Source organism: Delphinapterus leucas, chromosome 19 (assembly GCF_059928025.1).
Source record: "Delphinapterus leucas isolate spDelLeu-1000000601 "Yukka" chromosome 19, BTC_Dleu_Yukka2, whole genome shotgun sequence".
NCBI lineage: Eukaryota > Metazoa > Chordata > Mammalia > Artiodactyla > Monodontidae > Delphinapterus > Delphinapterus leucas.
In genome coordinates, this window is record NC_143147.1 from 2,234,930 (window position 1) to 2,307,018 (window position 72,089).

A 72,089-nucleotide genomic window follows, 5' to 3' on the forward strand; every position below is an offset into this window, starting at 1 on the left:
GTATCATCACACCCATGGGGCCACATCATCAAAAGTTGAGGTACACAAAAAATGTGGCCTCAAACCAGAGGACCCACATCACCATGAGTTTCGGAGCGAGGCAGGCAGGATTAACCTCACAACACATGGCCCATTGTATAAAAAAGTTGAGGAACCCAGCAGTTGGAACATCCCAGCAGGCGGCCCAGAGCACCGAGGCTATGGGATCCAGGCAGTGATGAACTCACAACAGAGGGCCCTCATCATGAAACTGTGAGCAAACCAGCCATTGTGACCTCAGAGCACAAGGCCCACATCCCCATGGGGAAGGGAACCAAGCAGGAGTGTCATCGCACCAGTGGGCACACATCAGAAAATGTGGGGAGCCCAGCAGTTAGGGCCTGACGCCAGAGGGCTCTCATCACCGAGGAGAGGAGGCTCCCAGCAGGCTCCAACTGCTACCAGAGGGCCGCCATCGCCAATGCGGGATGTGCCAGCCAGGCAGGAGTGACCTCAGAGCAGAGGGCCCACCTCACAAAAGTGTGAGGAACCAAAAGAGGATCAGACTTTCACCACAGGGCCCACATCACCAAGGGAATGGGAACCAGGCTGGAGTGTCCTCACACCAGTGAGGCGTCATCACCGAAATGTGAGTGACCCAGCCCACGTGGCCTGAAACCAGAGGACACACATCACCAAGGGGCTGGGAGTGAGGCAGGCAGGAGGAGCCTCAAAACATAGGGCCCATGGAATAAAAATGGTGAGGAATCCAGCAGTTGGAACCTCCCAGCAGGCGGCCAGGAGCAGCGAGGCTATGGGATCCAGACCTGACTGAACTCAAAACAGAGGGCCCTCATCATGAAACTCTGAGCAACCCAGCCGTTGGGACCTCAGAGCAGAAGGTCCACATTCCCATGTGGTTGGGAACATGGCATAAGTGTACTCGCACCACAGGGCACACATCAGAGAATTTTGGGAACTCAGAAGTTAGGGCCTGATGCCAGAGGGCCCTCATTACCAAGGGGAGGAGACTCCAAGCAGGCACCAACTCCCAACTGAGGGCCCATGTCGCCAAGGTGACGTGTGACAGCCAGGCAGGAGTGACCTCACAGCAGAAGGCCTACCTCACAGAAGGGTGAGGAACCCAGCCAGGATAAGACTCTCACAAGAGGGCCCACATCACCAAGGGGATCAGAAACAGGCAGGACTGTCTTCACACCAGTGTGGCCACATCATAGAAAGGTAAGGAACCCAGCACATGTGGCCTAAACCAGAAGACCCACATCTCCAAGGGGCTTGGACTGAGGCAGGCAGGAGGAGCCTCAAAACACAGGGCCCATAGAATAAAAAAGCTGAGGAATCCTGCAGTGGGAACCTCCCAGCAGGCGGCCCAGAGCACCGAGTCTATGCGATCCAGGCTGCAGTGAACTCACAGCAGAGGGCCCACATCATGAAACTGTGAGCAACCCAGCCATTGGGACCTCAGAGCAGAAGGCCCACATCCCCATGGGGATGGGAACCTCGCAGGAGTGTCCTCGCACCACTTAGCACGTATCAGAAAATGTGGGTACCCAGCAGTTAGGGCCTGATGCAAGAGGGCCGTCATCACCGAGGGGAGGAGGCTCCCAGCAGGCTCCAACTGCCACAAGAGGGCCGATGTTGCCCTGGCGGGGTGTGCCAGCCAGGCAGGAGTGACCTCACAGCAGAGGGCCCACCTCACAGAAGGGTGAGGAACCCAGCCAGGATCAGACTCTCACCAGAGGGCCCACATCCTCAAAGGGATAGGAACCAGGCAGGAGTGTCCTCACACCAGTGGGGCCACATCATCGAAAGGTGAGGGACCCAGCACACGTGGCCTCAAACAAGAGGACACACATCACCAAGGGGCTGGGAGTGAGGCAGGCAGGAGGAGTCTCAAAACAGAGGGCCCATAGAAGAAAAAAGGTGAGGAATCCCGCAGTTGGAATCTCCCAGCAGGTGGCCAGGAGCAGCGAGGCTATGGGATCCAGGCCGGAGTGAACTCACACCTGAGGGCCCTCATCATGAAACTGAGCAACCCAACGTTGGGACCTCAGAGCAGAAGGCCCACATTCCCATGGGGTTGGGAAACTGGCAGGAGTGTACTCGCGCCACAGGGCGCACATCAGAAAATTTTTGGAGCCCAGGAGTTATGGCCTGATGCCAGAGGGCCCTCATTACCGAGGGGAGGAGACTCCCAGCAGGCATCAACTCCCACCAGAGGGCCGACGTCGCCAAGGCGGGGTGTGCCAGCCAGGCAGGAGTGACCTCAGAGAAGAGGTCCCACCTCACAGAAGTGTGAGTAACCCAACCAGTATCAGACTCTCACCGGAGGGCCCACATCACCAAGAGGATGGGAACCAGGCAGGAGTGTCCTCACACCAGTGGGGCCACATCAGCGAAAGGTGAGGGACCCAGCACATGGGGCCTCAAACCAGAGGACACACATCCCCAAGGGGCTGGGAGTGAGGCAGGTGTCTGGAGGGGCACATTTAACTCTAATTTCCCACCAGGAAGAGGAATTAACCAAAGGCTCAGAGTGACGTGTTAGACCCTGATTACGGCCTGAAGCAAACCTGCGGTTCTGTGGCCAGCTTTCAAGGAAACGAGTTTTAAAGGAAATCACGGGCACTGTAATTCACAAACCTGCAGAGTTATAAATGACAGCTATTGGCAAAAATATATTGAAGTAAGTCTGCAAAGAGGACTTGAAAACGAGGCAGAATTGCAGGAATCATATTTCAGGAGGTAGATTGGAATTGCATTTAAAGCATGTGAAAAGCGGCAGATCTTTGACAGTGATGCACTTGGACAAAAGTGCGTATACAGTTTTTCCTGAATATATTCAGGAAAAAACGCATATGCCCTTTTTGGCCAACCAAGCACTCGAGCAATGGAAATCCGCACTACAATGAAGTCTCATTTCCCATTCGTCAAAAGGGCCATCTGAAAAAAGTGTAAAGACCAGATACACAGGACAGGCCATGGAGAACAGGGAGCCTTGTTATGCTGATGGGCGGGAGGTAAGTTGCCAACAGACACTCTGGAGATGTTTATGGTGTATCCTGAAACATCTGAAAAACAAAGCTACAGACCCTAGGGCACTTCCACTTTTGGCCCTATAGCTTAGGAAAATTAAAATCAACAAGACACAGCCAACACAAAATTTAGGGCTGCTGTGTTTACAAGAACCTCGAATCCAGTACAAATTAAATATCCCAGAAAGAAAAAAATGGATAAAGGAGTTGTGCTACTTACGTACAACGGAATATCACTCAGCAATGAAATCAATGTCATCAGGCCTGTAGCAGCAAATTGAGTGGATTTGAGTATGATGATTCTAAGAGAAATAGAGAAATATGTCACACAGAGTAAGATAATTATCATTAGATATCACTAATAGAGAGAGTGTAAACTTGGCTACACATAAACTGAATTACAAAACCGAACAGAGTCTCACATTTAGATAAAAACTTATGCTTGCTTAAGGGGAAAGTTGAGTTGGGGTGCTGTATAAAACCAGAGATTGTAATTAGCACACATACCGTTCCATAAGCCAAATATGTAATAGGCAAGACCTACTCTTTGCTCAACGAAATAGACTCATCCATGGTGTATCACCTCACACCTGTTAGAATGGGCATCATCAGAAAATCTACAAACAACAGATGCTGGAAAGGGTGTGGAGATAAGGAACCCTCTTCCACTATTGTTGGGAATGTAAATTGATACAGTCACTGTGGAGAACATTATGGAGTTTCTTATAAAACTAAGAATAGAATTACCATATGATACAGCAATGCCACTACTGGGCATATACCCAGACAAAACCATAAATCAAAAAGAGACATTCACCGCAATGTTCATTGCATCACTATTTACAATATCCAGGTAATGGAAGCAACCTAAATGCCCACAGACAGACGAATGCATAAAGATGTGGTACATATATAAAATGGAATATCACTAAGCCATAAAAAGGAATGAAATTGGGTCATTTGTAGAGACGTTGATGGATCTAGAGACTGTCATAAAGAGTGAAGTAAGTCAGAAATAGAAAAACAAATATTGTATATTAATGCATATATGTGGAACCTAGAAAAATTGTACAGATGAACCGTTTTGCAAGGCAGAAATAGAGCAACAGATGTAGACAACAAACGTATGGACACCAAGGGGCGAAAGCTGTTGTGGGGTGGTGGTGGGAGGAGTTGAGAGATTGGGATTGGCATGTATACATTTATATGTATAAAATAGATAACCAAAAAGAACCTGCTTTATAAAAAAATAAAATAAAATTCAAAATTACAAAAAGTAAAACAGACAAAATATTCTTCCCTTCACATACATGTATTTATATGAATAAATTATTTCCATGCTTATATCTGTAAATACAAAAAAGAGGAATAAAATCTACCTTGAACCAAAAACGAAAGAAAGAAAAAAAAACAGAACCCACCAGTTACACAGAGGAAAACCGTATCAGGGCACTTGCTCCAGTTGTAAACAATTCTGAAGTTGGTCAGTGTTGGGGAATCATCTCCCATTCAGCCAGCAGGCCCCACACAACAAGCGTCCTCATTGCAAAGCTGGGGGACCGTGCCGAGGCATCTGTGAGTAAACGTGGGCCGAGCCCCAGGCCAGCTGCTGCTGAAATGTTCCCACCCTTCCCAGGTAAAACACCTGAATATGTACAAGGACATGAAATCCTAGAGGAAGGGCCATGGAGCCACATGAGCAAGAGCATGCCAGCCGACTTGGTGCCTGCAGGCCAGCCAGGATGGTCCTGGCCCTGGGTGCTCTTCTGGATGTTTTCCATTTCCCTGCCTGAGATACCCCTGCTGTTCCGGCCCCCACTGCTTTCTTCCTCACTCACCTCTGCCCAGGGAGAAATTCCAGCGGCAGGTATGGGTGACACATCCTCTTCTTTAGCAGGTGGCATCTTGGCAACTGCTGCAGAAAGTCCAGCAGAGCCCCACTCACACTGGGCCACCCACAAAGCCATGGCCTCTCACTCCCTCCCACCAGTCCACCCCCGAGACTGCTGACAGGGCAGAGAAAATGGCATCAGGCACAGCTGCAGGGGCTCTTGCTGCCTGGAGCGGTGTTTATATTGATCTCAAACCAGGCACACCTGGGGAGGGCTGGCCTGCACGGTCAGGCTTCCCAGGCCAGCCAATAATCACCCCTCAGGGGCTCACAGTTGCAGAAACTGGAACTTGCTGAATCGGCCAGGTCCAAGTAACAGGTGTGGGCTCCTGAGAGTCAGGATAGACAAGGGGCTGCAGCTCTGGCTTGTTTTGTAATTATATTATCTGGCCCATGAGTGGGAGACAACTTCAAGAAAACCCTCTCCTAATGAGAGGAACCCAGGAGTCAGGGAGAGGAGGGGTGGGTGGTGGGTGGAGACAGAGGCCTGGTGCCCCGGGTGCAGTGGAAGTCTCTGGAAGACCAGGTGGAGGGAGGCCACACAGAGTGATGCCCAGGGTCACAGACCTGTCGGAGCTGCTGTTTGTTAGTTTAAGTCCTGCTCTGAGGTGCTCTGTGTCAGATCTGAGTGACAGGTGAGTTGGGAGTGCTCTGAATTGAGGGCGATGTGCATGGTTCCTGTGTGCCCAGCCCTGCCAGGGTATCTGCAAGGGTAGCTCTGTATCCGGGGAGGGGTCTGACCACGAGAGCCCCATGGGCTGCAGGGGAACCTGCCCAGGGAACCCCATATCCTGGGAGGGGCATGAACACGAGAGCCCCGTGGGCTGGGGTGGGGGTGAGGTACCTGCCCAGGTGAGCTCCATATCCTGGGATTGGCCTGACCTCGAGAGCCCCATGGGCTGCTGGAGTCCTGGTAAAGGATGTCAGGACAGTCAGTGAAGCCACCGAGGATAGACCTCCAGTAGTTCCTAAATCCTACACCCTGCTGGTAATTCTACCAACCACCAGGACATGGTATTCTGTATTAGTCTTCAATGATGCCTTCTTTTGTATTCTATTAGTCCCAGAGTCACAAGAAATTTTGGCTTGTGAGTGGCAGGACTCAACATACAACTAAAACAATACTTCCGGGCCGTGTTGCACCAAGGGTTCAAAAATTCCCACACCATCTTTGGGGAAAGCTCAGCTAAAGACCTAAAAGTTCTACCTCTGGAAAAGGAAACACTCCTTCAATATGCAGACGACATTCTGATCGCCAGCCCTACTAAGGAGACCTCTGAACTACCAAGCCAATAAAGGATACAAGTTGTCCAAGAAAAAGCTCAAATATCACAGACTACAGTGACCTGCCTGGGCTTCATTCTCACAGAAGGTCGGAGAAGCCCATCCCAGGAAAGGGAAGAAACAATTTACAGCCTTACCCATTTCTAAAACTAGAAGACAGCTTACGGGTTCCTGGGGAGGCCAGGGTTTGCTGCTTCTGGATCCCTAACTACAGTCTACTAGCTGGGCCTCTATATGAAACACTGAAAGGAAAAGATGATGATCCTTTTGAATAGAATCCAGAAGTGGCCTTTCAAGAATGGAAAGAGCAGTCAATTCAGACCCTTGCCCTGGAACTCCCTAATTTAGCTAAACCCTTTGACCTTTACATTCCTGGTGAACGGTGAATCGCCATTGGAGTATTAGTGCAAAACCTGGGACCACTTGAAATGGAACAATGCAAGAATGCCATCCAGGTAGGATAAACTACGGTCACCAAGGGGCTTGGCCCACCGCCACATCTGGCCAAGATACTGGCAGTATCTGAAAACCTGGAAATCAGCAGCCCAAAAGGCCACCTCACTCCTAAGGGAAAAGGACACCACGTGGTGATCCTAACCCCCAACCATGCCCTGAAGTTGCAGCGTTTGCTCCGTGGGCACACTGACCTTGAGTGAGGAGGCCCTCCAACTCCAACCTCCAGAGAGATAACCGGGGCAAAGGGGCACCATGACGACTCGTGTGACCATCACTTGACCTGGGGTTTCTCTCATAAAACAACAAGAGTGTGTCCCAAAAGAGTAGACTACTGCTTGCAGGACGTACTGCAGCCAGAGGGGAGGTAATAATCTTGGCGGGGGAATGTATATCACGCTGTCACCATAGAAGAGCCTACAGACACTGTGATGATGGTGGCCAATAAGACCGGCTGGATTCCTGTTTACTTCAAAACGCTGTTGACTCAGTGGCCATCATGGTCCTTCATCACCACTGACCCTGGACTGTCTGGGAGTTGAGCAGGCAGGGTCCTGACACCTGGTGCTGTTTTTACGTTAATTCAGTGGCCTAATTGAAGAAAGCACAGACTACTGGTCAGAGCATCTACGCTGGCAGAAACGGTCAGCCTAAGGTGGCCGAACAAATGTGGGGCGGGTTGAAACTGGACCTCACAGCATCACTGCACATCTCCTTCCTGGACCCTTAAAGGTCATTAGAATCTATAACACTACCAATACTTGTGCTCAGGCGGACAAGCAGGGAGGCAGGAGGCCTGGGGACAATCAACGTCACCTGGAGGCTGCTGGGGAGAAGTTCTGACCCTCGCCCACGGGTATGAGGGCTCCTAACTCAGCACTCAGCAGTTACAGATGAAGGGTCTGCACCCTCAGTCCTCTAAGAATGAGGAAGGGGACAAAATGCAGAAGAGGGGTTTGTCCCAGGCAAAGCCCCTTAAAAATCCCTGTGAGATAAAAATAGAATCTGGGCAATAAAATAAAGTCTAACCTTTTTTATCCTTTGTGCTTTGTCTAATTTCACGTGCTCCTAGGGTCCCACATACAGAGGTTCAACAGCCGGCACTTCAGACCAGATTTCCTAGTGCAGAATGGCTGGGTCGACACCTCAGCTCCTGGAGCACAGTGCAGACTCCGCGATATAGAGCCTGAGCTGCAGCCAACTGGGCCCTCGAGAGCTCCGCCCCCTCCCACCCACTGACTCTGACAGGATCTCTACACAGCAGCCCAGCCCACAGCCCACGGGGTAGCACATGCTCTCACCTCTCCATTCTCTGATCAAAATATAAAGTTTCCTTTGCTTCTGAACCAAACTCAGTCTCAATCTGTTGGCTCCAATGACACTGGGCAGGGGGACACTTGTTGGGGTCCACTCTGGAGGATCAGTAACAGAAATTGAGAACATTGTAACTTCAATGAACAGATGTGTGAGCCAAACTGTAATTGACATAGAACAGTGTATAAGGCTCGGGTAAAATAAGATGTTTCTAACACTTCCATTTGATATTTCCATCACTTTATTATAAGCAAGTTCAGTGAAAAGGTCTTATTTGTCAGGTCAATACTAGAGAAACGAAGTGATTTCTTTCCAAGGATGTACATCTAATAATCTTGGTTAAAGCTTGAATCTTGTTTTAAATGCTTTTCCATTGAAAATGATACCTCTCTTTCAGCTCCCCCATTTCTGAGAAGTATAAAATCTTATAATTTATTATGACCAAATGGGAAAGGTGGGAGGAGGGATAAATTAACAGTTTGGGATTAACACATACACACTGCTATGTATAAAATCGATCATCAACAAGGAACTACTGTATAGCACAGGGAACTACACTCAAAATTTTGCAATAACCTATAAGGGGAAATAATCTGAAACCGAATAGATGTTTTTATTGACATCATCTATTAATGACAGTTAAAATGGAACCTAAGGGAAGCCAGTGGTGAGTGCTTCTGATCCTGAAGACTTCAATCATCTAAAGTTTGGACTCTGCCTACTTCCCAAAGCCCTTAATGAACATATGTGTAGCCGTAGCTTAAAAAATTCCCCAGTTTGGGCTGTGGAGAGACACTGATTTTGAAAAAGCCCTGGTGTTCTCCTCACATGAATGGGACACTTCCTACAGCTAAAACATGCCTGTCACACCCAGAGGATGGTATACCGTCTGATCGGGAAGAGTTTGGAAAAGGCATCTCATCTCCTCATCTCCTGGTGCTCAGGTTCACCCCTCCAGCGTCTTTACGAACAGTCTCCCCACTTGGAGATGTCAGCACTGTCAACATCCTGTTTGGAATTTGTCCAGAGGATGAAGCAGAAGGAGGAGGAACAATGAGAGACAAGTCCTAGGTGTTCGGACAGGCACATGTCACTCTAATTTCCAATCAGGAAGACGAATTGACCAAAGGCTAGGGTTGCCCATGGAAACAGAATAGGTCTTGAGGAAATCCCGCTGCTTTGTGGCCAGTTCCCATAAACACAAGTTGAAAAATGGAACTCAGGGACACTAAAATTCACGAAACTGCAGAGTTGAAAATATCTATCACTGAAAAATGTCTTGAGGAAAGTCAGAGAAAAGGACTTGTAAGCAATGGAGAATGGCAGAAAAGGGATTGGAAGAGGTAGAAAGGACTCGCCATTAAGCACAAGAAAAGGGGCTGAACATTGCCAACATTGCAGTTGGCCAAAAAGGGTGAATGTGTCTTTTTCTGTATATATTCAAGAAAAGGGCATACACTTTTTTAGCCAACCAAACAGGTGGGCACTGGAAATCAATACTACAAAACATATCACTTCGCATCAGTCAGAAGAGCCTTCCTCGTAAAGTGTAAACACCAGAAATGCAGGACAGGGCAAGGAGAAAAGGGAGCCCTGTGAGGCATATAGTGGAAATGTATATTGCCAACGGTCACTCTGGATAAGTGTATTGTGTTTACTAAAGCATCTAAAAAATGAGCTACAGAGCACAGGGCACTTGCACTCATGGACGTATATCTTGGGAAAAACAAAAATGGAGAGGACACAGGCACCCCAATGTTTACCGCCTCTCTGTTTAAAAGATCCTCGACTAGGATATAATTTATATGTCTCTGGAGGGAAAAAATGGATAGAGATGTGGCACTTATGTAGAGTGGAATATTACTCAGCCTGAAAATCAATGAAATATGGCCAGTTGTAACAACCCCAGAGGAGTTACGTATGATCATTCGAAGTCACATAATTCAAAAAGAAAAAGACATACGATACTACTAATACATGGAATATAAACGAGGCTACAAATGAACAGAATTACAAAACAGAACGGGGTATCAGATTTAGAAAACCAACTTATGCTTGCTTAAGGATAAAGGAGAGTTGGGGTGCTGCATAAAACCAGAGATTGAAGTTAGCACAGATACCGTTCCATAAGCCAAATACGTAATAGAGAAAACCTACTCCCTGGTCAACGAAATGGACTCAAAACCCCATATTCAGCACCTAGGAATATACGGTATGAGTAAGAGTCTTAATACCTATGGATTTATATGTCTCGGTAAGAGAATCAAGCGTTTGTACAGTGACATAAACGCAGCAGTGAAAATCAGCTAAATCCCATTATCAAAATAAATTTCAAAAACACAACACAATGACAGTGAAATAGAGAGCAATTCTTAAATAATTCATTCAGGGCTTGTGATGCAACCTGGATTTACCACATCTACACCCAGAGATGGGTGAGACATAAGGCTGGACACTTCGGGCTGATAGCATTGGTGAGGTTCGGTAAGCAAATGCAGACCCTTTGAAGTCATACTGCATGGTACCCAATCCTTGGGTCCCAACTCTCCAGGTTTAAGGGATACTTCCTTCAACTTAAACATGCTTGGGAACCCCAGAGTATGGTGCACCGTGTGACCGGGAAGTCTTTTCAAATGCATCTCAGTTTTCGTCCCCTTTTACTCGTGTTCACAATTCCAGACCATTTACTAACACTCTCACCACTTGGAGAGTCAGTGCCTTTAACCTCCTGTTTGGCACAGTTTGCAATTTCCGCACAAGGTGAACAGGAATAGGGAGAACAAATGAGTGACTAGCTGGAGGTGTCTGCACGGGCAAATTTAACGCTCATTTCCCATCAGGAAGAGGAATTAACCAAAGGCTCAGCATGCCGTGCCGGAACCAGATTAGGGCCTGAAGCAATCCTGCGTGTTTGCGGATAGCTCACAAGGAAGCGAGTTGAAGAAAGGAGCTCAGGGACACTGTAATTCACAAACGGGCAGAGTTATAATTGACAGCTATCGTCCAAAAATATATTGAAGGTAGGCTGCAAAGAGGACTTGAAAGCGGGGCAGAATGGCAGGAAAACGATTTCAGGGGGTAGACTGGAATTGCATTTAAAGCATAGGAAAAGAGGCAGAACGTCGACAATGATGCACTTGGCCAAAAAGGGCGTATGCGTTTTTTCCTGAATATATTCAGGAAAAAACGCATACGCCCTTTTTGGCCACCCAAGCAAGCATGTTAAAGTAATCTGCACTACAATGAAGTCTCACTGCCCCCCGGTCAAAAGGGCCATCTGAAAAAAGTGTAAAATCCAGAAAGGCAGCACAGGCCATGGAGAACAGGAAGCCTTGTTATTCTGATGGGCGGGATGTAAATTGCCAACAGCCACTCTGGAGAAGTGTATGGTGTTTCCTCAAACACCTAAAAAACAAAGCAACGGGACCTACGGCACTTCCACTTATGGTCCTATAGTTTAGGGAAATTAAAATCAATAAGACGCAGCCACCCCAAATTTTCGAATTGCTCTGTTTACAATATACTGATCTATGGTACAAGTTAAATATCCCAGAAAGGAGAAAATGGATAAAGAAGTTGTGCTCTGAAAGTACAATGGAATATCACTCAGCAATGAAATCTATGTCTTCAGGCCCGTCGCGGCATAATGAGTGGATTCAGGTATGAAGACTCTAAGTGAAATTAGTCACACAGAGAAAGAAACATCATAAGATATCACTAATACACGTAATGTAAAGTTGGCTACACATGAACTGAATTACAAAACAGAACAGGGTCTCAAATTTAGCAAACCAACCAATGCTTGCTTAAGGCGAAAGGTGAGTTGGGGTGCTACATAAAACCAGAGATTGAAATTAGCACAGATACCGTTCCATAAGCCAAATATGCAATAGTCAAGACCTACTCCTTGCTCAATAAAATGGACTCAACACCCCAAATTCAACGCCTATGAATATACCTGACTAGTAAGAATCTTCAAACCCATGGATTTATATGTCTCCATAAGAGAATCAAGCGTGTGTAGAGCGGTATAAACGCAGCAGTGAAAATCCGATAAATCCCATTATCAAAATGAATTATAAAAACAAAACACAATGACAGTGAAATAGAAAGCAATTCTTAAATAATTCATTCAGGACTTGTGATGCAACCTGGATTTACCATATCTACACCCAGAGCTGGGTGAGACATAAGGCGGAACACTTTGAGCTGATAGCATTGGTGAGGTTCGGTGAGCAAATGCAGACCCTTTGAAGTCATACTGCATGATACCCATTCCATGGGTCCCAACTCTCCAGGTTTAAGGGATTCTTCCTTTAGCTAAAACATGCATGGGAAACCCAGAGTATGGTCCCTGTGACTGCGCAACGTTTTTAAATGCATCTAAGTTTTCGTCACCTGATACTCGGGTTGACCATTCCGGACGGTATAATAACACTCTCCCCGCTTGGAGTGTCAGTGCGTTTAACCTCCTGTTTGACACAGTGTGCAATTTCTGCGCAAGATGAACAGGAATAGGGAGAACCAATCAGAGACTAGCTGTAGGTGTCTGCACGTGGAAATTTAATGCTCATTGCCACCAGGAAGAGGAATTAACCAAAGGCTCAGCATGCCGTACTGGAACCAGATTAGGGCCTGAAGCAATCATGTGGGTTTGCGGCCAGCTCACAAGAAAGCGAGTTGAAGAAAGGAGCTCAGGGGCACTGTAATTCACATAACTGCAGAGTTATGAATGACAGCTATCGTCCAAAAATGTATTGAAGTAAGTCTTCGAAGAGGACTTGAAAGCGGGGCAGAATTGCAGGAAAACGATTTCAGGGGGTAGACTGGAATTGCACTTAAAGCATAGGAAAAGAGGCAGAATGTCGACAATGATGCACTTGGCCAAAAAGGGCGTATGCGTTTTTTCCTGAATATATTCAGGAAAAAACGCATACGCCCTTTTTGGCCAACCAAGCAAGCGTGTAAAGGAAATCTGCACTACAATGAAGTCTCACTGCCCCCCGGTCAAAAGGGCCATCTGAAAAAAGTGTAAAATCCAGAAAGGCAGCACAGGTCATGGAGAAAAGGGAACCTTATTATGCTGATGGGAGGGATGTAAATTGCCAACAGCCACTCTGGAGAAGTGTATGGTGTTTCCTGAAACACGTAGGAAACAAAGCAACACAGCCTATGGCACTTCCAATTATGGTCCTATAGCTTAAGGAAATTAAAATCAAAAACACACAGCCACCCCAAAGTTTGGGACGGCTCTGTTTACAAGAACCTCGTCTACGGTACAAGTTAAATATCCAAGAAAGCACAAAATGGATAAAGAAGTTGTGGTACGCACATACAATGTTATATCACTCAGCAATGCGATCTACGTCATCAGGCCCGTAGCGGCATAATGAGTGGATTCAGGTACGACGATTCTACGAGAAATAAGTCACACAGAAAAAGAAACATCATAAGATATCAGTAATACACGGAATGTAAACTTGTCTACACATGAACTGAATTACAAAACAGAACAGGGTCTCAAATTTAGAAAACCAACTTATGCTTGCTTATGGGGAAAGGTGAGTTGGGGTCCTGCATCAAACCAGAGATTGAAATTAGTACAGATACCGTTCCATAAGCCAAATATATAATAGACAAGACCTACTCCTTGCTCAACGAAATGGACTCAACACCCCATATTCAACGTCTGGGAATATACCTGACAAGTAAGAATCTTAAGACCCATGGATTTATATGTCTCCATAAGGAAATCAAGCGTGTGTACAGTACCCTAAATGCAGCAGTGAAAATCCGATAAATCCCATTATCAAAATAAATTTCAAAAACACAAAACAATGACAGTGAAATAGAGAGCAATTCTTCAATAATTCATTCAGAGCTTGTGATGCAACATGGATTGACCACATCTACACCCAGAGCTGGGTGAGACATAAGGCTGGACACTTCGGGCTGATAGCATTGGTGAGGTTCGGTGAGCAAACGCAGACCCTTTGAAGTCATACTGCATGGTTCCCTTTACATGGGTCCCAACTCTCCAGGTTTAAGGGATTCTTCTTTCAGCTAAAACATGCATGGGAAACCCAGAGTATGGTCCACCGTGTGATTGGGAAACATTTTCAAATGCATCTCAGATTTCGTCCCCAGGTACTCGGGTTCACCATTCCAGACGCTTTTCTAACACTCTCCCCACTTGGACAGTCAGTGTCTTTAACCTCCTGTTTGGCACAGTTTGCAATTTCTACACTAGATGTACAGGAATAGGGAGAACCAATGAGAGACTAGCTGTAGGTGTCTGCACGGGCAAATGGAACGCTCATTTCCCACCAGGAAGAGGAATTAACCAAAGGCTCAGCGTGCACTGCCGGAGCCAGATTAAGGCCTGAAGCAATCCTGCCGTTTTGCGGCCAGCTCACAAGAAAGCGAGTTGAAGAAAGGAGCTCTGGTCCACTGTAATTCACAAACCTGCAGAGTTATGAATGACAGCTATCGTCCAAAAATGTATTGAAGTAAGTCTTCGAAGAGGACTTGAAAGCGAGGCAGAATTTCAGGAAAACGATTTCAGGGAGTAGACTGGAATTGCACTTAAAGCATAGGAAAAGAGGCAGAATGTCGACAATGATGCACTTGGCCAAAAAGGGCGTATGCGTTTTTTCCTGAATATATTCAGTAAAAAACGCATACGCACATTTTGGCTAGCCAAGCAAGCGTGTAAAGGAAATCTGCACTACAATGAAGTCTCAGTACTCCCCGGTGAAAAGGGCCATCTGAAACAAGTGTAAAATCCAGAAAGGCAGGACAGGTCATGGAGAACAGGGAGCCTTGTTATGCTGATGGGCGGGATGTAAATTGCCAACAACCACTCTGGAGAAGTGTATGGTGTTTCCTGAAACACGTAGGAAACAAAGCAACACAGCCTATGGCACTTCCACTTAGGGTCCTATAGCTTAGGGAAATTAAAATCAAAAACACACAGCCACCCCAAAGTTTGGGACGGCTCTGTTTACAAGAAACTCGTCTAAGGTACAAGTTAAATATCCGAGAAAGCAACAAATGGATAAAGAAGTTGTGGTACGTACGTACAATGGAATATCACTCAGCAATGAAATCTACGTCATCAGGCCCGTAGCGGCATAATGAGTGGATTCAGGTACGACGATTCTACGAGAAATAAGTCACACAGAAATAGAAACAACATAAGATATCACTAATACACGGAACGTAAACTTGGCTACACATGAACTGAATTACAAAACAGAACAGGGTCTCAGATTTAGAAAATCAACTTATGCTTGCTTATGGGGAAAGGAGAGTTGGGGTGCTGCATCAAACCACAGATTGAAATTAGCACAGATACCGTTCCATAAGCCAAATATGCAATAGTCAAGACCTACTCCTTGCTCAATAAAATGGACTCAACACCCCAAATTCAACGCCTAGGAATATACCTGACTAGTAAGAATCTTCAAACCCATGGATTTATATGTCTCCATAAGAGAATCAAGCGTGTGTAGAGCGGTATAAACGCAGCAGTGAAAATCCGATAAATCATATTATCAAAATGAATTATAAAAACAAAACACAATGACAGTAAAATAGAAAGCAATTCTTAAATAATTCATTCAGGACTTGTGATGCAACCTGGATTTACCATATCTACACCCAGAGCTGGGTGAGACATAAGGCGGAACACTTTGAGCTGATAGCATTGGTGAGGTTCGGTGAGCAAATGCAGACCTTTTGAAGTCATACTACATGGTGCCCATTCCATGGGTCCCAACTCTCCATGTTTAAGGGATTCTTCCTTCAGCTAAAACATGCATGGGAAACCCAGAGTATGGTCCACCGTGTGATTGGGAAACGTTTTCAAATGCATCTCAGGTTTCGTCCCCTGGTACTCGGGTTCACCATTCCAGACGCTTTACTAACACTCTCCCCACTTGGAGAGTCAGTGCTTTTAACCTCCTGTTTGGCACAGTTTGCAATTTCTGCGCAAGATGAACAACAATAGGGAGAACCAATGAGAGACTAGCTGTAGGTGTCTGCACGGGCAAATGGAATGCTCATTTCCCACCAGCAAGAGGAATTAACCAACTGCTCAGCGTGCCCTGCCAGAACCAGATTAGGGCCTGAAGCAATCCTGCGGTTTTGCGGCCAGCTCACAAGAAAGCGAGTTGAAGAAAGGAGCTCAGGGGCACTGTAATTCACAAACCTGCAGAGTTATGAATGACAGCTATCGTCCAAAAATGTATTGAAGTAAGTCTTCGAAGAGGACTTGAAAGCGGGGCAGAATTTCAGGAAAACGATTTCAGGGGGTAGACTGGAATTGCACTTAAAGCATAGGAAAAGAGGCAGAATGTCCACAATGATGCACTTGTCCAAAAAGGGCGTATGCGTTTTTTCCTGAATATATTCAGTAAAAAACGCATTCGCTCTTTTTGGCCAACCAAGAAAGCGTGTAAAGGAAATCTGCACTACAATGAAGTCTCACTGCCCCCCGGTCAAAAGGGCAATCTGAAACAAGTGTAAAATCCAGAAAGGCAGGACAGGTCATGGAGAACAGGGAGCCTTGTTATGCTGATGGGCGGGATGTAAATTGCCAACAGCCACTCTGGAGAAGTGTATGGTGTTTCCTGAAACACGTAGGAAACAAAGCAACACAGCCTATGGCACTGCCACTTATGGTCCTATAGCTCAGGGAAATTAAAATCAAAAACACACATCCACCCCCAAATTTGAGACGGCTCTGTTTAAAAGAACCTTGTCTACGGTACAAGTTAAATATCCGAGAAATCAAAAAATGGATAAAGAAATTGTGGTATGTGCGACAATGGAATATCACTTAGCAATGAGATCTACGTCATCAGGCCCGCAGCGGCATAATGAGTGGATTCAGGAACGTCGATTCTACGAGAAATAAGTCACACAGAAAAAGAAACATCATAAGATATCACTAATACACGGAACGTAAACTTGGCTACACAAGAACTGAATTAGAAAACAGAACAGGGTCTCAAATTTAGAAAACCAACTTATGCTTGCTTATGGGGAAAGGTGAGTTGGGGTGCTGCATAAAACCAGAGATTGAAATTAGCACAGATACCATTCCATAAGCCAAATATATAATAGACAAGACCTACTCCTTGCTCAACGAAATGGACTCAACACCCCATATTCAACGTCTGGGAATATACCTGACAAGTAAGAATCTTAAGACCCATGGATTTATATGTCTCCATAAGGAAATCAAGCGTGTGTACAGTACCCTAAATGCAGCAGTGAAAATCCGATAAATCCCATTATCAAAATAAATTTCAAAAACACAAAACAATGACAGTGAAATAGAGAGCAATTCTTCAATAATTCATTCAGAGCTTGTGATGCAACATGGATTGACCACATCTACACCCAGAGCTGGGTGAGACATAAGGCTGGACACTTCGGGCTGATAGCATTGGTGAGGTTCGGTGAGCAAACGCAGACCCTTTGAAGTCATACTGCATGGTTCCCTTTACATGGGTCCCAACTCTCCAGGTTTAAGGGATTCTTCTTTCAGCTAAAACATGCATGGGAAACCCAGAGTATGGTCCACCGTGTGATTGGGAAACATTTTCAAATGCATCTCAGATTTCGTCCCCAGGTACTCGGGTTCACCATTCCAGACGCTTTTCTAACACTCTTCCCACTTGGACAGTCAGTGTCTTTAACCTCCTGTTTGGCACAGTTTGCAATTTCTACACTAGATGTACAGGAATAGGGAGAACCAATGAGAGACTAGCTGTAGGTGTCTGCACGGGCAAATGGAACGCTCATTTCCCACCAGGAAGAGGAATTAACCAAAGGCTCAGCGTGCACTGCCGGAGCCAGATTAAGGCCTGAAGCAATCCTGCCGTTTTGCGGCCAGCTCACAAGAAAGCGAGTTGAAGAAAGGAGCTCTGGTCCACTGTAATTCACAAACCTGCAGAGTTATGAATGACAGCTATCGTCCAAAAATGTATTGAAGTAAGTCTTCGAAGAGGACTTGAAAGCGGGGCAGAATTTCAGGAAAACGATTTCAGGGAGTAGACTGGAATTGCACTTAAAGCATAGGAAAAGAGGCAGAATGTCGACAATGATGCACTTGGCCAAAAAGGGCGTATGCGTTTTTTCCTGAATATATTCAGTAAAAAACGCATACGCACTTTTTGGCTAGCCAAGCAAGCGTGTAAAGGAAATCTGCACTACAATGAAGTCTCAGTACTCCCCGGTGAAAAGGGCCATCTGAAACAAGTGTAAAATCCAGAAAGGCAGGACAGGTCATGGAGAACAGGGAGCCTTGTTATGCTGATGGGCGGGATGTAAATTGCCAACAACCACTCTGGAGAAGTGTATGGTGTTTCCTGAAACACGTAGGAAACAAAGCAACACAGCCTATGGCACTTCCACTTAGGGTCCTATAGCTTAGGGAAATTAAAATCAAAAACACACAGCCACCCCAAAGTTTGGGACGGCTCTGTTTACAAGAAACTCGTCTAAGGTACAAGTTAAATATCCGAGAAAGCAACAAATGGATAAAGAAGTTGTGGTACGTACGTACAATGGAATATCACTCAGCAATGAAATCTACGTCATCAGGCCCGTAGCGGCATAATGAGTGGATTCAGGTACGACGATTCTACGAGAAATAAGTCACACAGAAATAAAACAACATAAGATATCACTAATACACGGAATGTAAACTTGGCTACACATGAACTGAATTACAAAACAGAACAGGGTCTCAGATTTAGAAAATCAACTTATGCTTGCTTATGGGGAAAGGAGAGTTGGGGTGCTGCATCAAACCACAGATTGAAATTAGCACAGATACCGTTCCATAAGCCAAATATGCAATAGTCAAGACCTACTCCTTGCTCAATAAAATGGACTCAACACCCCAAATTCAACGCCTAGGAATATACCTGACTAGTAAGAATCTTCAAACCCATGGATTTATATGTCTCCATAAGAGAATCAAGCGTGTGTAGAGCGGTATAAACGCAGCAGTGAAAATCCGATAAATCCCATTATCAAAATGAATTATAAAAACAAAACACAATGACAGTAAAATAGAAAGCAATTCTTAAATAATTCATTCAGGACTTGTGATGCAACCTGGATTTACCATATCTACACCCAGAGCTGGGTGAGACATAAGGCTGGACACTTCGGGCTGATAGCATTGGTGAGGTTCGGTGAGCAAACGCTGACCCTTTGAAGTCATACTGCATGGTACCCATTCCATGTGTCCCAAATCTCCAGGTTTAAGGGATTCTTCCTTCAGCTAAAACATGCATGGGAAACCCAGAGTATGGCCCACCGTGTGATTGGGAAACGTTTTCAAATGCATCTCAGTTTTCGTCCCCTGGTACTCGGGTTCACCGTTCCAGACGCTTTACTAACACTCTCGCCACTTGGAGAGTCAGTGCCTTTAACCTCCTGTTTGGCACAGTTTGCAATTTCTGCGCAAGATGAACAGGAATAGGGAGAACCAATGAGAGACTAGCTGTAGGTGTCTGCACGGGCAAATGGAATGCTCATTTCCCACCAGGAAGTGGAATTAACCAAAGGCTCTGCATGCCCTGCCCGAACCAGATTAGGGCCTGAAGCAATCCTGCGGTTTTGCGACCAGCTCACAAGAAAGTGTGTTGAAGAAAGGAGCTCAGGGGCACTGTAATTCACAAACCTGCAGAGTTATGAATGACAGCTATCGTCCAAAAATGTATTGAAGTAAGTCTTCGAAGAGGACTTGAAAGTGCGGCAGAATTTCAGGAAAACGATTTCAGGGGGTAGACTGGAATTGCACTTAAAGCATAGGAAAAGAGGCAGAATGTCGTCAATGATGCACTTGGCCAAAAAAGGGCGTATGCGTTTTTTCCTGAATATATTCAGGAAAAAACGCATACGCCCTTTTTGGCCAACCAAGCAAGCGTGTAAAGGAAATCTGCACTACAATGAAGTCTCACTGCCCCCCGGGCCAAAGGGCCATCTGAAACAAGTGTAAAATCCAGAAAGGCAGGACAGGTCATGGAGAACAGGGAGCCTTGTTATGCTGATGGGTGGGATGTAAATTGCCAACAGCCACTCTGGAGAAGTGTATGGTGTTTCCTGAAACACGTAGGAAACAAAGCAACACAGCCTATGGCACTTCCACTTAGGGTCCTATAGCTTAGGGAAATTAAAATCAAAAACACACATCCACCCGAACGTTTGGACGGCTCTGTTTACAAGAACCTCGTGTACGTTACAAGTTAAATATCTGAGAAAGCAAAAAATGGATAAAGAAGTTGTGGTACGTACGTACAATGGAATATCACTCAGCAATGAAATCTACGTCATCAGGCCCATAGCGGCATAATGAGTGGATTCAGGTACGACGATTCTACGAGAAATAAGTCACACAGAAAAAGAAACCTCATAAGATATCACTAATACACGGAACGTAAACTTGGCTACACATGAACTGAATTACAAAACAGAACAGGGTCTCAAATTTAGAAAACCAACTTATGCTTGCTTATGGGGAAAGGTGAGTTGGGGTGCTGCATCAAACCAGAGATTGAAATTAGCACAGATACCGTTCCATAAGCCAAATATATAATAGACAAGACCTACTCCTTGCTCATCGAAATGGACTCAAAACCCCATATTCAACGCCTGGGAATATACCTGACAAGTAAGAATCTTAAGACCCATGGATTTATATGTCTCCATAAGGAAATCAAACGTGTGTACAGCGGCCTAAACACAGCAGTGAAAACCTGATAAATCACATTATCAAAATAAATTTCACAAACAAAACACAATGACAGTGAAATAGAGAGCAATTCTTAAATAATTCATTCAGGGCTTGTGATGCAACCTGGATTTACCACATCTACACCCAGATCTGGGAGAGACATAAGGCTGGATTCCTCGGGCTGATAACATTGGTGAGGTTCGTGGAGCTAACGCAGACCCTTTGAAGTCATACTGCGTGGTACCCATTCCATGGGCCCCAACTCTCCAGGTTTAAGGGATTCTTCCTTCAGCTAAAACATGCATGGGAAACCCAGAGTATGGTCCACCGTGTGATTGGGAAACGTTTTCAAATGCATCTCAGGTTTCGTCCCCTGGTACTCAGGTTCACCGTTCCAGACGCTTTACTAACACTCTCCCCACTTGGAGAGTCAGTGCCTTTAACCTCCTGTTTGGCACAGTTTGCAATTTCTGCGCAAGATGAACAGGAATACGGAGACCCAATGAGAGACTAGCTGTAGGTGTCTGCACGGGCAAATGGAACGCTCATTTCCCACCAGGAAGAGGAATTAACCAAAGGCTCAGCGTGCCCTGCCGGAACCAGATGAGGGCCTGAAGCAATCCTGAGGTTTTGCGGCCAGCTCACAAGAAAGCGAGTTGAAGAAAGGAGCTCAGGGGCACTGTAATTCACAAACCTGCAGTGTTAAGAATGACAGCTATCGTCCAAAAATATATTGAAGTAAGTCGTCGAAGAGGACTTGAAAGTGGGGCAGAATTTCAGGAAAACGATTTCAGGGGTAGACTGGAATTGCACTTAAAGCATAGGAAAAAATGCAGAATGTCCAAAATGATGCACTTGGCCAAAAAGGGCGTATGCGTTTTTTCATGAATATATTCAGGAAAAAACGCATTCGCTCTTTTTGGCCAACCAAGCAAGCGTGTAAAGGAAATCTGCACTACAATGAAGTCTCACTGCCCCCCGGTCAAAAGGGCCATCTGAAAAAAGTGTAAAATCCAGAAAGGCAGGACAGGCCATGGAGAGCAGAGAGCCTTGTTATGCTGATGGGCGGGATGTAAATTGCCAACAGCCACTCTGGAGAAGTGTATGGTGTTTCCTGAAACACGTAGGAAACAAAGCAACACAGCCTATGGCACTTCCACTTATGGTACTATAGCTTAGGGAAATTAAAATCAAAAACACACAGCCACCCCAAAATTTGGGACGGCTCTGTTTACAAGAACCTCGTCTACGGTACAAGTTCAATATCTGAGAAAGCAAAAAATGGATAAAGGAGTTGTGGTACGTACGTACAATGGAATATCACTCAGCAATGAAATGTGCGTCATCAGGCCCGTAGCGGCATAATGAGTGGATTCAGGTACGACAATTCTACGAGAAATAAGTCACACAGAAAAAGAAACATCATAAGTTATCACTAATATACGGAACGTAATCTTGGCTACACATGAACTGAATTACAAAAGAGAACATGGTCTCAAATTTAGAAAACCAACTTATGCTTGCTTATCGGGAAAGGTGAGTTGGGGTGCTGCATAAAACCAGAGATTGAAATGAGCACAGATATCATTCCATAAGCCAAATATATAATAGACAAGACCTACTCCTTGCTCAACGAAAAGGACTCAACAACCCATATTCAATGCCTGGGAATATACCTGACAAGTAAGAATCTTAAGGCCCATGGATTTATATGTCTCCATAAGGAAATCAAGCGTGTGTACAGCGGCCTAAACGCAGCAGGGAAAATCCGATAAATCCCATTATTAAAATAAATTTAACAAACAAAACACAATGACAGTGAAATAGAGAGCAATTCTTATATAATGCATTCAGGGCTTGTGATGCAACCTGGATTTACCACATCTACACCCAGAGCTGAGTGAGACATAAGGTTGGACACTTCAAGCTGATAGCATTGGTGAGGTTCGGTGAGCAAACGCAGACCCTTTGAAGTCATACTGCATGGTACCCATTCCATGGGTCCCAGCTCTCCAGGTTTAAGGGATTCTTCCTTCAGCTAAAACATGCATGGGAAACCCAGAGTATGGTCCACCGTGTGATTGGGAAACATTTTCAAATGCATCTCAGTTTTCGTCCCCTGGGACTCGGGTTCACCGTTCCAGACGCTTTACTAACACTCTCCCCACTTGGAGAGTCAGTGGCTTTTACCTCCTGTTTGGCACAGTTTGCTATTTCTGCGCAAGATGAACAGGAATAGGGAGAACCAATGAGAGACTATCTGTAGGTGTCTGCACGGGAAAATGGAACGCTCATTTCCCACCAGGAAGAGGAATTAACCAAAGGCTCAGCGTGCCCTGCCGGAAACAGATTAGGACCTGAAGCAATCCTGCGGTTTTGCGGCCAGCTCACAAGAAAGCGAGTTTAAGAAAGGAGCTCAGGGGCACTGTAATTCACAAACCTGCAGAGGTATGTATGACAGCTATTGTCCAAAAATGTATTGAAGTAAGTCTTCGAAGAGGACTTGAGAGCGTGGCAGAATTTCAGGAAAACGATTTCAGGGTGTAGACTGGAATTGCACTTAAAGCATAGGAAAAGAGGCAGAATGTCGACAATGATGCACTTGGCCAAAAAGTGCGTATGCGTTTTGTCCTGAATATAGTCAGGAAAAAACGCATACACACTTTTAGGCCAACCAAGCAAGGGTGTAAAGGAAATCTGCACTACAATGAAGTCTCACTCCCCCCGGGTCCAAAGGGCCATCTGAAAAAAGTGTAAAATCCAGAAAGGCAGGACAGGTCATGGAGAACAGGGAGCCTTGTTATGCTGATGGGCGGGATGTAAATTGCCAACAGCCACTCTGGAGAAGTGTATGGTGTTTCCTGAAACACGTAGGAAACAAAGCAACACAGCCTATGGCACTTCCACTTAGGGTCCTATAGCTTAGGGAAATTAAAATCAAAAACACACAGCCACCCCAAAGTTTGGGACGGCTCTGTTTACAAGACCCTCAACTACGGTACAAGTTAATTATCCGAGAAAGCAAAAAATGGATAAAGAAGTTGTGGTACGTACGTACAATGGAATATCACTCAGAAATGAAATCTACGTCATCAGGCCCATAGCGGCATAATGAGTGGATTCAGGTACGATGATTCTACGAGAAATAAGTCACACAGAAAAAGAAAAATCATAAGGTATCACTAATATACGGAACGTAAACTTGGCTACACATGAACTGAATTAGAAAACAGAACAGGGTCTCAAATTTAGAAAACCAACTTATGCTTGCTTATGGGGAAAGGGGAGTTGGGGTGATGCATAAAACCAGAGATTGAAATTAGCACAGATACCATTCCATAAGCCAAATATATAATAGACAAGACCTACTCCTTGCTCAACGAAATGGACTCAACACCCCATATTAAACTCCTGGGAATATACCTGACAAGTAAGAATCTTAAGACCCATGGATTTATACGTCTCCATAAGGAAATCAAGCATGTGTACAGCAGCCTAAACGCAGCAGTGAAAATCCGATAAATCCCATTATCAAAATAAATTTCAAAAACAAAACACAATGACAGTGAAATAGAGAGCCATTCTTAAATAATTCATTGAGGGCATATGATGCAACCTGGATTTACCACATCTACACCTAGAGCTGGGTGAGACATAAGGCTGGACAGTTCGGGCTGATTGCATTGGTGAGGTTCGGTGAGCAAATGCAGACCCTTTGAAGTCATACTGCATGGTACCCATTCCATGGGTCCCAACTCTCCAGGTTTAAGGGATTCTTCCTTCAGCTAAAACATGCATGGGAAACCCAGAGTATGGTCCACCGTGTGATTGGGAAACGTTTTCAAATGCCTCTCAGGTTTCGTCCCCTGGTATTCCGGTTCACCGTTCGAGACGCTTTACTAACACTCTCCCCACTTGGAGAGTCAGTGACTTTAACCTCCTGTTTGGCACAATTTGCAATTTCTGCGCAAGATGAACAGGAATAGTGAGAACCAATGCGAGACTTGCTGTAGGTGTCTGCACGGGCAAATGGAACGCTCATTTCCCACCAGGAAGAGGAATTAACCAAAGGCTCTGCATGCCCAACCCGAACCAGAATAGGGCCTGAAGCAATCCCTGCGGTTTTGCGGCCAGCTCACAAGAAAGCGAGTTGAGGAAAGGAGCTCTGGTCCACTGTAATTCACAAACCTGCAGAGTTATGAATGACCGCTATCGTCCAAAAATGTATTGAAGTAAGTCTTCGAAGAGGACTTGAAAGTGGGGCAGAATTTCAGGAAAACGATTTCAGGGGGTAGACTGGAATTGCACTTAAAGCATAGGAAAAGATGCAGAATGTCCAAAATGATGCACTTGGCCAAAAAGGGCGTATGCGTTTTTTCATGAATATATTCAGGAAAAAACGCATACGCTCTTTTTGGCCAACCAAGCAAGCGTGTAAAGGAAATCTGCACTACAATGAAGTCTCACTGCCCCCCAGTCAAAAGGGCCATCTGAAAAAAGTGTAAAATCCAGAAAGGCAGGACAGGTCATGGAGAACAGAGAGCCTTGTTATGCTGATGGGAGGGATGTAAATTGCCAACAGCCACTCTGGAGAAGTGTATGGTGTTTCCTGAAACACGTAGGAAACAAAGCAACACAGCCTATGGCACTTCCACTTATGGTCCTATAGCTTAGGGAAATTAAAATCAAAAACACACAGCCACCCCAATGTTTGGGACGGCTCTGTTTACAAGAACCTCGTCTACGGTACAAGTTCAATATCCGAGAAAGCAAAAAATGGATAAAGAAGTTGTGGTACGTACGTACAATGGAATATCAGTCAGCAATGAAATCTGCGTCATCAGGCCCGTAGCGGCATAATGAGTGGATTCAGGAACGTCGATTCTACGAGAAATAAGTCACACAGAAAAAGAAACATCATAAGATATCACTAATACACGGAACGTAAACTTGGCTACACAAGAACTGAATTAGAAAACAGAACAGGGTCTCAAATTTAGAAAACCAACTTATGCTTGCTTATGGGGAAAGGTGAGTTGGGGTGCTGCATAAAACCAGAGATTGAAATTAGCACAGATACCGTTCCATAAGCCAAATATATAATAGACAAGACCTACTCCTTGCTCAACGAAATGGACTCAACACCCCATATTCAACGTCTGGGAATATACCTGACAAGTAAGAATCTTAAGACCCATGGATTTATATGTCTCCATAAGGAAATCAAGCGTGTGTACAGTACCCTAAATGCAGCAGTGAAAATCCGATAAATCCCATTATCAAAATAAATTTCAAAAACACAAAACAATGACAGTGAAATAGAGAGCAATTCTTCAATAATTCATTCAGAGCTTGTGATGCAACATGGATTGACCACATCTACACCCAGAGCTGGGTGAGACATAAGGCTGGACACTTCGGGCTGATAGCATTGGTGAGGTTCGGTGAGCAAACGCAGACCCTTTGAAGTCATACTGCATGGTTCCCTTTACATGGGTCCCAACTCTCCAGGTTTAAGGGATTCTTCTTTCAGCTAAAACATGCATGGGAAACCCAGAGTATGGTCCACCGTGTGATTGGGAAACATTTTCAAATGCATCTCAGATTTCGTCCCCAGGTACTCGGGTTCACCATTCCAGACGCTTTTCTAACACTCTCCCCACTTGGACAGTCAGTGTCTTTAACCTCCTGTTTGGCACAGTTTGCAATTTCTACACTAGATGTACAGGAATAGGGAGAACCAATGAGAGACTAGCTGTAGGTGTCTGCACGGGCAAATGGAACGCTCATTTCCCACCAGGAAGAGGAATTAACCAAAGGCTCAGCGTGCACTGCCGGAGCCAGATTAAGGCCTGAAGCAATCCTGCCGTTTTGCGGCCAGCTCACAAGAAAGCGAGTTGAAGAAAGGAGCTCTGGTCCACTGTAATTCACAAACCTGCAGAGTTATGAATGACAGCTATCGTCCAAAAATGTATTGAAGTAAGTCTTCGAAGAGGACTTGAAAGCGGGGCAGAATTTCAGGAAAACGATTTCAGGGAGTAGACTGGAATTGCACTTAAAGCATAGGAAAAGAGGCAGAATGTCGACAATGATGCACTTGGCCAAAAAGGGCGTATGCGTTTTTTCCTGAATATATTCAGTAAAAAACGCATACGCACTTTTTGGCTAGCCAAGCAAGCGTGTAAAGGAAATCTGCACTACAATGAAGTCTCAGTACTCCCCGGTGAAAAGGGCCATCTGAAACAAGTGTAAAATCCAGAAAGGCAGGACAGGTCATGGAGAACAGGGAGCCTTGTTATGCTGATGGGCGGGATGTAAATTGCCAACAACCACTCTGGAGAAGTGTATGGTGTTTCCTGAAACACGTAGGAAACAAAGCAACACAGCCTATGGCACTTCCACTTAGGGTCCTATAGCTTAGGGAAATTAAAATCAAAAACACACAGCCACCCCAAAGTTTGGGACGGCTCTGTTTACAAGAAACTCGTCTAAGGTACAAGTTAAATATCCGAGAAAGCAACAAATGGATAAAGAAGTTGTGGTACGTACGTACAATGGAATATCACTCAGCAATGAAATCTACGTCATCAGGCCCGTAGCGGCATAATGAGTGGATTCAGGTACGACGATTCTACGAGAAATAAGTCACACAGAAATAGAAACAACATAAGATATCACTAATACACGGAATGTAAACTTGGCTACACATGAACTGAATTACAAAACAGAACAGGGTCTCAGATTTAGAAAATCAACTTATGCTTGCTTATGGGGAAAGGAGAGTTGGGGTGCTGCATCAAACCACAGATTGAAATTAGCACAGATACCGTTCCATAAGCCAAATATGCAATAGTCAAGACCTACTCCTTGCTCAATAAAATGGACTCAACACCCCAAATTCAACGCCTAGGAATATACCTGACTAGTAAGAATCTTCAAACCCATGGATTTATATGTCTCCATAAGAGAATCAAGCGTGTGTAGAGCGGTATAAACGCAGCAGTGAAAATCCGATAAATCCCATTATCAAAATGAATTATAAAAACAAAACACAATGACAGTGAAATAGAAAGCAATTCTTAAATAATTCATTCAGGACTTGTGATGCAACCTGGATTTACCATATCTACACCCAGAGCTGGGTGAGACATAAGGCGGAACACTTTGAGCTGATAGCATTGGTGAGGTTCGGTGAGCAAATGCAGACCCTTTGAAGTCATACTGCATGATACCCATTCCATGGGTCCCAACTCTCCAGGTTTAAGGGATTCTTCCTTTAGCTAAAACATGCATGGGAAACCCAGAGTATGGTCCCTGTGACTGCGCAACGTTTTTAAATGCATCTAAGTTTTCGTCACCTGATACTCGGGTTGACCATTCCGGACGGTATAATAACACTCTCCCCGCTTGGAGTGTCAGTGCGTTTAACCTCCTGTTTGACACAGTGTGCAATTTCTGCGCAAGATGAACAGGAATAGGGAGAACCAATCAGAGACTAGCTGTAGGTGTCTGCACGTGGAAATTTAATGCTCATTGCCACCAGGAAGAGGAATTAACCAAAGGCTCAGCATGCCGTACTGGAACCAGATTAGGGCCTGAAGCAATCATGTGGGTTTGCGGCCAGCTCACAAGAAAGCGAGTTGAAGAAAGGAGCTCAGGGGCACTGTAATTCACATAACTGCAGAGTTATGAATGACAGCTATCGTCCAAAAATGTATTGAAGTAAGTCTTCGAAGAGGACTTGAAAGCGGGGCAGAATTGCAGGAAAACGATTTCAGGGGGTAGACTGGAATTGCACTTAAAGCATAGGAAAAGAGGCAGAATGTCGACAATGATGCACTTGGCCAAAAAGGGCGTATGCGTTTTTTCCTGAATATATTCAGGAAAAAACGCATACGCCCTTTTTGGCCAACCAAGCAAGCGTGTAAAGGAAATCTGCACTACAATGAAGTCTCACTGCCCCCCGGTCAAAAGGGCCATCTGAAAAAAGTGTAAAATCCAGAAAGGCAGCACAGGTCATGGAGAAAAGGGAACCTTATTATGCTGATGGGAGGGATGTAAATTGCCAACAGCCACTCTGGAGAAGTGTATGGTGTTTCCTGAAACACGTAGGAAACAAAGCAACACAGCCTATGGCACTTCCAATTATGGTCCTATAGCTTAAGGAAATTAAAATCAAAAACACACAGCCACCCCAAAGTTTGGGACGGCTCTGTTTACAAGAACCTCGTCTACGGTACAAGTTAAATATCCAAGAAAGCACAAAATGGATAAAGAAGTTGTGGTACGCACATACAATGTTATATCACTCAGCAATGCGATCTACGTCATCAGGCCCGTAGCGGCATAATGAGTGGATTCAGGTACGACGATTCTACGAGAAATAAGTCACACAGAAAAAGAAACATCATAAGATATCAGTAATACACGGAATGTAAACTTGTCTACACATGAACTGAATTACAAAACAGAACAGGGTCTCAAATTTAGAAAACCAACTTATGCTTGCTTATGGGGAAAGGTGAGTTGGGGTCCTGCATCAAACCAGAGATTGAAATTAGTACAGATACCGTTCCATAAGCCAAATATATAATAGACAAGACCTACTCCTTGCTCAACGAAATGGACTCAACACCCCATATTCAACGTCTGGGAATATACCTGACAAGTAAGAATCTTAAGACCCATGGATTTATATGTCTCCATAAGGAAATCAAGCGTGTGTACAGTACCCTAAATGCAGCAGTGAAAATCCGATAAATCCCATTATCAAAATAAATTTCAAAAACACAAAACAATGACAGTGAAATAGAGAGCAATTCTTCAATAATTCATTCAGAGCTTGTGATGCAACATGGATTGACCACATCTACACCCAGAGCTGGGTGAGACATAAGGCTGGACACTTCGGGCTGATAGCATTGGTGAGGTTCGGTGAGCAAACGCAGACCCTTTGAAGTCATACTGCATGGTTCCCTTTACATGGGTCCCAACTCTCCAGGTTTAAGGGATTCTTCTTTCAGCTAAAACATGCATGGGAAACCCAGAGTATGGTCCACCGTGTGATTGGGAAACATTTTCAAATGCATCTCAGATTTCGTCCCCAGGTACTCGGGTTCACCATTCCAGACGCTTTTCTAACACTCTCCCCACTTGGACAGTCAGTGTCTTTAACCTCCTGTTTGGCACAGTTTGCAATTTCTACACTAGATGTACAGGAATAGGGAGAACCAATGAGAGACTAGCTGTAGGTGTCTGCACGGGCAAATGGAACGCTCATTTCCCACCAGGAAGAGGAATTAACCAAAGGCTCAGCGTGCACTGCCGGAGCCAGATTAAGGCCTGAAGCAATCCTGCCGTTTTGCGGCCAGCTCACAAGAAAGCGAGTTGAAGAAAGGAGCTCTGGTCCACTGTAATTCACAAACCTGCAGAGTTATGAATGACAGCTATCGTCCAAAAATGTATTGAAGTAAGTCTTCGAAGAGGACTTGAAAGCGAGGCAGAATTTCAGGAAAACGATTTCAGGGAGTAGACTGGAATTGCACTTAAAGCATAGGAAAAGAGGCAGAATGTCGACAATGATGCACTTGGCCAAAAAGGGCGTATGCGTTTTTTCCTGAATATATTCAGTAAAAAACGCATACGCACATTTTGGCTAGCCAAGCAAGCGTGTAAAGGAAATCTGCACTACAATGAAGTCTCAGTACTCCCCGGTGAAAAGGGCCATCTGAAACAAGTGTAAAATCCAGAAAGGCAGGACAGGTCATGGAGAACAGGGAGCCTTGTTATGCTGATGGGCGGGATGTAAATTGCCAACAACCACTCTGGAGAAGTGTATGGTGTTTCCTGAAACACGTAGGAAACAAAGCAACACAGCCTATGGCACTTCCACTTAGGGTCCTATAGCTTAGGGAAATTAAAATCAAAAACACACAGCCACCCCAAAGTTTGGGACGGCTCTGTTTACAAGAAACTCGTCTAAGGTACAAGTTAAATATCCGAGAAAGCAACAAATGGATAAAGAAGTTGTGGTACGTACGTACAATGGAATATCACTCAGCAATGAAATCTACGTCATCAGGCCCGTAGCGGCATAATGAGTGGATTCAGGTACGACGATTCTACGAGAAATAAGTCACACAGAAATAGAAACAACATAAGATATCACTAATACACGGAACGTAAACTTGGCTACACATGAACTGAATTACAAAACAGAACAGGGTCTCAGATTTAGAAAATCAACTTATGCTTGCTTATGGGGAAAGGAGAGTTGGGGTGCTGCATCAAACCACAGATTGAAATTAGCACAGATACCGTTCCATAAGCCAAATATGCAATAGTCAAGACCTACTCCTTGCTCAATAAAATGGACTCAACACCCCAAATTCAACGCCTAGGAATATACCTGACTAGTAAGAATCTTCAAACCCATGGATTTATATGTCTCCATAAGAGAATCAAGCGTGTGTAGAGCGGTATAAACGCAGCAGTGAAAATCCGATAAATCATATTATCAAAATGAATTATAAAAACAAAACACAATGACAGTAAAATAGAAAGCAATTCTTAAATAATTCATTCAGGACTTGTGATGCAACCTGGATTTACCATATCTACACCCAGAGCTGGGTGAGACATAAGGCGGAACACTTTGAGCTGATAGCATTGGTGAGGTTCGGTGAGCAAATGCAGACCTTTTGAAGTCATACTACATGGTGCCCATTCCATGGGTCCCAAGTCTCCATGTTTAAGGGATTCTTCCTTCAGCTAAAACATGCATGGGAAACCCAGAGTATGGTCCACCGTGTGATTGGGAAACGTTTTCAAATGCATCTCAGGTTTCGTCCCCTGGTACTCGGGTTCACCATTCCAGACGCTTTACTAACACTCTGCCCACTTGGAGAGTCAGTGCTTTTAACCTCCTGTTTGGCACAGTTTGCAATTTCTGCGCAAGATGAACAACAATAGGGAGAACCAATGAGAGACTAGCTGTAGGTGTCTGCACGGGCAAATGGAATGCTCATTTCCCACCAGCAAGAGGAATTAACCAACTGCTCAGCGTGCCCTGCCAGAACCAGATTAGGGCCTGAAGCAATCCTGCGGTTTTGCGGCCAGCTCACAAGAAAGCGAGTTGAAGAAAGGAGCTCAGGGGCACTGTAATTCACAAACCTGCAGAGTTATGAATGACAGCTATCGTCCAAAAATGTATTGAAGTAAGTCTTCGAAGAGGACTTGAAAGCGGGGCAGAATTTCAGGAAAACGATTTCAGGGGGTAGACTGGAATTGCACTTAAAGCATAGGAAAAGAGGCAGAATGTCCACAATGATGCACTTGTCCAAAAAGGGCGTATGCGTTTTTTCCTGAATATATTCAGTAAAAAACGCATTCGCTCTTTTTGGCCAACCAAGAAAGCGTGTAAAGGAAATCTGCACTACAATGAAGTCTCACTGCCCCCCGGTCAAAAGGGCAATCTGAAACAAGTGTAAAATCCAGAAAGGCAGGACAGGTCATGGAGAACAGGGAGCCTTGTTATGCTGATGGGCGGGATGTAAATTGCCAACAGCCACTCTGGAGAAGTGTATGGTGTTTCCTGAAACACGTAGGAAACAAAGCAACACAGCCTATGGCACTGCCACTTATGGTCCTATAGCTCAGGGAAATTAAAATCAAAAACACACATCCACCCCCAAATTTGAGACGGCTCTGTTTAAAAGAACCTTGTCTACGGTACAAGTTAAATATCCGAGAAATCAAAAAATGGATAAAGAAATTGTGGTATGTGCGACAATGGAATATCACTTAGCAATGAGATCTACGTCATCAGGCCCACAGCGGCATAATGAGTGGATTCAGGAACGTCGATTCTACGAGAAATAAGTCACACAGAAAAAGAAACATCATAAGATATCACTAATACACGGAACGTAAACTTGGCTACACAAGAACTGAATTAGAAAACAGAACAGGGTCTCAAATTTAGAAAACCAACTTATGCTTGCTTATGGGGAAAGGTGAGTTGGGGTGCTGCATAAAACCAGAGATTGAAATTAGCACAGATACCGTTCCATAAGCCAAATATATAATAGACAAGACCTACTCCTTGCTCAACGAAATGGACTCAACACCCCATATTCAACGTCTGGGAATATACCTGACAAGTAAGAATCTTAAGACCCATGGATTTATATGTCTCCATAAGGAAATCAAGCGTGTGTACAGTACCCTAAATGCAGCAGTGAAAATCCGATAAATCCCATTATCAAAATAAATTTCAAAAACACAAAACAATGACAGTGAAATAGAGAGCAATTCTTCAATAATTCATTCAGAGCTTGTGATGCAACATGGATTGACCACATCTACACCCAGAGCTGGGTGAGACATAAGGCTGGACACTTCGGGCTGATAGCATTGGTGAGGTTCGGTGAGCAAACGCAGACCCTTTGAAGTCATACTGCATGGTTCCCTTTACATGGGTCCCAACTCTCCAGGTTTAAGGGATTCTTCTTTCAGCTAAAACATGCATGGGAAACCCAGAGTATGGTCCACCGTGTGATTGGGAAACATTTTCAAATGCATCTCAGATTTCGTCCCCAGGTACTCGGGTTCACCATTCCAGACGCTTTTCTAACACTCTTCCCACTTGGACAGTCAGTGTCTTTAACCTCCTGTTTGGCACAGTTTGCAATTTCTACACTAGATGTACAGGAATAGGGAGAACCAATGAGAGACTAGCTGTAGGTGTCTGCACGGGCAAATGGAACGCTCATTTCCCACCAGGAAGAGGAATTAACCAAAGGCTCAGCGTGCACTGCCGGAGCCAGATTAAGGCCTGAAGCAATCCTGCCGTTTTGCGGCCAGCTCACAAGAAAGCGAGTTGAAGAAAGGAGCTCTGGTCCACTGTAATTCACAAACCTGCAGAGTTATGAATGACAGCTATCGTCCAAAAATGTATTGAAGTAAGTCTTCGAAGAGGACTTGAAAGCGGGGCAGAATTTCAGGAAAACGATTTCAGGGAGTAGACTGGAATTGCACTTAAAGCATAGGAAAAGAGGCAGAATGTCGACAATGATGCACTTGGCCAAAAAGGGCGTATGCGTTTTTTCCTGAATATATTCAGTAAAAAACGCATACGCACTTTTTGGCTAGCCAAGCAAGCGTGTAAAGGAAATCTGCACTACAATGAAGTCTCAGTACTCCCCGGTGAAAAGGGCCATCTGAAACAAGTGTAAAATCCAGAAAGGCAGGACAGGTCATGGAGAACAGGGAGCCTTGTTATGCTGATGGGCGGGATGTAAATTGCCAACAACCACTCTGGAGAAGTGTATGGTGTTTCCTGAAACACGTAGGAAACAAAGCAACACAGCCTATGGCACTTCCACTTAGGGTCCTATAGCTTAGGGAAATTAAAATCAAAAACACACAGCCACCCCAAAGTTTGGGACGGCTCTGTTTACAAGAAACTCGTCTAAGGTACAAGTTAAATATCCGAGAAAGCAACAAATGGATAAAGAAGTTGTGGTACGTACGTACAATGGAATATCACTCAGCAATGAAATCTACGTCATCAGGCCCGTAGCGGCATAATGAGTGGATTCAGGTACGACGATTCTACGAGAAATAAGTCACACAGAAATAGAAACAACATAAGATATCACTAATACACGGAATGTAAACTTGGCTACACATGAACTGAATTACAAAACAGAACAGGGTCTCAGATTTAGAAAATCAACTTATGCTTGCTTATGGGGAAAGGAGAGTTGGGGTGCTGCATCAAACCACAGATTGAAATTAGCACAGATACCGTTCCATAAGCCAAATATGCAATAGTCAAGACCTACTCCTTGCTCAATAAAATGGACTCAACACCCCAAATTCAACGCCTAGGAATATACCTGACTAGTAAGAATCTTCAAACCCATGGATTTATATGTCTCCATAAGAGAATCAAGCGTGTGTAGAGCGGTATAAACGCAGCAGTGAAAATCCGATAAATCACATTATCAAAATGAATTATAAAAACAAAACACAATGACAGTAAAATAGAAAGCAATTCTTAAATAATTCATTCAGGACTTGTGATGCAACCTGGATTTACCATATCTACACCCAGAGCTGGGTGAGACATAAGGCTGGACACTTCGGGCTGATAGCATTGGTGAGGTTCGGTGAGCAAACGCTGACCCTTTGAAGTCATACTGCATGGTACCCATTCCATGTGTCCCAAATCTCCAGGTTTAAGGGATTCTTCCTTCAGCTAAAACATGCATGGGAAACCCAGAGTATGGCCCACCGTGTGATTGGGAAACGTTTTCAAATGCATCTCAGTTTTCGTCCCCTGGTACTCGGGTTCACCGTTCCAGACGCTTTACTAACACTCTCGCCACTTGGAGAGTCAGTGCCTTTAACCTCCTGTTTGGCACAGTTTGCAATTTCTGCGCAAGATGAACAGGAATAGGGAGAACCAATGAGAGACTAGCTGTAGGTGTCTGCACGGGCAAATGGAATGCTCATTTCCCACCAGGAAGTGGAATTAACCAAAGGCTCTGCATGCCCTGCCCGAACCAGATTAGGGCCTGAAGCAATCCTGCGGTTTTGCGACCAGCTCACAAGAAAGTGTGTTGAAGAAAGGAGCTCAGGGGCACTGTAATTCACAAACCTGCAGAGTTATGAATGACAGCTATCGTCCAAAAATGTATTGAAGTAAGTCTTCGAAGAGGACTTGAAAGTGCGGCAGAATTTAAGGAAAACGATTTCAGGGGGTAGACTGGAATTGCACTTAAAGCATAGGAAAAGAGGCAGAATGTCGTCAATGATGCACTTGGCCAAAAAAGGGCGTATGCGTTTTTTCCTGAATATATTCAGGAAAAAACGCATACGCCCTTTTTGGCCAACCAAGCAAGCGTGTAAAGGAAATCTGCACTACAATGAAGTCTCACTGCCCCCCGGGCCAAAGGGCCATCTGAAACAAGTGTAAAATCCAGAAAGGCAGGACAGGTCATGGAGAACAGGGAGCCTTGTTATGCTGATGGGTGGGATGTAAATTGCCAACAGCCACTCTGGAGAAGTGTATGGTGTTTCCTGAAACACGTAGGAAACAAAGCAACACAGCCTATGGCACTTCCACTTAGGGTCCTATAGCTTAGGGAAATTAAAATCAAAAACACACATCCACCCGAACGTTTGGACGGCTCTGTTTACAAGAACCTCGTGTACGTTACAAGTTAAATATCTGAGAAAGCAAAAAATGGATAAAGAAGTTGTGGTACGTACGTACAATGGAATATCACTCAGCAATGAAATCTACGTCATCAGGCCCATAGCGGCATAATGAGTGGATTCAGGTACGACGATTCTACGAGAAATAAGTCACACAGAAAAAGAAACCTCATAAGATATCACTAATACACGGAACGTAAACTTGGCTACACATGAACTGAATTACAAAACAGAACAGGGTCTCAAATTTAGAAAACCAACTTATGCTTGCTTATGGGGAAAGGTGAGTTGGGGTGCTGCATCAAACCAGAGATTGAAATTAGCACAGATACCGTTCCATAAGCCAAATATATAATAGACAAGACCTACTCCTTGCTCATCGAAATGGACTCAAAACCCCATATTCAACGCCTGGGAATATACCTGACAAGTAAGAATCTTAAGACCCATGGATTTATATGTCTCCATAAGGAAATCAAACGTGTGTACAGCGGCCTAAACACAGCAGTGAAAACCTGATAAATCACATTATCAAAATAAATTTCACAAACAAAACACAATGACAGTGAAATAGAGAGCAATTCTTAAATAATTCATTCAGGGCTTGTGATGCAACCTGGATTTACCACATCTACACCCAGATCTGGGAGAGACATAAGGCTGGATTCCTCGGGCTGATAACATTGGTGAGGTTCGTGGAGCTAACGCAGACCCTTTGAAGTCATACTGCGTGGTACCCATTCCATGGGCCCCAACTCTCCAGGTTTAAGGGATTCTTCCTTCAGCTAAAACATGCATGGGAAACCCAGAGTATGGTCCACCGTGTGATTGGGAAACGTTTTCAAATGCATCTCAGGTTTCGTCCCCTGGTACTCAGGTTCACCGTTCCAGACGCTTTACTAACACTCTCCCCACTTGGAGAGTCAGTGCCTTTAACCTCCTGTTTGGCACAGTTTGCAATTTCTGCGCAAGATGAACAGGAATACGGAGACCCAATGAGAGACTAGCTGTAGGTGTCTGCACGGGCAAATGGAACGCTCATTTCCCACCAGGAAGAGGAATTAACCAAAGGCTCAGCGTGCCCTGCCGGAACCAGATGAGGGCCTGAAGCAATCCTGAGGTTTTGCGGCCAGCTCACAAGAAAGCGAGTTGAAGAAAGGAGCTCAGGGGCACTGTAATTCACAAACCTGCAGTGTTAAGAATGACAGCTATCGTCCAAAAATATATTGAAGTAAGTCGTCGAAGAGGACTTGAAAGTGGGGCAGAATTTCAGGAAAACGATTTCAGGGGTAGACTGGAATTGCACTTAAAGCATAGGAAAAAATGCAGAATGTCCAAAATGATGCACTTGGCCAAAAAGGGCGTATGCGTTTTTTCATGAATATATTCAGGAAAAAACGCATTCGCTCTTTTTGGCCAACCAAGCAAGCGTGTAAAGGAAATCTGCACTACAATGAAGTCTCACTGCCCCCCGGTCAAAAGGGCCATCTGAAAAAAGTGTAAAATCCAGAAAGGCAGGACAGGCCATGGAGAGCAGAGAGCCTTGTTATGCTGATGGGCGGGATGTAAATTGCCAACAGCCACTCTGGAGAAGTGTATGGTGTTTCCTGAAACACGTAGGAAACAAAGCAACACAGCCTATGGCACTTCCACTTATGGTACTATAGCTTAGGGAAATTAAAATCAAAAACACACAGCCACCCCAAAATTTGGGACGGCTCTGTTTACAAGAACCTCGTCTACGGTACAAGTTCAATATCTGAGAAAGCAAAAAATGGATAAAGGAGTTGTGGTACGTACGTACAATGGAATATCACTCAGCAATGAAATGTGCGTCATCAGGCCCGTAGCGGCATAATGAGTGGATTCAGGTACGACAATTCTACGAGAAATAAGTCACACAGAAAAAGAAACATCATAAGTTATCACTAATATACGGAACGTAATCTTGGCTACACATGAACTGAATTACAAAAGAGAACATGGTCTCAAATTTAGAAAACCAACTTATGCTTGCTTATCGGGAAAGGTGAGTTGGGGTGCTGCATAAAACCAGAGATTGAAATGAGCACAGATATCGTTCCATAAGCCAAATATATAATAGACAAGACCTACTCCTTGCTCAACGAAAAGGACTCAACAACCCATATTCAATGCCTGGGAATATACCTGACAAGTAAGAATCTTAAGGCCCATGGATTTATATGTCTCCATAAGGAAATCAAGCGTGTGTACAGCGGCCTAAACGCAGCAGGGAAAATCCGATAAATCCCATTATTAAAATAAATTTAACAAACAAAACACAATGACAGTGAAATAGAGAGCAATTCTTATATAATGCATTCAGGGCTTGTGATGCAACCTGGATTTACCACATCTACACCCAGAGCTGAGTGAGACATAAGGTTGGACACTTCAAGCTGATAGCATTGGTGAGGTTCGGTGAGCAAACGCAGACCCTTTGAAGTCATACTGCATGGTACCCATTCCATGGGTCCCAGCTCTCCAGGTTTAAGGGATTCTTCCTTCAGCTAAAACATGCATGGGAAACCCAGAGTATGGTCCACCGTGTGATTGGGAAACATTTTCAAATGCATCTCAGTTTTCGTCCCCTGGGACTCGGGTTCACCGTTCCAGACGCTTTACTAACACTCTCCCCACTTGGAGAGTCAGTGGCTTTTACCTCCTGTTTGGCACAGTTTGCTATTTCTGCGCAAGATGAACAGGAATAGGGAGAACCAATGAGAGACTATCTGTAGGTGTCTGCACGGGAAAATGGAACGCTCATTTCCCACCAGGAAGAGGAATTAACCAAAGGCTCAGCGTGCCCTGCCGGAAACAGATTAGGACCTGAAGCAATCCTGCGGTTTTGCGGCCAGCTCACAAGAAAGCGAGTTTAAGAAAGGAGCTCAGGGGCACTGTAATTCACAAACCTGCAGAGGTATGTATGACAGCTATTGTCCAAAAATGTATTGAAGTAAGTCTTCGAAGAGGACTTGAGAGCGTGGCAGAATTTCAGGAAAACGATTTCAGGGTGTAGACTGGAATTGCACTTAAAGCATAGGAAAAGAGGCAGAATGTCGACAATGATGCACTTGGCCAAAAAGTGCGTATGCGTTTTGTCCTGAATATAGTCAGGAAAAAACGCATACACACTTTTAGGCCAACCAAGCAAGGGTGTAAAGGAAATCTGCACTACAATGAAGTCTCACTCCCCCCGGGTCCAAAGGGCCATCTGAAAAAAGTGTAAAATCCAGAAAGGCAGGACAGGTCATGGAGAACAGGGAGCCTTGTTATGCTGATGGGCGGGATGTAAATTGCCAACAGCCACTCTGGAGAAGTGTATGGTGTTTCCTGAAACACGTAGGAAACAAAGCAACACAGCCTATGGCACTTCCACTTAGGGTCCTATAGCTTAGGGAAATTAAAATCAAAAACACACAGCCACCCCAAAGTTTGGGACGGCTCTGTTTACAAGACCCTCAACTACGGTACAAGTTAATTATCCGAGAAAGCAAAAAATGGATAAAGAAGTTGTGGTACGTACGTACAATGGAATATCACTCAGAAATGAAATCTACGTCATCAGGCCCATAGCGGCATAATGAGTGGATTCAGGTACGATGATTCTACGAGAAATAAGTCACACAGAAAAAGAAAAATCATAAGGTATCACTAATATACGGAACGTAAACTTGGCTACACATGAACTGAATTAGAAAACAGAACAGGGTCTCAAATTTAGAAAACCAACTTATGCTTGCTTATGGGGAAAGGGGAGTTGGGGTGATGCATAAAACCAGAGATTGAAATTAGCACAGATACCATTCCATAAGCCAAATATATAATAGACAAGACCTACTCCTTGCTCAACGAAATGGACTCAACACCCCATATTAAACTCCTGGGAATATACCTGACAAGTAAGAATCTTAAGACCCATGGATTTATACGTCTCCATAAGGAAATCAAGCATGTGTACAGCAGCCTAAACGCAGCAGTGAAAATCCGATAAATCCCATTATCAAAATAAATTTCAAAAACAAAACACAATGACAGTGAAATAGAGAGCCATTCTTAAATAATTCATTGAGGGCATATGATGCAACCTGGATTTACCACATCTACACCTAGAGCTGGGTGAGACATAAGGCTGGACAGTTCGGGCTGATTGCATTGGTGAGGTTCGGTGAGCAAATGCAGACCCTTTGAAGTCATACTGCATGGTACCCATTCCATGGGTCCCAACTCTCCAGGTTTAAGGGATTCTTCCTTCAGCTAAAACATGCATGGGAAACCCAGAGTATGGTCCACCGTGTGATTGGGAAACGTTTTCAAATGCCTCTCAGGTTTCGTCCCCTGGTATTCCGGTTCACCGTTCGAGACGCTTTACTAACACTCTCCCCACTTGGAGAGTCAGTGACTTTAACCTCCTGTTTGGCACAATTTGCAATTTCTGCGCAAGATGAACAGGAATAGTGAGAACCAATGCGAGACTTGCTGTAGGTGTCTGCACGGGCAAATGGAACGCTCATTTCCCACCAGGAAGAGGAATTAACCAAAGGCTCTGCATGCCCAACCCGAACCAGAATAGGGCCTGAAGCAATCCCTGCGGTTTTGCGGCCAGCTCACAAGAAAGCGAGTTGAGGAAAGGAGCTCAGGGGCACTGTAATTCACAAACCTGCAGAGTTATGAATGACCGCTATCGTCCAAAAATGTATTGAAGTAAGTCTTCGAAGAGGACTTGAAAGTGGGGCAGAATTTCAGGAAAACGATTTCAGGGGGTAGACTGGAATTGCACTTAAAGCATAGGAAAAGATGCAGAATGTCCAAAATGATGCACTTGGCCAAAAAGGGCGTATGCGTTTTTTCATGAATATATTCAGGAAAAAACGCATACGCTCTTTTTGGCCAACCAAGCAAGCGTGTAAAGGAAATCTGCACTACAATGAAGTCTCACTGCCCCCCGGTCAAAAGGGCCATCTGAAAAAAGTGTAAAATCCAGAAAGGCAGGACAGGTCATGGAGAACAGAGAGCCTTGTTATGCTGATGGGAGGGATGTAAATTGCCAACAGCCACTCTGGAGAAGTGTATGGTGTTTCCTGAAACACGTAGGAAACAAAGCAACACAGCCTATGGCACTTCCACTTATGGTCCTATAGCTTAGGGAAATTAAAATCAAAAACACACAGCCACCCCAATGTTTGGGACGGCTCTGTTTACAAGAACCTCGTCTACGGTACAAGTTCAATATCCGAGAAAGCAAAAAATGGATAAAGAAGTTGTGGTACGTACGTACAATGGAATATCAGTCAGCAATGAAATCTGCGTCATCAGGCCCGTAGCGGCATAATGAGTGGATTCAGGAACGTCGATTCTACGAGAAATAAGTCACACAGAAAAAGAAACATCATAAGATATCACTAATACACGGAACGTAAACTTGGCTACACAAGAACTGAATTAGAAAACAGAACAGGGTCTCAAATTTAGAAAACCAACTTATGCTTGCTTATGGGGAAAGGTGAGTTGGGGTGCTGCATAAAACCAGAGATTGAAATTAGCACAGATACCGTTCCATAAGCCAAATATATAATAGACAAGACCTACTCCTTGCTCAACGAAATGGACTCAACACCCCATATTCAACGTCTGGGAATATACCTGACAAGTAAGAATCTTAAGACCCATGGATTTATATGTCTCCATAAGGAAATCAAGCGTGTGTACAGTACCCTAAATGCAGCAGTGAAAATCCGATAAATCCCATTATCAAAATAAATTTCAAAAACACAAAACAATGACAGTGAAATAGAGAGCAATTCTTCAATAATTCATTCAGAGCTTGTGATGCAACATGGATTGACCACATCTACACCCAGAGCTGGGTGAGACATAAGGCTGGACACTTCGGGCTGATAGCATTGGTGAGGTTCGGTGAGCAAACGCAGACCCTTTGAAGTCATACTGCATGGTTCCCTTTACATGGGTCCCAACTCTCCAGGTTTAAGGGATTCTTCTTTCAGCTAAAACATGCATGGGAAACCCAGAGTATGGTCCACCGTGTGATTGGGAAACATTTTCAAATGCATCTCAGATTTCGTCCCCAGGTACTCGGGTTCACCATTCCAGACGCTTTTCTAACACTCTCCCCACTTGGACAGTCAGTGTCTTTAACCTCCTGTTTGGCACAGTTTGCAATTTCTACACTAGATGTACAGGAATAGGGAGAACCAATGAGAGACTAGCTGTAGGTGTCTGCACGGGCAAATGGAACGCTCATTTCCCACCAGGAAGAGGAATTAACCAAAGGCTCAGCGTGCACTGCCGGAGCCAGATTAAGGCCTGAAGCAATCCTGCCGTTTTGCGGCCAGCTCACAAGAAAGCGAGTTGAAGAAAGGAGCTCTGGTCCACTGTAATTCACAAACCTGCAGAGTTATGAATGACAGCTATCGTCCAAAAATGTATTGAAGTAAGTCTTCGAAGAGGACTTGAAAGCGGGGCAGAATTTCAGGAAAACGATTTCAGGGAGTAGACTGGAATTGCACTTAAAGCATAGGAAAAGAGGCAGAATGTCGACAATGATGCACTTGGCCAAAAAGGGCGTATGCGTTTTTTCCTGAATATATTCAGTAAAAAACGCATACGCACTTTTTGGCTAGCCAAGCAAGCGTGTAAAGGAAATCTGCACTACAATGAAGTCTCAGTACTCCCCGGTGAAAAGGGCCATCTGAAACAAGTGTAAAATCCAGAAAGGCAGGACAGGTCATGGAGAACAGGGAGCCTTGTTATGCTGATGGGCGGGATGTAAATTGCCAACAACCACTCTGGAGAAGTGTATGGTGTTTCCTGAAACACGTAGGAAACAAAGCAACACAGCCTATGGCACTTCCACTTAGGGTCCTATAGCTTAGGGAAATTAAAATCAAAAACACACAGCCACCCCAAAGTTTGGGACGGCTCTGTTTACAAGAAACTCGTCTAAGGTACAAGTTAAATATCCGAGAAAGCAACAAATGGATAAAGAAGTTGTGGTACGTACGTACAATGGAATATCACTCAGCAATGAAATCTACGTCATCAGGCCCGTAGCGGCATAATGAGTGGATTCAGGTACGACGATTCTACGAGAAATAAGTCACACAGAAATAGAAACAACATAAGATATCACTAATACACGGAATGTAAACTTGGCTACACATGAACTGAATTACAAAACAGAACAGGGTCTCAGATTTAGAAAATCAACTTATGCTTGCTTATGGGGAAAGGAGAGTTGGGGTGCTGCATCAAACCACAGATTGAAATTAGCACAGATACCGTTCCATAAGCCAAATATGCAATAGTCAAGACCTACTCCTTGCTCAATAAAATGGACTCAACACCCCAAATTCAACGCCTAGGAATATACCTGACTAGTAAGAATCTTCAAACCCATGGATTTATATGTCTCCATAAGAGAATCAAGCGTGTGTAGAGCGGTATAAACGCAGCAGTGAAAATCCGATAAATCCCATTATCAAAATGAATTATAAAAACAAAACACAATGACAGTGAAATAGAAAGCAATTCTTAAATAATTCATTCAGGACTTGTGATGCAACCTGGATTTACCATATCTACACCCAGAGCTGGGTGAGACATAAGGCGGAACACTTTGAGCTGATAGCATTGGTGAGGTTCGGTGAGCAAATGCAGACCCTTTGAAGTCATACTGCATGATACCCATTCCATGGGTCCCAACTCTCCAGGTTTAAGGGATTCTTCCTTTAGCTAAAACATGCATGGGAAACCCAGAGTATGGTCCCTGTGACTGCGCAACGTTTTTAAATGCATCTAAGTTTTCGTCACCTGATACTCGGGTTGACCATTCCGGACGGTATAATAACACTCTCCCCGCTTGGAGTGTCAGTGCGTTTAACCTCCTGTTTGACACAGTGTGCAATTTCTGCGCAAGATGAACAGGAATAGGGAGAACCAATCAGAGACTAGCTGTAGGTGTCTGCACGTGGAAATTTAATGCTCATTGCCACCAGGAAGAGGAATTAACCAAAGGCTCAGCATGCCGTACTGGAACCAGATTAGGGCCTGAAGCAATCATGTGGGTTTGCGGCCAGCTCACAAGAAAGCGAGTTGAAGAAAGGAGCTCAGGGGCACTGTAATTCACATAACTGCAGAGTTATGAATGACAGCTATCGTCCAAAAATGTATTGAAGTAAGTCTTCGAAGAGGACTTGAAAGCGGGGCAGAATTGCAGGAAAACGATTTCAGGGGGTAGACTGGAATTGCACTTAAAGCATAGGAAAAGAGGCAGAATGTCGACAATGATGCACTTGGCCAAAAAGGGCGTATGCGTTTTTTCCTGAATATATTCAGGAAAAAACGCATACGCCCTTTTTGGCCAACCAAGCAAGCGTGTAAAGGAAATCTGCACTACAATGAAGTCTCACTGCCCCCCGGTCAAAAGGGCCATCTGAAAAAAGTGTAAAATCCAGAAAGGCAGCACAGGTCATGGAGAAAAGGGAACCTTATTATGCTGATGGGAGGGATGTAAATTGCCAACAGCCACTCTGGAGAAGTGTATGGTGTTTCCTGAAACACGTAGGAAACAAAGCAACACAGCCTATGGCACTTCCAATTATGGTCCTATAGCTTAAGGAAATTAAAATCAAAAACACACAGCCACCCCAAAGTTTGGGACGGCTCTGTTTACAAGAACCTCGTCTACGGTACAAGTTAAATATCCAAGAAAGCACAAAATGGATAAAGAAGTTGTGGTACGTACATACAATGTTATATCACTCAGCAATGCGATCTACGTCATCAGGCCCGTAGCGGCATAATGAGTGGATTCAGGTACGACGATTCTACGAGAAATAAGTCACACAGAAAAAGAAACATCATAAGATATCAGTAATACACGGAATGTAAACTTGTCTACACATGAACTGAATTACAAAACAGAACAGGGTCTCAAATTTAGAAAACCAACTTATGCTTGCTTATGGGGAAAGGTGAGTTGGGGTCCTGCATCAAACCAGAGATTGAAATTAGTACAGATACCGTTCCATAAGCCAAATATATAATAGACAAGACCTACTCCTTGCTCAACGAAATGGACTCAACACCCCATATTCAACGTCTGGGAATATACCTGACAAGTAAGAATCTTAAGACCCATGGATTTATATGTCTCCATAAGGAAATCAAGCGTGTGTACAGTACCCTAAATGCAGCAGTGAAAATCCGATAAATCCCATTATCAAAATAAATTTCAAAAACACAAAACAATGACAGTGAAATAGAGAGCAATTCTTCAATAATTCATTCAGAGCTTGTGATGCAACATGGATTGACCACATCTACACCCAGAGCTGGGTGAGACATAAGGCTGGACACTTCGGGCTGATAGCATTGGTGAGGTTCGGTGAGCAAACGCAGACCCTTTGAAGTCATACTGCATGGTTCCCTTTACATGGGTCCCAACTCTCCAGGTTTAAGGGATTCTTCTTTCAGCTAAAACATGCATGGGAAACCCAGAGTATGGTCCACCGTGTGATTGGGAAACATTTTCAAATGCATCTCAGATTTCGTCCCCAGGTACTCGGGTTCACCATTCCAGACGCTTTTCTAACACTCTCCCCACTTGGACAGTCAGTGTCTTTAACCTCCTGTTTGGCACAGTTTGCAATTTCTACACTAGATGTACAGGAATAGGGAGAACCAATGAGAGACTAGCTGTAGGTGTCTGCACGGGCAAATGGAACGCTCATTTCCCACCAGGAAGAGGAATTAACCAAAGGCTCAGCGTGCACTGCCGGAGCCAGATTAAGGCCTGAAGCAATCCTGCCGTTTTGCGGCCAGCTCACAAGAAAGCGAGTTGAAGAAAGGAGCTCTGGTCCACTGTAATTCACAAACCTGCAGAGTTATGAATGACAGCTATCGTCCAAAAATGTATTGAAGTAAGTCTTCGAAGAGGACTTGAAAGCGGGGCAGAATTTCAGGAAAACGATTTCAGGGAGTAGACTGGAATTGCACTTAAAGCATAGGAAAAGAGGCAGAATGTCGACAATGATGCACTTGGCCAAAAAGGGCGTATGCGTTTTTTCCTGAATATATTCAGTAAAAAACGCATACGCACTTTTTGGCTAGCCAAGCAAGCGTGTAAAGGAAATCTGCACTACAATGAAGTCTCAGTACTCCCCGGTGAAAAGGGCCATCTGAAACAAGTGTAAAATCCAGAAAGGCAGGACAGGTCATGGAGAACAGGGAGCCTTGTTATGCTGATGGGCGGGATGTAAATTGCCAACAACCACTCTGGAGAAGTGTATGGTGTTTCCTGAAACACGTAGGAAACAAAGCAACACAGCCTATGGCACTTCCACTTAGGGTCCTATAGCTTAGGGAAATTAAAATCAAAAACACACAGCCACCCCAAAGTTTGGGACGGCTCTGTTTACAAGAAACTCGTCTAAGGTACAAGTTAAATATCCGAGAAAGCAACAAATGGATAAAGAAGTTGTGGTACGTACGTACAATGGAATATCACTCAGCAATGAAATCTACGTCATCAGGCCCGTAGCGGCATAATGAGTGGATTCAGGTACGACGATTCTACGAGAAATAAGTCACACAGAAATAGAAACAACATAAGATATCACTAATACACGGAATGTAAACTTGGCTACACATGAACTGAATTACAAAACAGAACAGGGTCTCAGATTTAGAAAATCAACTTATGCTTGCTTATGGGGAAAGGAGAGTTGGGGTGCTGCATCAAACCACAGATTGAAATTAGCACAGATACCGTTCCATAAGCCAAATATGCAATAGTCAAGACCTACTCCTTGCTCAATAAAATGGACTCAACACCCCAAATTCAACGCCTAGGAATATACCTGACTAGTAAGAATCTTCAAACCCATGGATTTATATGTCTCCATAAGAGAATCAAGCGTGTGTAGAGCGGTATAAACGCAGCAGTGAAAATCCGATAAATCACATTATCAAAATGAATTATAAAAACAAAACACAATGACAGTAAAATAGAAAGCAATTCTTAAATAATTCATTCAGGACTTGTGATGCAACCTGGATTTACCATATCTACACCCAGAGCTGGGTGAGACATAAGGCTGGACACTTCGGGCTGATAGCATTGGTGAGGTTCGGTGAGCAAACGCTGACCCTTTGAAGTCATACTGCATGGTACCCATTCCATGTGTCCCAAATCTCCAGGTTTAAGGGATTCTTCCTTCAGCTAAAACATGCATGGGAAACCCAGAGTATGGCCCACCGTGTGATTGGGAAACGTTTTCAAATGCATCTCAGTTTTCGTCCCCTGGTACTCGGGTTCACCGTTCCAGACGCTTTACTAACACTCTCGCCACTTGGAGAGTCAGTGCCTTTAACCTCCTGTTTGGCACAGTTTGCAATTTCTGCGCAAGATGAACAGGAATAGGGAGAACCAATGAGAGACTAGCTGTAGGTGTCTGCACGGGCAAATGGAATGCTCATTTCCCACCAGGAAGTGGAATTAACCAAAGGCTCTGCATGCCCTGCCCGAACCAGATTAGGGCCTGAAGCAATCCTGCGGTTTTGCGACCAGCTCACAAGAAAGTGTGTTGAAGAAAGGAGCTCAGGGGCACTGTAATTCACAAACCTGCAGAGTTATGAATGACAGCTATCGTCCAAAAATGTATTGAAGTAAGTCTTCGAAGAGGACTTGAAAGTGCGGCAGAATTTAAGGAAAACGATTTCAGGGGGTAGACTGGAATTGCACTTAAAGCATAGGAAAAGAGGCAGAATGTCGTCAATGATGCACTTGGCCAAAAAAGGGCGTATGCGTTTTTTCCTGAATATATTCAGGAAAAAACGCATACGCCCTTTTTGGCCAACCAAGCAAGCGTGTAAAGGAAATCTGCACTACAATGAAGTCTCACTGCCCCCCGGGCCAAAGGGCCATCTGAAACAAGTGTAAAATCCAGAAAGGCAGGACAGGTCATGGAGAACAGGGAGCCTTGTTATGCTGATGGGTGGGATGTAAATTGCCAACAGCCACTCTGGAGAAGTGTATGGTGTTTCCTGAAACACGTAGGAAACAAAGCAACACAGCCTATGGCACTTCCACTTAGGGTCCTATAGCTTAGGGAAATTAAAATCAAAAACACACATCCACCCGAACGTTTGGACGGCTCTGTTTACAAGAACCTCGTGTACGTTACAAGTTAAATATCTGAGAAAGCAAAAAATGGATAAAGAAGTTGTGGTACGTACGTACAATGGAATATCACTCAGCAATGAAATCTACGTCATCAGGCCCATAGCGGCATAATGAGTGGATTCAGGTACGACGATTCTACGAGAAATAAGTCACACAGAAAAAGAAACCTCATAAGATATCACTAATACACGGAACGTAAACTTGGCTACACATGAACTGAATTACAAAACAGAACAGGGTCTCAAATTTAGAAAACCAACTTATGCTTGCTTATGGGGAAAGGTGAGTTGGGGTGCTGCATCAAACCAGAGATTGAAATTAGCACAGATACCGTTCCATAAGCCAAATATATAATAGACAAGACCTACTCCTTGCTCATCGAAATGGACTCAAAACCCCATATTCAACGCCTGGGAATATACCTGACAAGTAAGAATCTTAAGACCCATGGATTTATATGTCTCCATAAGGAAATCAAACGTGTGTACAGCGGCCTAAACACAGCAGTGAAAACCTGATAAATCACATTATCAAAATAAATTTCACAAACAAAACACAATGACAGTGAAATAGAGAGCAATTCTTAAATAATTCATTCAGGGCTTGTGATGCAACCTGGATTTACCACATCTACACCCAGATCTGGGAGAGACATAAGGCTGGATTCCTCGGGCTGATAACATTGGTGAGGTTCGGGGAGCTAACGCAGACCCTTTGAAGTCATACTGCGTGGTACCCATTCCATGGGCCCCAACTCTCCAGGTTTAAGGGATTCTTCCTTCAGCTAAAACATGCATGGGAAACCCAGAGTATGGTCCACCGTGTGATTGGGAAACGTTTTCAAATGCATCTCAGGTTTCGTCCCCTGGTACTCAGGTTCACCGTTCCAGACGCTTTACTAACACTCTCCCCACTTGGAGAGTCAGTGCCTTTAACCTCCTGTTTGGCACAGTTTGCAATTTCTGCGCAAGATGAACAGGAATACGGAGACCCAATGAGAGACTAGCTGTAGGTGTCTGCACGGGCAAATGGAACGCTCATTTCCCACCAGGAAGAGGAATTAACCAAAGGCTCAGCGTGCCCTGCCGGAACCAGATGAGGGCCTGAAGCAATCCTGAGGTTTTGCGGCCAGCTCACAAGAAAGCGAGTTGAAGAAAGGAGCTCAGGGGCACTGTAATTCACAAACCTGCAGTGTTAAGAATGACAGCTATCGTCCAAAAATATATTGAAGTAAGTCGTCGAAGAGGACTTGAAAGTGGGGCAGAATTTCAGGAAAACGATTTCAGGGGTAGACTGGAATTGCACTTAAAGCATAGGAAAAAATGCAGAATGTCCAAAATGATGCACTTGGCCAAAAAGGGCGTATGCGTTTTTTCATGAATATATTCAGGAAAAAACGCATTCGCTCTTTTTGGCCAACCAAGCAAGCGTGTAAAGGAAATCTGCACTACAATGAAGTCTCACTGCCCCCCGGTCAAAAGGGCCATCTGAAAAAAGTGTAAAATCCAGAAAGGCAGGACAGGCCATGGAGAGCAGAGAGCCTTGTTATGCTGATGGGCGGGATGTAAATTGCCAACAGCCACTCTGGAGAAGTGTATGGTGTTTCCTGAAACACGTAGGAAACAAAGCAACACAGCCTATGGCACTTCCACTTATGGTACTATAGCTTAGGGAAATTAAAATCAAAAACACACAGCCACCCCAAAATTTGGGACGGCTCTGTTTACAAGAACCTCGTCTACGGTACAAGTTCAATATCTGAGAAAGCAAAAAATGGATAAAGGAGTTGTGGTACGTACGTACAATGGAATATCACTCAGCAATGAAATGTGCGTCATCAGGCCCGTAGCGGCATAATGAGTGGATTCAGGTACGACAATTCTACGAGAAATAAGTCACACAGAAAAAGAAACATCATAAGTTATCACTAATATACGGAACGTAATCTTGGCTACACATGAACTGAATTACAAAAGAGAACATGGTCTCAAATTTAGAAAACCAACTTATGCTTGCTTATCGGGAAAGGTGAGTTGGGGTGCTGCATAAAACCAGAGATTGAAATGAGCACAGATATCGTTCCATAAGCCAAATATATAATAGACAAGACCTACTCCTTGCTCAACGAAAAGGACTCAACAACCCATATTCAATGCCTGGGAATATACCTGACAAGTAAGAATCTTAAGGCCCATGGATTTATATGTCTCCATAAGGAAATCAAGCGTGTGTACAGCGGCCTAAACGCAGCAGGGAAAATCCGATAAATCCCATTATTAAAATAAATTTAACAAACAAAACACAATGACAGTGAAATAGAGAGCAATTCTTATATAATGCATTCAGGGCTTGTGATGCAACCTGGATTTACCACATCTACACCCAGAGCTGAGTGAGACATAAGGTTGGACACTTCAAGCTGATAGCATTGGTGAGGTTCGGTGAGCAAACGCAGACCCTTTGAAGTCATACTGCATGGTACCCATTCCATGGGTCCCAGCTCTCCAGGTTTAAGGGATTCTTCCTTCAGCTAAAACATGCATGGGAAACCCAGAGTATGGTCCACCGTGTGATTGGGAAACATTTTCAAATGCATCTCAGTTTTCGTCCCCTGGGACTCGGGTTCACCGTTCCAGACGCTTTACTAACACTCTCCCCACTTGGAGAGTCAGTGGCTTTTACCTCCTGTTTGGCACAGTTTGCTATTTCTGCGCAAGATGAACAGGAATAGGGAGAACCAATGAGAGACTATCTGTAGGTGTCTGCACGGGAAAATGGAACGCTCATTTCCCACCAGGAAGAGGAATTAACCAAAGGCTCAGCGTGCCCTGCCGGAAACAGATTAGGACCTGAAGCAATCCTGCGGTTTTGCGGCCAGCTCACAAGAAAGCGAGTTTAAGAAAGGAGCTCAGGGGCACTGTAATTCACAAACCTGCAGAGGTATGTATGACAGCTATTGTCCAAAAATGTATTGAAGTAAGTCTTCGAAGAGGACTTGAGAGCGTGGCAGAATTTCAGGAAAACGATTTCAGGGTGTAGACTGGAATTGCACTTAAAGCATAGGAAAAGAGGCAGAATGTCGACAATGATGCACTTGGCCAAAAAGTGCGTATGCGTTTTGTCCTGAATATAGTCAGGAAAAAACGCATACACACTTTTAGGCCAACCAAGCAAGGGTGTAAAGGAAATCTGCACTACAATGAAGTCTCACTCCCCCCGGGTCCAAAGGGCCATCTGAAAAAAGTGTAAAATCCAGAAAGGCAGGACAGGTCATGGAGAACAGGGAGCCTTGTTATGCTGATGGGCGGGATGTAAATTGCCAACAGCCACTCTGGAGAAGTGTATGGTGTTTCCTGAAACACGTAGGAAACAAAGCAACACAGCCTATGGCACTTCCACTTAGGGTCCTATAGCTTAGGGAAATTAAAATCAAAAACACACAGCCACCCCAAAGTTTGGGACGGCTCTGTTTACAAGACCCTCAACTACGGTACAAGTTAATTATCCGAGAAAGCAAAAAATGGATAAAGAAGTTGTGGTACGTACGTACAATGGAATATCACTCAGAAATGAAATCTACGTCATCAGGCCCATAGCGGCATAATGAGTGGATTCAGGTACGATGATTCTACGAGAAATAAGTCACACAGAAAAAGAAAAATCATAAGGTATCACTAATATACGGAACGTAAACTTGGCTACACATGAACTGAATTAGAAAACAGAACAGGGTCTCAAATTTAGAAAACCAACTTATGCTTGCTTATGGGGAAAGGGGAGTTGGGGTGATGCATAAAACCAGAGATTGAAATTAGCACAGATACCATTCCATAAGCCAAATATATAATAGACAAGACCTACTCCTTGCTCAACGAAATGGACTCAACACCCCATATTAAACTCCTGGGAATATACCTGACAAGTAAGAATCTTAAGACCCATGGATTTATACGTCTCCATAAGGAAATCAAGCATGTGTACAGCAGCCTAAACGCAGCAGTGAAAATCCGATAAATCCCATTATCAAAATAAATTTCAAAAACAAAACACAATGACAGTGAAATAGAGAGCCATTCTTAAATAATTCATTGAGGGCATATGATGCAACCTGGATTTACCACATCTACACCTAGAGCTGGGTGAGACATAAGGCTGGACAGTTCGGGCTGATTGCATTGGTGAGGTTCGGTGAGCAAATGCAGACCCTTTGAAGTCATACTGCACGGTACCCATTCCATGGGTCCCAACTCTCCAGGTTTAAGGGATTCTTCCTTCAGCTAAAACATGCATGGGAAACCCAGAGTATGGTCCACCGTGTGATTGGGAAACGTTTTCAAATGCCTCTCAGGTTTCATCCCCTGGTATTCCGGTTCACCGTTCGAGACGCTTTACTAACACTCTCCCCACTTGGAGAGTCAGTGACTTTAACCTCCTGTTTGGCACAATTTGCAATTTCTGCGCAAGATGAACAGGAATAGTGAGAACCAATGCGAGACTTGCTGTAGGTGTCTGCACGGGCAAATGGAACGCTCATTTCCCACCAGGAAGAGGAATTAACCAAAGGCTCTGCATGCCCAACCCGAACCAGAATAGGGCCTGAAGCAATCCCTGCGGTTTTGCGGCCAGCTCACAAGAAAGCGAGTTGAGGAAAGGAGCTCTGGTCCACTGTAATTCACAAACCTGCAGAGTTATGAATGACCGCTATCGTCCAAAAATGTATTGAAGTAAGTCTTCGAAGAGGACTTGAAAGTGGGGCAGAATTTCAGGAAAACGATTTCAGGGGGTAGACTGGAATTGCACTTAAAGCATAGGAAAAGATGCAGAATGTCCAAAATGATGCACTTGGCCAAAAAGGGCGTATGCGTTTTTTCATGAATATATTCAGGAAAAAACGCATACGCTCTTTTTGGCCAACCAAGCAAGCGTGTAAAGGAAATCTGCACTACAATGAAGTCTCACTGCCCCCCGGTCAAAAGGGCCATCTGAAAAAAGTGTAAAATCCAGAAAGGCAGGACAGGTCATGGAGAACAGAGAGCCTTGTTATGCTGATGGGAGGGATGTAAATTGCCAACAGCCACTCTGGAGAAGTGTATGGTGTTTCCTGAAACACGTAGGAAACAAAGCAACACAGCCTATGGCACTTCCACTTATGGTCCTATAGCTTAGGGAAATTAAAATCAAAAACACACAGCCACCCCAATGTTTGGGACGGCTCTGTTTACAAGAACCTCGTCTACGGTACAAGTTCAATATCCGAGAAAGCAAAAAATGGATAAAGAAGTTGTGGTACGTACGTACAATGGAATATCAGTCAGCAATGAAATCTGCGTCATCAGGCCCGTAGCGGCATAATGAGTGGATTCAGGAACGTCGATTCTACGAGAAATAAGTCACACAGAAAAAGAAACATCATAAGATATCACTAATACACGGAACGTAAACTTGGCTACACAAGAACTGAATTAGAAAACAGAACAGGGTCTCAAATTTAGAAAACCAACTTATGCTTGCTTATGGGGAAAGGTGAGTTGGGGTGCTGCATAAAACCAGAGATTGAAATTAGCACAGATACCGTTCCATAAGCCAAATATATAATAGACAAGACCTACTCCTTGCTCAACGAAATGGACTCAACACCCCATATTCAACGTCTGGGAATATACCTGACAAGTAAGAATCTTAAGACCCATGGATTTATATGTCTCCATAAGGAAATCAAGCGTGTGTACAGTACCCTAAATGCAGCAGTGAAAATCCGATAAATCCCATTATCAAAATAAATTTCAAAAACACAAAACAATGACAGTGAAATAGAGAGCAATTCTTCAATAATTCATTCAGAGCTTGTGATGCAACATGGATTGACCACATCTACACCCAGAGCTGGGTGAGACATAAGGCTGGACACTTCGGGCTGATAGCATTGGTGAGGTTCGGTGAGCAAACGCAGACCCTTTGAAGTCATACTGCATGGTTCCCTTTACATGGGTCCCAACTCTCCAGGTTTAAGGGATTCTTCTTTCAGCTAAAACATGCATGGGAAACCCAGAGTATGGTCCACCGTGTGATTGGGAAACATTTTCAAATGCATCTCAGATTTCGTCCCCAGGTACTCGGGTTCACCATTCCAGACGCTTTTCTAACACTCTCCCCACTTGGACAGTCAGTGTCTTTAACCTCCTGTTTGGCACAGTTTGCAATTTCTACACTAGATGTACAGGAATAGGGAGAACCAATGAGAGACTAGCTGTAGGTGTCTGCACGGGCAAATGGAACGCTCATTTCCCACCAGGAAGAGGAATTAACCAAAGGCTCAGCGTGCACTGCCGGAGCCAGATTAAGGCCTGAAGCAATCCTGCCGTTTTGCGGCCAGCTCACAAGAAAGCGAGTTGAAGAAAGGAGCTCTGGTCCACTGTAATTCACAAACCTGCAGAGTTATGAATGACAGCTATCGTCCAAAAATGTATTGAAGTAAGTCTTCGAAGAGGACTTGAAAGCGGGGCAGAATTTCAGGAAAACGATTTCAGGGAGTAGACTGGAATTGCACTTAAAGCATAGGAAAAGAGGCAGAATGTCGACAATGATGCACTTGGCCAAAAAGGGCGTATGCGTTTTTTCCTGAATATATTCAGTAAAAAACGCATACGCACTTTTTGGCTAGCCAAGCAAGCGTGTAAAGGAAATCTGCACTACAATGAAGTCTCAGTACTCCCCGGTGAAAAGGGCCATCTGAAACAAGTGTAAAATCCAGAAAGGCAGGACAGGTCATGGAGAACAGGGAGCCTTGTTATGCTGATGGGCGGGATGTAAATTGCCAACAACCACTCTGGAGAAGTGTATGGTGTTTCCTGAAACACGTAGGAAACAAAGCAACACAGCCTATGGCACTTCCACTTAGGGTCCTATAGCTTAGGGAAATTAAAATCAAAAACACACAGCCACCCCAAAGTTTGGGACGGCTCTGTTTACAAGAAACTCGTCTAAGGTACAAGTTAAATATCCGAGAAAGCAACAAATGGATAAAGAAGTTGTGGTACGTACGTACAATGGAATATCACTCAGCAATGAAATCTACGTCATCAGGCCCGTAGCGGCATAATGAGTGGATTCAGGTACGACGATTCTACGAGAAATAAGTCACACAGAAATAGAAACAACATAAGATATCACTAATACACGGAATGTAAACTTGGCTACACATGAACTGAATTACAAAACAGAACAGGGTCTCAGATTTAGAAAATCAACTTATGCTTGCTTATGGGGAAAGGAGAGTTGGGGTGCTGCATCAAACCACAGATTGAAATTAGCACAGATACCGTTCCATAAGCCAAATATGCAATAGTCAAGACCTACTCCTTGCTCAATAAAATGGACTCAACACCCCAAATTCAACGCCTAGGAATATACCTGACTAGTAAGAATCTTCAAACCCATGGATTTATATGTCTCCATAAGAGAATCAAGCGTGTGTAGAGCGGTATAAACGCAGCAGTGAAAATCCGATAAATCACATTATCAAAATGAATTATAAAAACAAAACACAATGACAGTAAAATAGAAAGCAATTCTTAAATAATTCATTCAGGACTTGTGATGCAACCTGGATTTACCATATCTACACCCAGAGCTGGGTGAGACATAAGGCTGGACACTTCGGGCTGATAGCATTGGTGAGGTTCGGTGAGCAAACGCTTACCCTTAGAAGTCATACTGCATGGTACCCATTCCATGTGTCCCAAATCTCCAGGTTTAAGGGATTCTTCCTTCAGCTAAAACATGCATGGGAAACCCAGAGTATGGCCCACCGTGTGATTGGGAAACGTTTTCAAATGCATCTCAGTTTTCGTCCCCTGGTACTCGGGTTCACCGTTCCAGACGCTTTACTAACACTCTCGCCACTTGGAGAGTCAGTGCCTTTAACCTCCTGTTTGGCACAGTTTGCAATTTCTGCGCAAGATGAACAGGAATAGGGAGAACCAATGAGAGACTAGCTGTAGGTGTCTGCACGGGCAAATGGAATGCTCATTTCCCACCAGGAAGTGGAATTAACCAAAGGCTCTGCATGCCCTGCCTGAACCAGATTAGGGCCTGAAGCAATCCTGCGGTTTTGCGACCAGCTCACAAGAAAGTGTGTTGAAGAAAGGAGCTCAGGGGCACTGTAATTCACAAACCTGCAGAGTTATGAATGACAGCTATCGTCCAAAAATGTATTGAAGTAAGTCTTCGAAGAGGACTTGAAAGTGCGGCAGAATTTAAGGAAAACGATTTCAGGGGGTAGACTGGAATTGCACTTAAAGCATAGGAAAAGAGGCAGAATGTCCAAAATGATGCACTTGGCCAAAAAAGGGCGTATGCGTTTTTTCCTGAATATATTCAGGAAAAAACGCATACGCCCTTTTTGGCCAACCAAGCAAGCGTGTAAAGGAAATCTGCACTACAATGAAGTCTCACTGCCCCCCGGGCCAAAGGGCCATCTGAAACAAGTGTAAAATCCAGAAAGGCAGGACAGGTCATGGAGAACAGGGAGCCTTGTTATGCTGATGGGTGGGATGTAAATTGCCAACAGCCACTCTGGAGAAGTGTATGGTGTTTCCTGAAACACGTAGGAAACAAAGCAACACAGCCTATGGCACTTCCACTTAGGGTCCTATAGCTTAGGGAAATTAAAATCAAAAACACACATCCACCCGAACGTTTGGACGGCTCTGTTTACAAGAACCTCGTGTACGTTACAAGTTAAATATCTGAGAAAGCAAAAAATGGATAAAGAAGTTGTGGTACGTACGTACAATGGAATATCACTCAGCAATGAAATCTACGTCATCAGGCCCATAGCGGCATAATGAGTGGATTCAGGTACGACGATTCTACGAGAAATAAGTCACACAGAAAAAGAAACCTCATAAGATATCACTAATACACGGAACGTAAACTTGGCTACACATGAACTGAATTACAAAACAGAACAGGGTCTCAAATTTAGAAAACCAACTTATGCTTGCTTATGGGGAAAGGTGAGTTGGGGTGCTGCATCAAACCAGAGATTGAAATTAGCACAGATACCGTTCCATAAGCCAAATATATAATAGACAAGACCTACTCCTTGCTCATCGAAATGGACTCAAAACCCCATATTCAACGCCTGGGAATATACCTGACAAGTAAGAATCTTAAGACCCATGGATTTATATGTCTCCATAAGGAAATCAAACGTGTGTACAGCGGCCTAAACACAGCAGTGAAAACCTGATAAATCACATTATCAAAATAAATTTCACAAACAAAACACAATGACAGTGAAATAGAGAGCAATTCTTAAATAATTCATTCAGGGCTTGTGATGCAACCTGGATTTACCACATCTACACCCAGATCTGGGAGAGACATAAGGCTGGATTCCTCGGGCTGATAACATTGGTGAGGTTCGGGGAGCTAACGCAGACCCTTTGAAGTCATACTGCGTGGTACCCATTCCATGGGCCCCAACTCTCCAGGTTTAAGGGATTCTTCCTTCAGCTAAAACATGCATGGGAAACCCAGAGTATGGTCCACCGTGTGATTGGGAAACGTTTTCAAATGCATCTCAGGTTTCGTCCCCTGGTACTCAGGTTCACCGTTCCAGACGCTTTACTAACACTCTCCCCACTTGGAGAGTCAGTGCCTTTAACCTCCTGTTTGGCACAGTTTGCAATTTCTGCGCAAGATGAACAGGAATACGGAGACCCAATGAGAGACTAGCTGTAGGTGTCTGCACGGGCAAATGGAACGCTCATTTCCCACCAGGAAGAGGAATTAACCAAAGGCTCAGCGTGCCCTGCCGGAACCAGATGAGGGCCTGAAGCAATCCTGAGGTTTTGCGGCCAGCTCACAAGAAAGCGAGTTGAAGAAAGGAGCTCAGGGGCACTGTAATTCACAAACCTGCAGTGTTAAGAATGACAGCTATCGTCCAAAAATATATTGAAGTAAGTCGTCGAAGAGGACTTGAAAGTGGGGCAGAATTTCAGGAAAACGATTTCAGGGGTAGACTGGAATTGCACTTAAAGCATAGGAAAAAATGCAGAATGTCCAAAATGATGCACTTGGCCAAAAAGGGCGTATGCGTTTTTTCATGAATATATTCAGGAAAAAACGCATTCGCTCTTTTTGGCCAACCAAGCAAGCGTGTAAAGGAAATCTGCACTACAATGAAGTCTCACTGCCCCCCGGTCAAAATGGCCATCTGAAAAAAGTGTAAAATCCAGAAAGGCAGGACAGGCCATGGAGAGCAGAGAGCCTTGTTATGCTGATGGGCGGGATGTAAATTGCCAACAGCCACTCTGGAGAAGTGTATGGTGTTTCCTGAAACACGTAGGAAACAAAGCAACACAGCCTATGGCACTTCCACTTATGGTACTATAGCTTAGGGAAATTAAAATCAAAAACACACAGCCACCCCAAAATTTGGGACGGCTCTGTTTACAAGAACCTCGTCTACGGTACAAGTTCAATATCTGAGAAAGCAAAAAATGGATAAAGGAGTTGTGGTACGTACGTACAATGGAATATCACTCAGCAATGAAATGTGCGTCATCAGGCCCGTAGCGGCATAATGAGTGGATTCAGGTACGACAATTCTATGAGAAATAAGTCACACAGAAAAAGAAACATCATAAGTTATCACTAATATACGGAACGTAATCTTGGCTACACATGAACTGAATTACAAAAGAGAACATGGTCTCAAATTTAGAAAACCAACTTATGCTTGCTTATCGGGAAAGGTGAGTTGGGGTGCTGCATAAAACCAGAGATTGAAATGAGCACAGATATCGTTCCATAAGCCAAATATATAATAGACAAGACCTACTCCTTGCTCAACGAAAAGGACTCAACAACCCATATTCAATGCCTGGGAATATACCTGACAAGTAAGAATCTTAAGGCCCATGGATTTATATGTCTCCATAAGGAAATCAAGCGTGTGTACAGCGGCCTAAACGCAGCAGGGAAAATCCGATAAATCCCATTATTAAAATAAATTTAACAAACAAAACACAATGACAGTGAAATAGAGAGCAATTCTTATATAATGCATTCAGGGCTTGTGATGCAACCTGGATTTACCACATCTACACCCAGAGCTGAGTGAGACATAAGGCTGGACACTTCAAGCTGATAGCATTGGTGAGGTTCGGTGAGCAAACGCAGACCCTTTGAAGTCATACTGAATGGTACCCATTCCATGGGTCCCAGCTCTCCAGGTTTAAGGGATTCTTCCTTCAGCTAAAACATGCATGGGAAACCCAGAGTATGGTCCACCGTGTGATTGGGAAACATTTTCAAATGCATCTCAGTTTTCGTCCCCTGGGACTCGGGTTCACCGTTCCAGACGCTTTACTAACACTCTCCCCACTTGGAGAGTCAGTGGCTTTTACCTCCTGTTTGGCACAGTTTGCTATTTCTGCGCAAGATGAACAGGAATAGGGAGAACCAATGAGAGACTATCTGTAGCTGTCTGCACGGGAAAATGGAACGCTCATTTCCCACCAGGAAGAGGAATTAACCAAAGGCTCAGCGTGCCCTGCCGGAAACAGATTAGGACCTGAAGCAATCCTGCGGTTTTGCGGCCAGCTCACAAGAAAGCGAGTTTAAGAAAGGAGCTCAGGGGCACTGTAATTCACAAACCTGCAGAGGTATGTATGACAGCTATTGTCCAAAAATGTATTGAAGTAAGTCTTCGAAGAGGACTTGAGAGCGTGGCAGAATTTCAGGAAAACGATTTCAGGGTGTAGACTGGAATTGCACTTAAAGCATAGGAAAAGAGGCAGAATGTCGACAATGATGCACTTGGCCAAAAAGGGCGTATGCGTTTTGTCCTGAATATAGTCAGGGAAAAACGCATACACACTTTTTGGCCAACCAAGCAAGGGTGTAAAGGAAATCTGCACTACAATGAAGTCTCACTCCCCCCGGGTCCAAAGGGCCATCTGAAAAAAGTGTAAAATCCAGAAAGGCAGGACAGGTCATGGAGAACAGGGAGCCTTGTTATGCTGATGGGCGGGATGTAAATTGCCAACAGCCACTCTGGAGAAGTGTATGGTGTTTCCTGAAACACGTAGGAAACAAAGCAACACAGCCTATGGCACTTCCACTTAGGGTCCTATAGCTTAGGGAAATTAAAATCAAAAACACACAGCCACCCCAAAGTTTGGGACGGCTCTGTTTACAAGACCCTCAACTACGGTACAAGTTAATTATCCGAGAAAGCAAAAAATGGATAAAGAAGTTGTGGTACGTACGTACAATGGAATATCACTCAGAAATGAAATCTACGTCATCAGGCCCATAGCGGCATAATGAGTGGATTCAGGTACGATGATTCTACGAGAAATAAGTCACACAGAAAAAGAAAAATCATAAGGTATCACTAATATACGGAACGTAAACTTGGCTACACATGAACTGAATTAGAAAACAGAACAGGGTCTCAAATTTAGAAAACCAACTTATGCTTGCTTATGGGGAAAGGGGAGTTGGGGTGATGCATAAAACCAGAGATTGAAATTAGCACAGATACCATTCCATAAGCCAAATATATAATAGACAAGACCTACTCCTTGCTCAACGAAATGGACTCAACACCCCATATTAAACTCCTGGGAATATACCTGACAAGTAAGAATCTTAAGACCCATGGATTTATATGTCTCCATAAGGAAATCAAGCATGTGTACAGCAGCCTAAACGCAGCAGTGAAAATCCGATAAATCCCATTATCAAAATAAATTTCAAAAACAAAACACAATGACAGTGAAATAGAGAGCCATTCTTAAATAATTCATTGAGGGCATATGATGCAACCTGGATTTACCACATCTACACCTAGAGCTGGGTGAGACATAAGGCTGGACAGTTCGGGCTGATTGCATTGGTGAGGTTCGGTGAGCAAATGCAGACCCTTTGAAGTCATACTGCATGGTACCCATTCCATGGGTCCCAACTCTCCAGGTTTAAGGGATTCTTCCTTCAGCTAAAACATGCATGGGAAACCCAGAGTATGGTCCACCGTGTGATTGGGAAACGTTTTCAAATGCCTCTCAGGTTTCGTCCCCTGGTATTCCGGTTCACCGTTCGAGACGCTTTACTAACACTCTCCCCACTTGGAGAGTCAGTGACTTTAACCTCCTGTTTGGCACAATTTGCAATTTCTGCGCAAGATGAACAGGAATAGTGAGAACCAATGCGAGACTTGCTGTAGGTGTCTGCACGGGCAAATGGAACGCTCATTTCCCACCAGGAAGAGGAATTAACCAAAGGCTCTGCATGCCCAACCCGAACCAGAATAGGGCCTGAAGCAATCCCTGCGGTTTTGCGGCCAGCTCACAAGAAAGCGAGTTGAGGAAAGGAGCTCAGGGGCACTGTAATTCACAAACCTGCAGAGTTATGAATGACCGCTATCGTCCAAAAATGTATTGAAGTAAGTCTTCGAAGAGGACTTGAAAGTGGGGCAGAATTTCAGGAAAACGATTTCAGGGGGTAGACTGGAATTGCACTTAAAGCATAGGAAAAGATGCAGAATGTCCAAAATGATGCACTTGGCCAAAAAGGGCGTATGCGTTTTTTCATGAATATATTCAGGAAAAAACGCATACGCTCTTTTTGGCCAACCAAGCAAGCGTGTAAAGGAAATCTGCACTACAATGAAGTCTCACTGCCCCCCGGTCAAAAGGGCCATCTGAAAAAAGTGTAAAATCCAGAAAGGCAGGACAGGTCATGGAGAACAGAGAGCCTTGTTATGCTGATGGGCGGGATGTAAATTGCCAACAGCCACTCTGGAGAAGTGTATGGTGTTTCCTGAAACACGTAGGAAACAAAGCAACACAGCCTATGGCACTTCCACTTATGGTCCTATAGCTTAGGGAAATTAAAATCAAAAACACACAGCCACCCCAATGTTTGGGACGGCTCTGTTTACAAGAACCTCGTCTACGGTACAAGTTCAATATCCGAGAAAGCAAAAAATGGATAAAGAAGTTGTGGTACGTACGTACAATGGAATATCAGTCAGCAATGAAATCTGCGTCATCAGGCCCGTAGCGGCATAATGAGTGGATTCAGGTACGACGATTCTACGAGAAATAAGTCACACAGAAAAAGAAACATCATAAGATATCACTAATACACGGAACGTAATCTTGGCTACACATGAACTGAATTACAAAAGAGAACAGGGTCTCAAATTTAGAAAACCAACTTATGCTTGCTTATGGGGAAAGGTGAGTTGGGGTGCTGCATCAAACCAGAGATTGAAATTAGCACAGATACCGTTCCATAAGCCAAATATATAATACACAAGACCTACTCCTTGCTCAACGAAATGGACTCAACAACCTATATTCAATGCCTGGGAATATACCTGACAAGTAAGAATCTTAAGGCCCATGGATTTATATGTCTCCATAAGGAAATCAAGTGTGTGTACAGCGGCCTTAACGCAGCAGGGAAAATCCGAAGAATCCCATTATTAAAATAAATTTAACAAGCAAAACACAATGACAGTGAAATAGAGAGCAATTCTTATATAATTCATTCAGTGCTTGTGATGCAACCTGGATTTACCACATCTACACCCAGAGCTGGGTGAGACATAAGGCTGGACACTTCAAGCTGACAGCATTGGTGAGGTTCGGTGAGCAAACGCAGACCCTTTGAAGTCATACTGCATGGTACCCATTCCATGGGTCCCAGCTCTCCAGGTTTAAGGGATTCTTCCTTCAGCTAAAACATGCATGGGAAACCCAGAGTATGGTCCACCGTGTGATTGGGAATCTTTTTCAAATGCCTCTCAGGTTTCGTCCCCTGGTACTCGGGTTCACCGTTCCAGACCCTTTACTAACACTCTCCGCACTTGGAGAGTCAGTGTCTTTAAACTCCTGTTTGGCACAGTTTGCAATTTCTGCGCAAGATGAACAGGAATAGGGAGAACCAATGAGAGACTAGCTGTAGGTGTCTGCACGGGCAAATGGAACGCTCATTTCCCACCAGGAAGAGGAATTAACCAAAGGCTCAGCATGCCCTGCCGGAACCAGATTAGGGCCTGAAGCAATCCTGCGGTTTTGTGGCCAGCTCACAAGAAAGCGAGCTGAAGAAAGGAGCTCAGGGGCACTGTAATTCACAAACCTGCAGAGTTATGAATGACAGCTATCGTCAAAAATGTACTGAAGTATGTCTTAGAAGAGGACTTGAAAGCGGGGCAGAATTTCAGGAAAACGATTTCAGGGGGTAGACTGGAATTGCACTTAAAGCATAGGAAAAGAGGCAGAACGTCGACAATGATGCACTTGGCCAAAAAGGGCGTATGCGTTTTTTCCTGAATATATTCAGGAAAAAACTCATACGCACTTTTTGGCCTACCAAGCAAGCGTGTAAAGGAAATCTGCACTACAATGAAGTCTCACTGCCCCCCGGTCCAAAGGGCCCTCTGAAACAAGTGTAAAATCCAGAAAGGCAGGACAGGCCATGGAGAACAGGGAGCCTTGTTATGCTGATGGGCGGGATGTAAATTGCCAACAGCCACTCTGGAGAAGTGTATGGTGTTTCCTGAAACACTTTGGAAACAAAGCAACACAGCCTATGGCACTTCCACTTTTGGTCCTATAGCTTAGGGAAATTAAAATCAAAAACACACAGCCACCCCAAAGTTTGGGACGGCTCTGTTTACAAGAAACTCGTCTACGGTACAAGTTAAATATCCGAGAAAGCAAAAAATGGATAAAGAAGTTGTGGTACGTACGTACAATGGAATATCACTCAGCAATGAGATCTACGTCATCAGGCCCGTAACGGCATAATGAGTGGATTCAGGTACGACGATTCTACGAGAAATAATTCACACAGAAAAAGAAACATCATTAGATATCACTAATACACGGAACGTAAACTTGGCTACACATGAACTGAATTACAAAACAGAACAGGGTCTCAAATTTAGAAAACCAACTTATGCTTGCTTATGGGGAAAGGTGAGTTGGGGTGCTGCATAAAACCAGAGATTGAAATTAGCACAGATACCGTTCCATAAGCCAAATATATAATAGACAAGACCTACTCCTTGCTCAACGAAATGGACTCAATACCCCATATTCAACGCCTGGGAATATACCTGACAAGTGAGAATCTTGAGACCCATGGATTTATATGTCTCCATAAGGAAATCAAGCGTGTGTACAGCGGCCTAAACGCAGCAGTGAAAATCCGATAAATCCCATTATCAAAATAAATTTCAAAAACAAAACACAATGACAGTGAAATAGAGAGCAATTCTTAAATAATTCATTCAGGGCTTGTGATGCAACCTGGATTTACCATATCTACACCCAGAGCTGGGTGAGACATAAGGCTGGACACTTCGGGCTGATAGCATTGGTGAGGTTCGGTAGGCAAAGGCAGACCCTTTGAAGTCATACTGGATGGTACCCATTCCATGGGTCCCAACTCTCCAGGTTTAAGGGATTCTTCCTTCAGCTAAAACATGCATGGGAAACCCAGAGTATGGTCCACCGTGTGATTGGGAAACGTTTTCAAATGTATCTCAGGTTTCGTTCCCTTGTACTCGGGTGCACCGTTCCAGACACTTTACTAACCATCTCTCCATTTGGAGAGTCAGGGCCTTTAACCTCCTGTTTGGCACAGCTTGCAATTTCTGCGCAAGATGAACAGGAATAGGGAAAACCAATGAGAGACTAACTGTAGGTGTCTGCACGGGCAAATGGAACGCTCATTTCCCACCAGGAAGAGGAATTAACCAAAGGCTCAGCGTGCCCTGCCGGAACCAGATTAGGGCCTGAAGCAATCCTGCGGTTTTGCGGCCAGCTCACAAGAAAGCGAGTTGAAGAAAGGAGCTCAGGGGCACTGTAATTCACAAACCTTCAGAGTTATGAATGACAGCTCTCGTCCAAAAATGTATTGAAGTAAGTCTTCGAAGAGGACTTGACAGCGGGGCAGAATTTTAGGAAAACGATTTAAGGGTTAGGCTGGAATTGCACTTAAAGCATAGGAAAAGAGGCAGAGTGTCGACAATGATGCACTTGGCCAAAAATGGCATATGCGTTTTTTCCTGAATATATTCAGGAGAAAACGTATACACCCTTTTTGGCCAACCAAGCAAGCGTGTAAAGGAAATCTGCACTACAATGAAGTCTCACTGCCCCCGGTCAAAAGGGCCATCTGAAAAAAGTGTAAAATCCAGAAAGGCAGGACAGGCCATGGAGAAGAGGGAGCCTTGTTTTGTTGATGGGCAGGATATAAATTGCCAACTGCCACTCTGGAGAAGTGTATGGTGTTTCCTGAAACACCTAAAAAACAAAGCGATGTTGCCTACGGCACTTCCACTTATGGTCCTAGAGTTTAGGGAAATTAAAATCAAAAACACACAGCCACCCCAAAGATTCGGGTGGCTGTGTTTACAAGAACCTCGTCTACGGTACAAGTTAAATGTCCCACAATGTGAAAAATGGATAAAGAAATTGTGATACGTACGTACAATGGAGTATCACTCAGCAATGAAATCTATGTCATCAGGCCTGTTGCAGCATAATGAGTGCATGCAGCTACGATGATTCTAAGTGAAATTAGTCACACAGAGAAAGAAACATCATAAGATATCACTAATAGACGGAATGTAAACTTGGCTACACATGAACTGAATTACAAAACAGAAGAGGGTCTCAAATTTAGAAAACCAACTTATGCTTGCTTAAGGGGAAAGGTGAGTTAGGGTGCTGCATAAAACCAGAGATTGAAATTACCACAGATACCCTTCCATAAACCAAATATATTAGAGTCAAGACCTACTCCTTGCTCAACGAAATGGACACAACACCACATATTCCACGCCTACGAATATACCTGACTAGTAAGAATCTTAAAACCCATGGATTTATATGTCTACGTAAGAGAATCAAGTGTGTGTACAGCGGCATTAACGCAGCAGTGAAAATCCGATAAATCCAGTTATCAAAATAAATTACAAAAACAAAACACAATGACAGTGAAATAGAGAGCAATTCTTAAATAATTCATTCAGGGCTTGTGATGCAACCTGGATTTACCACATCTACACCAAGAGCTTGGTGAGACATAAGGCCGGACACGTCGGGCTGATAGCATTTGTGAGGTTCGGTGAGCAAACGCAGACCCTTTGAAGTCATACTGCATGGTACCCATTCCATGGGTCCCAGCTCTCCAGGTTTAAGGGATTCTTCCTTCAGCTAAAACATGCATGGGAAACCCAGAGTATGGCCCACCGTGTGACTGGTAAACATTTTTAAATGCATCTCAGTTTTCGTCCCCTGGTACTCGGGTTCACCATTCCAGAACCTTTTCTAACACTCTCCCAGCTTGGAGAGTCAGTGCCTTTAACCTCCTGTTTGGCACAGTTTGCAATTTCTGCGCAAGATGAACAGGAATAGGGAGAACCAATGAGAGACTAGCTGTAGGTATCTGCATGGGCAAATTTAACGCTCCTTTACCACTAGGAAGAAGAAATAGCCAAAGGCTCAGCATGCCGTGCCAGAACCAGATTAGGGCCTGAAGCAATCCAGTGGTTTTGCGGCCAGCTCACAAGAAAGCGAGTTAAAGAAAAGAGCTCAGGGCCACTGCCATTCACAAATCTGCAGAGTTATAAATGACAGCTATCGTCCAAAAATATTTGAAGGAAGGCTGCGAAGAGGACTTGAAAGTGGGGTAGAATTCCAGGAATACGATTTCAGGAGGTAAACGGGAATTCCTTTGAAAGCATAGTAAAAGAGGCAGAACCTCGACAATGATGCCCTTGCTCAAAATGGCATATGTGATTTTTCCAGGGCCGTCATTCAAGAGGGTAGGAGGCCCAGCATGCTTCAATGGCCAACAGAGCCTCCACGTCGCCAAGGCGATGTGAGCCAACCAGGCAGGAGTTACCTCACATCAGAGGGCCCACCTCACAGAAGGGTAAGGTACCCAGCCAGGAGCAGACTCTCACCAGAGTGCCCACATCAGCTAGGGGCTGGGAACCAGGCAGGAGTGTCCTCACACCCGTGGCGCCACATCATCGAAAGTTGAGGTACCCAACACATGTTGTCTCAAACCAGAGGACCCACATCACCATGGGTCTCGGATCGAGTCAGGCAGGAGTAGCCTCACAACACAGGGCCAATAGAATAAAACAGCTGAGGAATCCTGCAGTGTGAACCTCCCAGCAGGTGGCACAGAACACCGAGTCTATGCGATCCAGGCCGCAGTGAACTCACAGCAGAGGGCCCACATCATGAAACTGTGAGCAACCCAGCCGTTGGGACCTCAGAACAGAAGGCCCACATTCCCATGGGGTTGGGAACATGGCACGAGTGTCCTCACACCACTTAGCACGTATCAGAAAATGTGGGAACCCAGCAGTTAGGGCCTGACGCCAGAGGGCCCTCATCACCGATTGGAGGAGTCTCCCAGCAGGCTCCAACTGACACAAGAGGGCCGACGTTGCAAAGGCGGGGTGTGCCAGCCAGGCAGGAGTGACCTCACAGCAGAGGGCCCACCTCACAGAATGGTGAGGAACCCAGCCAGGATAAGGCTCTCACCAGAGGACCCACATCACCAAGGGGATAGGAACCAGGCAGGAGTGTCCTCACACCAGTGGGGCCACATAATTGAAAGGTGAGGGACCCAGCACACGTAGCCTGAAACCAGAGGACACACATCACCATGGGGCCTGGAGTGAAGCAGGCAGGAGGAGTCTCAAAACAGAGGGCCCATAGAAGAAAAAAGGTGAGGAATCCCACAGTTGGAACCTCCCTGCAGTCGGCCAGCAGCAGCGAGGCTATGGGATCCAGGCCGGAGTGAACTCACACCAGAGGGCCCTCATCATGAAACTGAGCAACCCACCGTTGGGACCTCAGAGCAGAAGGCCCACATTCCCATGGGGTTGGGAACCTGGCAGGAGTGTACTCGCACCACAGGGTGCACATCAGAAAATTTTGGGAGCTCAGGAGTTAGGGCCTGATGCCAGAGGTCCCTCATTACGGAGGGGAGGAGACTCCCAGCAGGCACCAACTCCCAACTGAGGGCCCATGTCGCCAAGGTGACGTGTGCCAGTCAGGCAGGAGTGACCTCACAGCAGAGGGCCTACCTCACAGAAGGGTGAGGAACCCAGCCAGGATAAGGCTCTCACCAGAGAACCCACATCACCAAGGGGATCGGAACAAGGCAGGAGTGTCCTCACACCAGTGGGGCCATTTATAGAAAGGTGAGGAACCCAGCACATGTGGCCTAAACCAGAGGACCCACATTTCCAAGGTGCTCCGAGTGAGGCAGGCAGGAGTAGCCTAACAACACAGGGCCCACAGAATAAAAAATGTGAGGAATCCAGCAGTTTGAACCTCCCAGCAGGTGGCCAAGAGCACGGAGTCTATGGGATCCAGGCCACAGTGAACTCACAGCAGAGGGCCCACATCATGAAATTGTGAGCAACCCAGCCGGTGGGACCTCAAAGCAGAAGGCCCACATCCCCATGGGGATGGGAACCTCGCAGGAGTGTCCTCGCACAACTTAGAACATATCAGAAAATGTGGGAACCCAGCAGTTAGGGCCTGACGCCAGAGGGCCCTCATCACCGAGGAGAGGAGGCTACCAGCAGGCTCCAAATGCCACCAGAGGGCCGACGTCACCAAGGCAACAGGAGAAAGCCAGGCAGGAGTTACCTCACAGCAGAGGGCCCACCTCACAGAAGTGTGAGGAACCCAACCAGGATCAGACTCTAACCAGAGGGCCCACATCACCAAGGGGATGGAAACCAGGCAGGAGTGTCCTCACACCAGTGGGGCCACATCAGCGAAAGGTGAGGAACACAGCACATGTGGCCTCAAACAAGGGGACACACATCATGAAAGGGCTGGGAGTGAGGCATGCAGGAGGAGACTCACAACAGAGGGCCCATAGAATAAAAAAGGTGAGGAACCCCGCAGTTGGAAGCTCCAAGCAGGTGGCCCAGAGCACCGAGGCTATGGGATCCATGCCGGAGTGAACTCACAGTAGACGGCCCACATTCTGACACTGTGAGCAACCCAGCTGTTGGGACCTCAGAGCAGAAAGCCCACATCCCCATGGGGATGGGATGCTGGCAGGAGTGTACTCGCACGACAGGCCGCACATCAGAAAATTTTGGGAGCCCATGAGTTAGGGCCTGATGCCAGAGGGTCCTCATTACCGAGGGGAGGAGACTCCCAGCAGGCACCAACTCCCAACTGAGGGCGCACATCTCCAAGGTGACGTGTGACAGCCAGGCAGGAGTGACCTCACAGCAGAGGGCCCACCTCCCAGAAGTGTGAGGAATCCAGCCAGGATCAGACTCTCACCAGAGGGCCCCCATCACCAAGGGGGTGGGAACCAGGCAGGAGTGTCCTCACACCAGTGGGACCACATCAATAAAGGTGAGGAAACAGGCACAGGTGGCCTCAAACCAGAGGACCTACATCAAAAAGGGGCTGGGAGTGAGTTAGGAAGGAGGAGCATGAAAACACAGGACCCAAAGAATAGAAAAGGTAAGGAATCCAGCAGTTGGAACCTCCCAGCAGGCGGCTCAGAGCACAGAGTCTATGGGATCTAGGCCTGAGTGAACTAACACCAGAGAGCCAACATCATGAAACGGTGAACAACACAGGTGTTGGGACTTAGAGCAAAAGGCCCACATGCCCATGGGGATGGGAACCTGGCAGGAGTGCCCTCGCACCACTTAGCACGTATCAGAAAATGTGGGAACCCAGCAGTTAGGGCCTGATGCCAGAGGGCCTCATCACCGAGGGAAGGAGGCTCCCAGCAGGCTCCAACTGCCACCAGAGGGCCGACGTCACCAAGGCGGGGTGTGCCACCCAGGCAAAAATGACCTCAGAGAAGAGGGTCCACCTCACAGAAGTGTGAGGAACCCAACCAGGATCAGACTCTCGCCGGAGGGACCACATCACCAAGGGGATGGGAAGCAGGCAGGAGTGTCCTCACACCAGTGGGGCCACATCATCAAAAGATGAGGAACCCATCACATGTGGCCTCAAACCAGAGGACACACATCACCAAGGGGCTGGGAGTGAGGCAGGTGTCTGGAGAGGCACATTTAACTCTAATTTCCCACCAGGAAGAGGAATTAACCAAAGGCTCAGAGTGCCGTGCCACACCCTGATTACGGCCTGAAGCAAACCTGCGGTTTTGTGGCCAGCTTTCAAGGAAACGAGTTAAGAAAGCAAATCATGGGCGCTGTAATTCACAAACCTGCAGAGTTATAAATGACAGCTATTGGCAAAAATATATTGAAGTAAGTCTGCAAAGAGGACTTGAAAACGAGGCAGAATTGCAGGAATCATATATCAGGAGGTAGATTGGAATTGCATTTAAAGCATGTGAAAAGCGGCAGATCTTTGACAGTGATGCACTTGGACAAAAAGCGCGTATACATTTTTTTCCTGAATATATTCAGAAAAAACGCATATGCCCTTTTTGGCCAACCAAGCACTCCAGCAATGGAAATCCGCACTACAATGAAGTCTCATTTCCCATTCGTCAAAAGGGCCATCTGAAAAAAGTGTAAAAACCAGAAACACAGGACAGGCCATGGAGAACAGGGAGCCTTGTTATGCTGATGGGTGGGATGTAAACTGCCAACAGACACTCTGGAGATGTTTATGGTGTATCCTGAAACATCTGAAAAACAAAGCTACAGAGCCTAGGGCACTTCCACTTTTGGCCCTATAGCTTAGGAAAATTAAAATCAACAAGACACAGCCAACACAAAATTTAGGGCTGCTGTGTTTACAAGAACCTCGAGTCCAGTACAAATTAAATATCCCAGAAAGAAAAAAATGGATAAAGAAGTTGTGCTACCTACGTACAACGGAATATCAGTCAGCAATGAAATCAATGTCATCAGGCCTGTAGCAGCAAATTGAGTGGATTTAGGTATGATGATTCTAAGAGAAATATGTCACACAAAGAAAGATAATTATCATAAGATATCACTAATAGAGGGAGTGTAAACTTGGCTACACATAAACTAAATTACAAAACCGAACAGAGTCTCACATTTAGATAAAAAACTTATGCTTCCTTAAGGGGAAAGTTGAGTTGGGGTGCTGTATAAAACGAGAGATTGAAATTAGCACACATACCGTTCCATAAGCTAAATATGTAATAGACAAGACCTACTCTTTGCTCAACGAAATAGACTCCTCCATGGTGTATCACCTCACACTGGTTAGAACAGGTATCATCAGAATATCTACAAACAACAAATGTTGGAATGGGTGTGGAGATAAGGAACCCTCTTCCACTATTGTTGGGAATGTAAATTGATACAGTCACTGTGGAGAACATTATGGAGTCTCTTATAAAACTAAGAATAGAATTACCATATGATACAGCAATCCCAGTACTAGGCATATACCCAGACAAAACCATAAATCAAAAAGAGACATTCACCACAATGTTCATTGCATCACTATTTACAATATCCAGGTAATGGAAGCAACCTAATTGCCCACAGACAGACGAATGCATAAAGATGTGGTACAAGTATAAAATGGAATATTACTAAGCCATATAAAGGAATGAAATTGGGTCATTTGTAGAGATGTTGATGGATCTAGAGACTGTCATACAGAGTGAAGTAAGTCAGAAAGAGAAAAACAAATCTTGTATATTAATGCATATATGTGGAACCTAGAAAAATTGTACAGATGAACCGTTTTGCAAGGCAAAAATACAGCAACAGATGTAGACAACAAACGTATGGACACCAAGGGGGGAAAGGTGTTGGGGGTGGTGGTGGGAGGATTTGAGATATTGGGATTGGCATGTATACATTTATATGTAGAAAAGAGATAACCAAAAAGAACCTGCTTTATA